Source organism: Solanum lycopersicum, chromosome 2 (genome assembly GCF_036512215.1).
Source record: "Solanum lycopersicum chromosome 2, SLM_r2.1".
In the NCBI taxonomy this organism is placed as follows: Eukaryota; Viridiplantae; Streptophyta; class Magnoliopsida; order Solanales; family Solanaceae; genus Solanum; species Solanum lycopersicum.
Genome location: NC_090801.1, coordinates 38,867,065 through 38,939,153, shown reverse-complemented (window position 1 = coordinate 38,939,153; position 72,089 = coordinate 38,867,065). Strand labels below are relative to the sequence as shown.

The following is a 72,089-nucleotide window of genomic DNA, read 5'->3' as shown; positions in this document are numbered from 1 at the left end:
ATGTGATTCAATTATAGGCTAATATAGAAAATGGATATTGCAACTACTAGAAAATAGCTAGATATTAGTGAGTAAGCTAGACTACAGCTGAAACAATTTATCCCGAATCAAGTTGATTTCTCTCGAACATCAACAAGAAAGAAAAATGAGAACAACACACACCTTATTCGATTCACTATCTCGATCTAAATTCATATCAACCCAATACCCAATGACCATAAAACAATAAGTTTAGTAACCTCTCTCTCTAGCAAGCAAAAGACAAGGGCAGAATTGCATTTGCACGACAATTATTTAATCAAACAATGATTGAATTCACTTCTACATAGAATTTAAACTAACAATTAGCAATATCAACAGACTGAATCAGCCCATAATTACATAATCACACCTCAACAATTAGGGTTTTAGCTAGAAATCATAGAGATAAAAAATCGTTATCAAATTGAGTTTCCATCGACTGGTAAGATTAATTTATTCTTTAAATTGTTCTAAGTCAGAGAATATCAAAGACCCGCTTCCAATTTCTCAAAAGTGAAAAACTTCGATTCTCAAAGCTTAGGAAAAAACAATGGAAAACTTAACTCTAGAGCTAAAAGCTTGATAATAAACTAAGATATTATGATATTAGATACTAAATTAAATGTTTGAAAATGTACATATAGTCGTCAAAAATATCATGCGAAGAGTCACTTGGATATGTAAGTAGGGCTCGCTAGACGACTCGGCGAGCCGCCCTTTGGTCACATTCATCGCCTTTCTTCCTTGGCATTCAGCATCCTCAATTTGTGTAACATTGGGCGATCCAACACTACATCATGAAACTAATCGGTGATTCGCCGACTGCTCCTTTCCATCGCCAACTTGATTTTTTCCCTAAAGGCATGGCATATTGGAACTTTAAGTGGTTAAATGACCATTCAGTGACTCGCCAAGTGGACTTTATGATCTCCAGGCTTGAGTTTCTTCATTCTTTCAACTCGCTTTGTTCCTTTTTTACAAATTAATGTCCTTACTTTTTTCCTCAATCCATATACATGAAATCAAGGATTTTACATCATTTATAGACATAAAATAAGTGGTTGAGTACAATAAAACTATATAAATAAAGCCTTAAATAAGTACAAATCTTGGAAAGATCACATACATCTAAATATTAGTGGAGAAATACATTTAACAACATTTGAAGAGAAAATTTTCAAAACTAAAAAAATTTCATACTGTAAGTCATAAAAACTTTATGTCATCGTTAATGAACACAAAGATCCAAATGTGATATAACTATTCGTATATCTAAGAAGCCTCTAAACATAAATAAATAGTGTCAACCAAGACAAGACCCTCGATATACCCTAAAAGGAAAACAAAACTTCCTAAAATATGCAGATTACGCTCCAAAAACAAAGAGGGGCTCACTTATAGTGGAATCTATGAAATCTAGGTAGTCTATGCATCAATCAAAAGATGCAGCACCCCTGACAAAAAGGAACATAAGTATATATGCAACAATACTATATGTAAATTGACAAATAATACAAGGAAATTCATGCTATTAGTAATTCAAGTATATTTAATGCAAGCATTAGAATGGTTACTAACCTAATTTCCCCTCAAAACCTTTTTACAATATTTTATAATATATTTGTGGAGAATATCTTTGTAAAAAAATATATTTTAGAAAATTAAGCAATGCATGCTATTTTTAATACATATAACAAAATAATGTATGAGAAATAATGTTAACATTACTAATGCGAACATTTTTAATACACTTTCTGTGACATTATTCTTATACACCATACAAAATTATTTGCAATAGTCTTAACCTTATGAGCTTCAAATATTCTTTTCACATCTTCAAATTATAGATTTTTGCCACGTCAACTTAATTGCACATGTACTATTATTTTGAGGTGTTACAAATCATTTAACATGTACCTTTAGATATATGCATTAGCGATAATACTTCAAAAAAATAAAATTGTGTTATTTTCTTCATGCATAATAAATCACTCCTTAAGAACTAATTTTATTCTCTTCATGATCTTCATCTCCTTTATGTATTTGTATGCCGATAATACTATTTCTATGAAGATAAGTGCTTCATATATTAGTTTCAACCATATAAGGGATAACATACAAAATATAAAAAAAGTAAACTTATTTCCATCAAAAGAAAAGAGCATTCTAACTAATGACACTTTGATCAATACATAGTAAATGGATAATCATTGAGCATAAACCTTATTGCTCAAATTTCAGATCTTACTTTTAATTCATATAAAATTTTGCTCGGTTTTTGAAGAATATATAGTATGTGTTTTTGAATGTTAATTTGAGATATCATGAAGTAGGGTCGAAAATTTAGTTGGTTGTTGGCGTCTAGAAATTAGAGTTTTAGTTCTTTAGGTTACATAAGTTTGTAATTTTTGTTGAGGCCTAGGATATGGAGTTGAGTAAAACCTCTACATAGGTGCAGGTAATGATTTTCATTTATCCTTTATGAGTTGAGGGTTCTTCACGATTAAGTATTATGCCATTATTTTTTAATTTTTTTATATATCATGCTTGTTGTAACCAGTAAAGGAATAGATAGAATATGTTCCTTAGGCAAATTTAGGGGCCAATATTCAAACAATATATTTTACTCATATTATACTTCAATATTTTTGAATATTAATTTACCATTTAATATAAAGAAACTAACATCTTGCTAGTAACTCAACTAATTTATGATAGTTTCAATCATGTAAAATTTATTAATGTTTGAAATTGTGGCACTTTACATTTTTGGAAAGAACTATTTGTCATAGATATTTGATGCTGAAATTTACCATACCACTAACGGTCTTTGGTGATACTGTAATTGAAGAAAATGAAGTGTCAAGTCAAGAAAAAGTAAAAGATGTGATTTTCCTTCATCATCGTCTTAATGAAATCGTGAAGGTTGAATACTTGAGAATGAAAGATCCACTTGAATTGTGGAGAAATTTGAAAGGAAGGTAAGACTATCTTACTGTAACAGTATTGTTAAGGATTCACTTATGATTTCAAGATTTTTTTATTTTAGTCGAGTATGATTCTACATTATTTTAAATCACTTTACAATTGCAATTATTTGGAGAAACAATAAATGACGAGATATGTTAGAAAAGACACTAACTACTTTCCATGTTTCAGTTGTCATAATACCCCAACAATACCGTGAAAAGGATTTTAAGAAATACTCAAAATTGGTCTCGTGCTTTTTGGTGGCTGAGCAACATAATGTCTTTTTAATGAGAAATCATGAATCTTTTGCCATTGGAACTACTCCATTACTATCACGCCCCGAGCCTCCACCCTAGACGTGGCTGACACTCGAGAACGATTATTGGTCTCCAAGTAAATCCTCATCCTGACTCAATACTTAGTGGAAGACTTACTGCCCCTTTGTATTGACTTATTTTATGTGATTTTAAGCCAAAGTAAACTTTTAAGCAGTTTTGAACTACTTGGGTAAAGTTAAAAAATGTTTATAAGCACTTATTTTAAAGCGAAAATAACAAAAATAAGCCAAAATTCATAAGTTACAAATCCTAACTTATGACTTTTGACATATAAGTCATAAGAAAAAATTAATCCAAACAGGCCCTTACTCAACAAAATAGAACTCGATACACAACTTCAACTTATAAGAATACATAAATGAAATAGTTTAACTCAACATACTCAAATGGATATAAGTGTTCAACTCATAGTCTTTAAAATATCAACAAATATGAGAAAAAGACTCTTCAACTAGTACTATCTATGAAGCCTCTAATGACTATGATAAACGTCGAGAGAAGACTGACGACATCTTAATAAGACTAAAAATAAAATTACAATCCTCCGAAAGCAAGAAATATCACCAAAGCAACTCTGGAACTACAAGTGGTATCAACGGGGTGCTTGTTGATGACCTTGAATTCATGTATTAAAAGATGCAGATCAAGTGGCATCAATACATTGAATGTACGAGATTGTAAGGAAAATTTTAAAGCATAATCATAAGTTTGAACTGATAAAAAGGAAGAATATACTAATCTCATTCAACTCAATCCGACTCAAGGACACTCAAAAATGCTAAAAACTCATAAATACTCAAGTAAATTCAATATAAAAGTAGAAATAGCATGCAATATAAAAAAAGCTTTTAAATAGTAGATAATAACTCAATGTATTTTAAAATATACTAATAAACACTTTTACTCTTATTTGGGATATTCTCTAACCGACAACCATCACTATGAGCTAGTGATGATACAATGTCTTGCCCTCACTACCAGAATTATCCTATACCTTGCCGAATTATAAAACATCCTCAACCAAGTGGATCCACAAATATATGCTTAAAAGACATAAGGAATCATCTAAAAATTATGACTCTGTACTCATGTTGGCATATATGGTTTGTGAGGACTTTGGATTGTCTGAACTCGTCCCCATATCGATGCGTAATACTACTCTCAATAATATAACTCATTCTCATATGTTTAAAAATATTTCCTCATCTAAAACTTTGAGTTTATTACTCAGAATATTCTCTTAAGAGAGATAGTGCTCAAAAACCTATCATAAACTCATTTGGAAATTAAAGTTTCCTCTCACTTTGAGAACACGCACTTAACTCTCATCATCCTCATATTCAAGTATTCAAGTATTAAAATAAGTTTTGAAAAATTGTGAAAGACTTCTCAAAATGACTCAAAGGACTCTCTCAAACTTTACTCTTAACTCTATCTTGAATTGGAAATGTGAATTCAAGAATTTTGATTTGGATATATAAGATTTCTTATTGATTAGATGTAGTTTGGATAGTAAAAATCGGGAAGAGAGTGAAAATAAGTTTTAAAAGAATCCAGATAGGAAGAACAACTAAAAAGGGATGAAGGCAGGCGACCCTGAACTGAGGCGTCAACCCCAAAGCTATAGATTCCCGAACCGCATGCACGAGGAACCAGCCCCCTTGGCACCGTAATAACATGCTGCCCCACCCTCTGCCCAAAACATTCGACGAGTTTCTTCAATTTTTAGTCCTAACTCATCTAGAATTGATAGATTTCTTCCAAATATCCTTAGATTCATAAATCCAATGCAAGAAACAAAAATCTACTCAAATTTACTCAAAAACAACCCCCAAACACAAAACTCTCACATCAAGAACTCATTGAACCCTATTAATAAATAATGAAGAACAAAATCTGAAGAAAACTCATAACAACTCAATACTCAAAATCTAATGGACAAATTAAATAAGAAACTCATGATTGGCGCGATGGTGAATAATAATTCATCACTATGAAATCTTACATACCTAGAAATGATCAAATCCTTAGTTGAATTCCTTAAAGATCACAAGAACTCTTGAACGCTTGAGTTTCTACTCTTGAACTTTGCCCTAACCTTCAAAACGTTTTTAGACTTCAGTGTAAACAGATTTTAATTAGCTTGGACCCTTAATTTGGATGGGTAAACATGTAGACTTAGTGGGGTAGGAAAAAAAATATTCTTTCTTAATTCAGATGAATTTCCTTAACTGGATGGGTTGAACTCAGACTTGCATATCTCCCTCATCCAAACTCAAAATTTCACAAACTTGGCGTCGTTGAAAAGAGAAATCAACGACCTTCGATTTGATTTCTTATTGGCCACCTAATTCATTCTAAGTTTAAAGTTATGGTCGTTTGAAGTTGACCCACTCACAATTGAAGAGTAACTTGAACCAATTACAATTTAGCTCTTAATAAATTTAGCTTTTTAGAAAACTTAGGTGTTACAATTACCGAAAGAAATGCGGTGAAAGCACACGACTAGTCTAAAATAAACTAAAACCATCTAAGCAGTTATATTGTATTGTGAGCGTGAAAATAACAAAAGACAGTATAATAGTTGTAGAGTTGGTCATGATTATGACAAAAGGGAGAACAATATGAGTTCTCAAAATAATCCTTTAAGAGGCAAATTTGAACATTGTTATCATTGCGGCCTGAAAGGTCACTGGAAAATCGAATGTCAGGCACCTGAGAATATTGTCATGTTGTATCAAAATTCCATCAAAAGAAAAGGAAATAAAGGTGGCAATTTCATTTCTAATACCTAGATGAAGTAACATTTAACAATTAAAGATTATGCTTAGGCAGTACTTTTCCAAAAATATGATAAGATTATTAAGGTATGATTGACAAATTAATTGATTTAGAAGAGGAAATTGATTGTATTTCTTTTCTCGATTCTAAATAAGATCATATGCATTTATAAAATAATTATTTTAAATTGTGATTATTAGAAGCTCCTTGATTAATTTGTAGAACTATTTTGTTAGGTATTTTATTCAAGTTTAGGGAAATCGCATGAATCTTCAAATTTAGCTTAGGGAGAATTTGACTTCTAGACCCAACACATATCAAAACTTGCTTTAAAGTTTGAGCAAATCGAGGTTTATTAAGTAATCTACAATATTCTTTGTTGGCACAAGCAAGATAATAATTATTTCATTCAAATGTTATGTATAATAATCAAGAATGGGAAAATATAATTAAGAATAATACTGAGATTAGTTCTACAAGTCAAACCAAAGCACCAACATAATAAGCTTTTAATATAAAATTTGGATTACTTGAAACTCTTGCCAAATTTCTCACAATAAAATTCAAGTAATAAAAATACGACTTACATTAAAGACAAATAATAATTATATGCACAAGTACCCCCTAGACTAAAACCAAAATCTCAGAGACACACCTTAACTAAACTAAGGTCCTATTACCCCATGAACTTTTCTTTTTGTAATTTTATGCACCTTTTATCTTACATGATATACTCTATGACTCTTCGCAATTGAGGAGCGTGGGAGATATTTGGATACCAGTAAGACAAGTGCAAGAAATTACAAAAAAAAAAAGTTTAGGGTGTAATGGAACCTTAGTATAGTTAACGTGTGTTTCTAAGATTTCGGTCATAGTTTAGGGGGTACTTGTGCATTTTCTTAATAATCTTGCTAGAGCTTGTTTAAACTTCTCACTAATTTGTTAAACTGAAATTCCATTAGTTTATCAAAAAGATGAATATATGGAGAAGATATATTTTTCTACTCCTTTTTTTTGTATCTTTATATTTCTTCATAATTTTGTATCTTTGTCTACTCCTTTTTTTTTTCTTTACATTTCTTCAAAAAAAATTATTATTCTTACTAAATATGTTTATTCATCAAACTTGGAAACTTTATATTTTTAGTAGAATTGTTTATCTCGTTAATTAGTTTGGACCATTTTTAATTAAATGAAAATAAATTTAATCAATTTGATTTTTCAAATGTTAAAATCAAGTCAAATTAACTAAGTCAATTTTTCATAACTTTAACTTTTCTTATTTTTCTTGCTATTTGATTTTTGTGGTTCTAAAAAATATAGGATACTATAAAATTTTGTCAAGGTACATATATAAAGGATCCTTCAAAAAACAAATAACGCATTATCTAAAAATATAAACATTTTAAAGAAATATGATAAAATTATTTTCAACGATTTTACTATTTTCTTACAATATCAAAGATGACAATATATTAAGATATCTTGTTAATATTTTATTTAAACAAAAATAATCAAGTAAAATAATCAACTGATATGAAAGAGAGCAAATAGATTTCCTTACGTAATTATGAATGAATGTTATGGCAGCGCCAAAAGGTTAAAGCTTAAACGAATAGTGTATAGATCACGAGTTCGAATTTAGGTTATGTTCCAATTTAGATCTTTTTTTAAAAAAAAATACTCTTTGAAACTTTTACTTTTTAAATTATTATTTTTTTGGTAAATAAGATTATAAAAAAATTTATTTGGATTGTTTCATAAAAATTGAAGATTTTTCATTATTACAAGTTGAATCATTATGATGAAAATAAATGTGATGGGTTAGTATTATATGAGTTATGCTCCCTCACAAATACAAGTTAATTGAATGTGATTATATATGCATGATCATATTTTAATTGGGTAATACAATTAATTATTGTACATGTCAATCTTTGATCAATTTATCTTCACATTTTAGTGGTTATTAGACTATATTTATCAATTATATCTCATTTTACATTTACTAGTACTATTCAATAAACAACTGTTATAAAAGAGAGTAAATACATTTACTTTCGTAATTATGAATGAATGTTATTGTAGCGCAAATGATTAAATCTTAAACAAATAGTATATAAGTCACGAGTTGAAATCTAAGTTTAGGTCCCCAATTTTAGGTATGTTTTAGTTTTTTTTTTAAGTCTATAGGTCACGAAATTTTTTTTTGTTTATTTCTTTTCAAGCCTATCGTATGCACCAACGGAATTTTCTTTATTTTGGACAAAAGACTATCATCCTCATCTAAAACCAAAACATTATTCAATATTTCATTTATTTGACTATTCGGATCCATATTATTAAAATTATATAATTATAAAAACAAAAATACAATCTTGAACAACAAAATAAAACAGAACTAATGAGTGAAATAAAGAAGAAAAAATGAGTAAAGTAAGAGAGAGAAAAAAAGAAAGAAAAAGGTAATAGTGGTTTTCTATTTTGGATGGAAACAACAAGTGATTTTGGAGTCAAATGATTATTCAGTCAATTACTCATGTCTTGCCAATTTATGCCAAAAAAGTGTCTTGTCATTTAGCAATACTCATATAAATAATAAATAAACCTTTGAAATTATTAGGAAATCATTATCAATCACTTTATTCTACCAAAGAAACTGTACTACAGTACTCCAATAATTTGTCAATTATTATACACAATTACTTTTTCAATAATTTTCCCTAATAGACATAAAGAAAATTACATTATCACGTCACTAAAAATTCATATCAAGGAAAATTTGGATTTGCCTTATTGGAAACCATTACAACATACAAGGATTTAAGAAATTTGGATTTGCCTTAACTAGAAACCGATGAAATCCTGTAGTTACCTACTTTCTCCTACCTTATGTTAATATTTTAAATTCTAACTAATAAATTATTAGCCCCTCTTAATTAGTTTAATATCATGGGCCAAATACAAAAGAAAAAATTACATAAATTAGTACATTTTAATAAATAACTGCTGATTTTAGTCATACTTTTTATTTACTACCATTTATAGCAATACTATGCTATTTTTATTTGTTAAAGTGATTTTAGAGAAAAGAAAATAAGAATAGTCTTGTTTAATATTTTAATTAAGAAGAAGACGTGTTTAAAAAGAAAAAAATATTATATTTATTCGAAAAAGGGCATCTTTGACCCATTTTGTAATTATAGGGGCATCTCTGGACCAATGTTGATTGCAAGGGCATTTTAAAGCAAAAATATATTAGAAATCTGAATAACAACAGGTTGTTGAGAAATTTCAAAAAAAAATAGCGGACAAGAAGACTATATACCAAGGGAGGGAACCGCTGAGGCACCCATATAAGTGCTCCTATATAAGAAATCTCATTCATGAGTGTTCTGCACTTTAAGGTTGATAGTTTCTAGTTTAGTTCTTTACATGTCCCAATGCACAAATAAGTAAAAGTAAAATGTAATACTTTAACTTGTGGCAAGGGCAGCACATACATTATATTACTAGAAACAAATGAACAGTAAAAGACAAAATACTAGCAAAGTTACACTCATGTGGTTGGGTTCAATTCCTCGGAAATTATGAATATGTATACCATAATTGAAAATTTACCTTATACCATTCAGAAATGTTGAAACATATGAACAATCAATGCATCTAACATGAGATCCAACATGAAGACACATGTTTGGTACAATGCCAAAACTTCAATAATTGAGACAACCTTTGAATAACAACGACCATCATAGCAAGAAAATTTCCCAAACACCAACAATGCAAGGTCAAAAAAGTTGTCCACCAATTGAAAACTATGAGAATGTATAGATAAAATGTTATGCATGTATCCAAGAAAATCATAGATTCATAAATACTACAGAATCTGAACTATCAATTACATAGAAAAAAAACCTTCGTTAGAAGAAAGACAGGCAACTAATCTGATTTCCAGTTTTGGGCAAAGAAAAATATATGAGTTGCATTTGCCTTAAGTATGCTAACATTATATGGTTGATCTGGAGCTTTAATTCTCATGATCTCACTGATGCAAGATGCAACTAACACATTCACATCAATGTCAGAATGTCGTAGAAGTCCATCTGCAACTAGTGCTTCCATTGCAGGTCGAAAAGCATCTCGCGTCGATACGGAGGGGATTTGCTTCACCAATGACAAAAGATGCTCTAACTCTGAAAATTGCATATACCAAAAAGAAGTGATTGAACCATGTCAAATACATTAGACATACTTCTCTAGATAACAAATTTAAGTCTAGATCAGTTTGTATGCAATGGCACAAGGAAATCCTAAGTTATATGCAGGGAACATGTAGTAGATATCAAAAGTGATGCAATCATAGACATATCTTTTAATTACTAGATATCCTTAAAATGAAATAGACCTCTCATATGAGATGATCTTTCACTAGAACTGCTTGTAGGAATTTCACCAGATTTAAACCAAGATCATTCCACATTATATACAAAAACAAAGGAACATTTTTTACAAGATGGGGATAAAAACCTCACTTATAAGGTGAAACATTAGGCAATAAACCAACTAAACTACTAAAAGTTTTCAAATAACGTGATTATTTTATCCTAAAATTATTTACCAAAACCAGAAATAAATTTTAACCACTTCAGGAAGTCAGTTATAATTATTCAAAATCTCGTAGATAAAATTGAGCCCCCTTGGCTACTACGTACTTTTTACTTCATAGGTTTAAGCAAATGGAAAGAGAAAAGAGAAGATTCTCACATCAAGTTTCTACAAAAGCTCCTCTTTAGAAAATGGGGGCTGCTGAAGCAGATCATCCCAACTTCAAGAAGGTTTTTGTTGTGTTCCTCCTCGAACACAGAAAAACGAGATGGGGAAACCATTTCCTTTTCTCAGAGCAACTTCTAAACAAGGATTTAAGTTTCAAAAACCCAAAATTAATCACCGCTACTTGTAAAACAGGACAAGAGGGAAAAGAGGGATTATATGAAAATTTGAGGCATTACAAATTAATTCTTTGGGCAGTTATGGAAATTTTTCAAAGTGTGTGAGTATGATTCAGGCCATCTTAACTGCGTAATTTTCAGGTTTCCCTCCTAAAATTGTTTTCAATAAAGGGAATTAGCTTTCAAGGGTACACTTATAAATGTTCTTCTTAGATTACAGAAATCTTTTTGATAAAAATAAAAACAAAAAAATAGATAAAATATTACATAATCTGAAGAGATATAAAATATTTCACTAATATGAACAGATTAACTTCTTCTTTGACCTTTTTGTTGTTTCATTTAACCTTTCCTCCCTATTTTTCTTGGATACATCAACTATGAATGAATACACCCAAAGGTCAAAAGAAAGATAAAGACGATGATAACAATATGAAGCCATCAGTCTTAGACCATTCATTTTTATTTTGGACTGGAAAGACTAATGTTTATGGGAGTAACTATATCAATCTTTTTTTATAAAAAAATAAACGAGATCTTGTGGCTACAAATTGAATAGAAAAAAATGACATTTTCCTATTTCTTAAGTATAAAAATGAAGATTTCAATAGAAAGAGGATAAAACTAAAATAATTTATCAATGACTTGCGAAACTCATTCTCCCTTAACTTCAAGACTTCTAATAGGAAATGTTATCGAAAAAGAAACTAGATTTTGTACTATACTCAATCTCTAGGTATCTAAATACCCAAATATATTTACATCGGGTCTTTTGAAATAGAGTAGTGGAATGTCATCAGACCTGTTACAACCCATTGAATTGAAATCTGTGTATGTGAATAAAAGATTTTATTCTAAAAAGTAAATATGAAAATATAAACTGAGTAAAACAATTTTGTTGCTACCTAGAACTGAGAGGGTCCTCCGTACTAAAAGGTATAAAAAGGTCAAGGAACAGAGCCTCGGCTCCTGTTCATAGACAAATTTATTGAATTGATGATTAATTTATATTATGGAGGTCCATTGGGTCTTAACAGAGGGGTTCCATATTTTCAAAACCATGGATTAAGAAGAACTTCTTCACACATCTAAATTTACCTTCTCTTTTCACCACACCTCCAAGTTAGGCTTTTGGCCTAAGTTGGCTATTCAAATAGACCTTACTTCATAAGAGTTATGGGTACATGGATAAGAGGGGTTGCAAATTTCATCAAGTTTCTTCCAAGAAAAGGGTAAGGCTCAAAAAAGGTTTCAAGAAAAGTTCATACACACACAAGGTTAGCCACAAAAGAGGTATATTGTCAAATTGTTTCACTCCACAAAATTGTTGCCTAAGATCAATTCAAAATCTTGCATCACTTAGTCAACCAGACCAATGGGGCAAATTCTAGGTGTCATTACACAAGGTTCATGATAAGCTCATCACATAAGGCATTGGAAATAATATCAAACAAGACTCCACACTTTTCTAGTGTGCAATGTTCATCACAAGAGACTTCATTCGATAATTGACTAGTTACAATGAGATGCAAAAAGTTCACATATTGTCTATGCAACTTCATTTTGCCTCATCCTAGTTGTGTATTATTTTTGTTTGATTAAGAGAATCATTCAAGTCATCGGTATTGATCATAACTGATACTCAAATTTACAGAAGAACAACCTCAATCAAACACAATAAGAGGTGGCAATTTTTTTCAGAAGGGTCAAAAACACTTGCATTTAAAAAAAGGATCCATAAGCTTAAGCACCCACAAAAAAGTCTCAAAACACAATTTAGAGCATAAAAACCCAATACTATTAATGAAAAAGAATATAAGTCTTTTGATTAGGGGGTGACAATGATAATCACAAGAGGTAGGCAAGAAAATACCCCACCCACCACAAATAAAAGCAGTTGTCCTTATATGGAACAAAATACTAAAAAGTCATAAAAATTATAGATAAGAAGGTAAAGAAGGGTCTTGTCTACACAGCCCCTCCATCTATCGGGGCATCAGTGTTCGCTGCCGCCTCAGCAGCACTGCCTCCACTAGGGCCTGCCATGGACGTCTGTTTCATCAATGTCTGAATCACCGATTGTATAATCGTCACCTCTAGGTCTGGCATTCTTCAAAGATCATCTTATTTGGCACTTGTATCTTCTCCTTATCGACCTCTGCCTCTGAATCATCAACTACCATATCATCCATCGACACGTCTGTAGTGGTGGCTAGAGGAATCTTAGAAGTAGACGCATCTTACATATCATCAAGTGTCTCAAAAAATGAAGTAAAGTCTATGGACTTCAAGTAGTCCACATCCTTTCACAAATCAACAACCTTGGCTTTCAAAGTCGTCATCTCAGAAGTAGACCATTGTCGAATCTCACAAGTCTCCACTCTCACAATGAAAGTGTCAATAAATACTTGGATGGGTGAAAGTGCAGCTAGGATAGAACTCTAAATCATCCACGGTACCACAATCTCTAATTGTGAAGCCCTTACATCCGCAAAATGGGCTAAGTTTCCCATCTTCAAGATCATGGCCTGAGTAATCTCGATGGGCTAGGAAAGAGTAAAAGCACCAGGATCCTTAGAGGAAAAAGTGGAAGCAAGTATACTTTAAGGCACGAAGGCTGAAGTAGGAAAACACCTCTATAAGTACAACTCAACATCGATATCCGGGGATGCATCAAGTGGTATTGCTCTCCTTCTACCTATATCACCCCAAGTGTACTTGACCTCTATGCTCCAGATGTCGGTGGAAGATGTAGGATTGACCTCGAGATCCCATTTCTCGTCACGAGAAACTCCAGCACGTCAACACAAATCAATAATCAAGATCGGTAATGGAATAGATGTTTGACTCTACTTGGACCTCATGGTCATCTTATGATCAATGATGAGTCCCAAGTCGATGTTCCTCCAGGATATGATTGACCCAAGACAAGTCGCCTTAGGATGGTGGAGGATGGACACATTCTGGGATGACATAATGGAGCTGCTCATGAATCTAAACCAGTATCACACATCCACGTTTACTCTTTCTTCTCAATTGGAGCTCATGCCACAATCCAAATTGTGAAGCCCTTACATCCGCAAAATGGGCTAAGTTTCCCATCTTCAAGATCATGTCCTGAGTAATCTCGATGGGCTAGGAAAGAGTAAAAGCACCAGGAGTCTTAGAGGAAGAAGTGGAAGAAAGTATACTTTAAGGCACGAAGGCCGGAGAGGAAAAAAACCTCTACAAGTATCAACTCAACATCGATATCCGGGGATGCATCAAGTGGAGTTGCTCTCTTTCTACCTATCTCACCCCAAGTGTACTTGACCTCTATGCTCCATATGCCGGTGGAAGATGTAGGAGTGACCTCGAGATCCCATTTCTCATCACGAGAAACTCCAGCAAGTCAGCACAAATCAATTATTAAGATCGGTAATAGAAGGGATGTCTGACTCTACTTGGACCTCATGGTCATCTTATGCTCTATGATGAGTCCCAAGTCGATGTTCCTCCAGGATATGATTGACCCAAGACAGTTTGCCTTGGGATGGTGGAGGATGGACTCATTCTGGGATGACATAATGGAGCTGCTCATGAATCTAAACTAGTATCACACATCCACGTTTAACTCCTTTTTCTCAATCGGAGCTCATGCCACAATCCAAATTAGGGTAGTCAAAGGCTGCCCTATATCCAATATAATGTTGATTTTATCTTTGTTGCATCTCACTACTATCTCCCGTACAATGACAGACTCTACCATCCTGAAAGTGATGGCCTTCTTCTTGCACTTGGGTACCAAGTCATCGTATGTTGCATAGAACTCTGGGATTCGTGTAGGAATATAGGGGCCTAGTGAACTGCAGGATTCGGTGAACTAGAGAGTGTCCCTCATAGTTGAATATCTACCCACTAAGACCTCTATGGATAACAACTTCTCATCGAGAATCGTCCTCAACATATCGACCTTTAATCTGTTGAGTAGTCGGGGAGGACGACCCTGAACTAGTGTTCTTAGAACCCCAGTCAGTGCCGGAGCTGGCATTGTATCGACAGTAGGAGGGGTGGCCTCTAAAAATCTCGACGAATCTTGGCGAGTCCTAGCATGAATTTTGGTCCATCAGGACTGTAAAGGCTGGTCATCCTCCAACTAAAAAAATGCAGCTAGGAGTCAAAGGATTCTCCCTCGCTGTCGGAGTTATGCTCCGTAACCTCACATATGGGCTTCTTGTCCTTGCTTTTTCCTTCTTTTTGAGGTTCCTTCTTTGCCTTTTTAGATTGGATAGTTGCTCCCTCGTTGATGACTACGCCTTGTGCTCTTTTGTGCGACAACATGTCTATGTTAGTTATAGTCATATCTACAAAACATACCAAAATAAGTTAAAATGATTCAAGGAAAAATGCAGACTTAAGTCGACGTTGACCTGTATATAAGTCAGTTGTTGGAAAGGGAAGCCCCCATAATATAAGCACTCTTTCGGTCAAGTAATGCCTTTAGAGCCTATAGTATAGCTGAGTAGCTAAGAGCTTCTGGGAATTGAAAAACGCAGGAATCGACTTGTTTTGCGTTAATGGGGCTTTGAGGCTCTTATAGGATCTCCCTTTGTTATTTTTTTATAAAAAATATATAAAAATAGGTTATTTCTATGAGTAATGTTCCAAAATCATTTAGAAAATGTTCATATTGCAGACACACTCGCCGAACCAATCGACAACGGTTCTACGAGTCACCAAAAACATTGGTGAGCTAAATTAGGCTCGGAAAAGGACTTAATCAAATTTTTTTCAAGAAAATGGCCTTCCGGCGATGGGAAAGGCCTATTCGTCAAATTGCTAACATCATTCGATGAGCACATATTAGCCCGCCAAAAATTACACTACATTGTAGGGGTTGGGGACGCAGAATTGGAAATCAAAAAAGACATTCGACGAGTCATCTGGTGCACTCAGCAAACTCAAGATTTTCGTCGAAACTTACAGAACCAAACTTAATAAAACCCATGAAATTAAAGACGATCAAGGGGGGATTCACAAGCTTGACCCAACTCGCCAAACTTTCCAATGTGCCTACTTTCAACACCAGCTTTCAAAATCAACCCCCGCAACCCCAAAAATAATATCAAACCATACACATATTCAACTAACCCTAGACCCACTAGATCCATGTCACTAAGGTAGTCTGACTTCCCCTGATTTCGCCAAAAGTGGTCATTTGACGACTTTATGCCTTAAGAATGATGTCAAATTCTTCATCATTGAGAAAAACACGTCATTTAGCACAATTTGAGTTACTCAAACTTCATTCGAATAGACTCAACAAGAATTAAGCACAATCCAACAAATTTTGAACAGTTTTAAAGCATGTAATTTGGGAAACAGGAAGACAAGCACACATAAACAAATTCAGAGAGATCCAACACACATCAACAAGAATAATATGATTGCAAATGAATTTAATCGCTAATTACTAGTTTTGGGATTCGGAAAACCAACCTTTTGTGTCAAATACAAGAATCTGTAAAGCTAAGTGGCAAAGTGTCCGACTCCGAACACTGATGAAACAACTAGAGAGTGGTAAAAATGCAAAAATATGAGAAATATAGTGCGGGTGTGATTGTTTGAAGTTAAAAAGTGAGGAAATGTGAAAGAGATTGAAGTACTAAATATTTGGCCTTTCAAAACCAATTAGTTCTTCCCATATCAGTGACATTAATCAACCTTGTCGAACCACTCGACGACATGCTGAGTAGTTATTTACCTCGCCCAATTTTACAGGACCTCCAGTCAACCTATGTCCAAACAATGGATAAAGTCGGGATCCCCAACAAGTTTAGTGATTCGCCTACTTGTTCATGGGACCGCTGAGTTTTATAGACTCCAATTTCATAATTTCTTCAGTCCAACAACGGTCCAAGTCGGGCTCGTCGACCTCTTCGACGAGTCAGTTATTGGAATTATGGATCTCCAAACTATTTATTTTGAAAACATTCGTCACTTTAACTTGCACAATCAACACAGGAATATTCCAAAACAAAAGGAAAGAAATAAAACTTAGGTTAACTCTCAAGAAGCGTGTTAGTTAATATCGTGGAATGGCGCAAGTCCTTACTCAAACCTCATTCTTAGGATTTTTCATAGTGTCACTAGGAAACTCCCCTTGTTATCTCGGGTCTAAATGAGAAGAAATTTGACCCATTTGGGTCCCTACTGCTTTATAGAGATAGAATGAGAAGTCATTGTGTGGTTATGGGTTGATACATCTTTCTTCATCTCCTTTAATATTTTATCGAAGCCTTACACCTTGTTGAGAATATGAGAGATCATATCCTCAGACTGTCCACCCTCAAAATCTTTGGGCCTTTGACACGTGAGGAGGAACATACTTATCCTTCTCCCACTTTCTTCCTTCCAAATCAGGTAACGATCCCTCCACTCTCTATCACAATCTCTCCAACCTTCATCCCTGTTCAAACCTTGGTTACCACCCTGCCTTGGGTAGTTTGCACAGTAAACTTCTCCTTGATTGGCTAGGAAGTTCACTTCCTCATTCTACAACGCTTCAAACTTGGATTCATCGGGGTTTACAAACCCAACACCCACAACACTGAAACTTCTAGCACGAACTCCCATGACATTCTTGGTTAAATTTTCAAGTTGGGTAATCATCTTTGCCATGTTTTGGTCCCTCTCTTGTTCATTCTCAAGCTGCTCCTTCGTCAATTTAAAGTGAGTGCGGAGACCTGATCTTCGTGGGTGTACCATGCCGATTAATTTTAGTCATACCATCAAAGAGTTAGACTGCTATAATGTAAGGTTGTTGCATCAAAACTCCCTGAGAGAGTTGAGTCAGCTACTTCCTTGTTCACCGAATCAAAGGCTTCAGTAAAATAATTGCATCAAAACATTGTCGAGCAAACCATGAGTTGGGCATTGCAACACCAACTTCTTAAATCTTAGCCAGATCTCATGGATTGGTTCATCCTCAAAATGATTGAAGCTCTGGATGTTGTCCCTAAGTGTCATCATCTTCGAAGGAGGGAAAAATCATAATTAAAATGCGGTGACAAGCTCTTCCCATGAACTGATGGAGTCTCTTGGAAATTCAGTCAACCACTTACATGCTTCTCCCATTAAGGAAAAGGGGAACAACCACAATCGGACCGACTCTTGGGATATTGTCTTGAAGGCAAACGACCTGCAAACATCAAAAAAATTCCTTATATGCTCATGGGGATCCTCATGAGCCAACCCACCAAACAACCCTTTCAATTATAAGAGCTGCAACATAGTGCTTGTAATGTGGAACACCGTGTTCCCTTCAACTGGAGGCAAGCGAATGACACCAACTCCACCCACAAGGTTAGGGTCATTAACATTCAGCTCATTAACATCATTGAGATTGTCGATGTCATCTTGGTGGCCTACTTGGCTACCATTGCTTTCGTTAACACTCATTTCTTCTGTTTTAAACAGCGATACAAACCAAAGTAAAAATAAGTAGATTCTACTATGACTAAAAACAACAAAAGTCAACTTCACCAAAAGAATCTCAAACAACACCACTCCAATTCTAAATGTCAATGGTTGTTAATTTGTATATAACCCAACTAAATGAGTTAAAACGGTAAAGTATGAACATGTTCAAATCAGTTATAGGAACAGAAATTTTCAAATAAAGACATCATGCAAATCAAGGTGACACGGATGTCAAATGAGGGTTTTGCTATAGAATTATCAATTACGAATAGTGGTAAACAATACGAAATAACAATAATCGAATGGTTTTCTTGGTATGTGATTCAATTATAGGCTAATATAGATAAATAGGTAATTGCAACTATTAGAAAATAACTAGATATTAAAGAGTAAACTAGACTATAGCTCGAACAATTTATCGCGAATCAAGTTGATTTCTCTGGAACATCAACAAGCAAGCAAAATGAGAATAGCCCACACCTTAGTCCATTGACTATCTCGAGCTGAACCCATATCCACTCAATACCCAATGACCATCAATTAATAAGTTAAGTTTTAAAACCTCTCTCTCTCTAGCAAACAAAAAAAAAGGGTAGAATCGCATTTGCACTACAATTCTTAAATCAAACCACAGTTAATAATTGAACTCACTTCTACATAGCATTTTAACCAACAATTAGCAATAGCCATAAACTAAATCAACCCATAATCACATAATCACACCTCAAGAAACTAAATCAACCCATAATCACATAATCACACCTCAAGAATTGACGTTTTAGCTAGACATCATAAAAAGATAAAAATCGTTACTGATTTGAGTTTCCATCAACTGATAAGATTGATTTCGTCTTTACAATGTTCCAAGTCGATGAATCTCAAAGACCCACTTCCAATTTCTCAAAAGTGAAAAACTTCAATTCTCTAAAGCTTAGGAAAAACTATATAAAACTTGTCTCCAGAGCTAAAAGCTTAATAATAGACTAAGATATTATGATATTATATACTAAACTAAATGTTCAATATTGTATTTATAGTCGTAAAAAATATGATGCAAAGAGCCACTTTCATCGCCTTTCTCCCTTGACATTCATCATCCTCAAGTTGTGTAACTTTGGGCAATCCGACACTACATTGGGAACTAATCGGCGATTCACCAACTGCTCCTTGCCATCACCAACTTGATTTCTTCCCTCAAGGCTTTTAAGCAGTTCTTCATCCTTTCAACTCACTTTGTTCCCTTTTTTTTTTTGCAAATTAGTGTCCTTGCTTTGTTCCTCAATCCATATACATGGAAATCAAGGGTTTTACATCAGTTATTGACACAAAATAAGCAGTTGAGGACACTAAACCTATATAAATAAAACCCTAAATGAGTTCGAATTTCGGGCATATCACATACATCTAAAAAGTAGTGGAAAAATATATTTGAAGAGAAAAATTTCATAATAAAACAAATTTCATATCGTGAGTCATAAAAATTTTAAACCATAGTCAATGAACACAAAGGTCCAAAGGTACCATAACTATTTGTCTATCTAAGAAGCCTCTAACCATAAATAAATAGTGTCAACCGAGACAAGACCCTCGATATACCTTAAAAAGAAAATATAATTTCCCAAAATATGTAGACTAAGCTCCAAAAACAAATAGGGGCTCACCTATAGTGAAAGATATGAAATCTAAGTAGTCTGATCATGTGTATATATACGCGAGTCTGCATCAATCAAAAGATGCAGCCCCCCTAACAAAAATGGACATAAGTACATATGGAATAATATTATATGTAAAATGACATATAATACACGGAAGTTCATGTTATTAATAATTCAAAAAGATTTAATGTATGGATTAATATGGTTACAAACCTAATTATTTGTAGAGATCATCTTTGTAAATAAATATTTTTTAGAAAATTAAGCAATGCATGCTATTTTTAATATATCAAACGAAATAAATGTACGAGAAATAATGCAAACATTACTAATGCGAACATTACTAATACACTTTAGGTGATATTATTCTTATACACCATACCAAATTATCCGTTATAGTCTTAACCTTATGAGCTTCAAATATTCTTTTTAACATCTTCAAGTTACAAATTTTTGCCGACGTCAACTTAATTGCACATGTACTATTATTTTGAGGTGTTACAAATCATTTAACATGTACATTTAGATACATGCATTAGCGATAATTCATCAAAAAAAAATAAAAAATTAAGTGCGTTGACACTCATTTTCTTTATTCATGATAAAACACTCCTTAAAAACTCTTTCCCCCATAATCTTCGTCTTCTTTATATATTTATACGCCGACAATATTATTTCTATAAAAGATAAAGTGATCTATATATTAGTTTCTACGTATAAGGAATAACCTATAAAACTATAATAAAATAAACTTATTTCCATAAAAAAAAATATTCTAACTAATGGCACTTTCATCCACATATAGTAAATGAATTATCATTGAGCTTAAACCTTATTGCTCAAATTTCAGATCTTACTTTTCATCATTCATATTATATGTTTTTGTTTAAATTTTAAATATAATATATTTATATATATGTTACATATATAAATATAATATATAGTAAAACCATTTTGGGTTAAGGAGCATTTTTTTCTTGTTTGTTCTTCTTTTTTTAATAAAAATATAAGAAAGAAAGAAGAAGAACAAAATGAGCTCTTCTTAGACATTTCTCGTCTATGTCTCAACCCACCACCAACCCCAAAAAGCGCTTCATCCCCACAAATCCCTCATCATCATCCTCATCTACTCCGACCACCGGTGGCACCGCCGGCCGAACCCCAGCTTATTCTTCCATGAAGAAGGCTAAGTCACAAGCTCTACCTTGTTCTATTGATAGCAAAAACGGTCAGCACGTTCACTTTTCCTCCGATATCGACGACCCTTCTGGAAACTCCCCCATGATGGAGGATTGCAACATCGATTCCTCTTCAGTTGCTGGTGGGGTTACGGCCAATTTGTCTCGCAAGAAAGCTACCCCTCCTCAGCCTGCTAAGAAACTCGTAATTAAGCTCCTTAAAGGTTTGATTTCGACTTAGTACCTCTCTATTTTTCTAACAAATTTGAATTCTGGAATGAATGGAGCTAAATGGAGAGTGATGATTTATATAGCCAACTGCATCTAGCATTGGAGTATTGTTGTAGTTCTACAAGTATTTGGCTTTATAAAGATTTGAATTTTTGAAAGTACTTAAGCTCTCCTCTTTTGCTGCTATAGTTCTAATTTTGCTGTTCCTTGCTCATTTAGGGTTGAGTAAGGGTTCATACCTGAAATGAATTATTTATTGTGAAACTATGGGCAATTAGGGTTTTACTTTCTTAGGAAGTTGTATATTTTCAGATACTAAGTTATAGAGTATTAGTTCTGCATTAGCCTTACAAGAGATAGTTAATGTGGTAAAGAAAAACTATGCTAAAGAGAGAACTAAAAGGTAAAGACTGTGATTTGCTCCCAGCTGTTGTTCTCTAGAACATATACTGAAGTTAGACTTGAGAGATTCAGTCTATCATTTTATGTTTCATTAGAAGTGTGCTAATGAGTAATCTTTAAGAACTTTTTAGGAACACATATCCACATTTGGTTGGCAAAGATATTATGATGATGCAGTTTTAATAAAATAAGTCCTTCATGGAATTGTGAATGCTATCTCAATTTACATGGATTGTTATTGGTGTTTCATTTTAGCTTGTATTGTCTTCTCCACTCTTAGAGTTTAGACAAGGGCTAAGGTGTCTTTACCCTTGTATGTGCTTAATCGCCAATGAGAGAATCTTGGTTTCCTGCATTGTCTTGAGTTACCAGTGTTTCAATAGTTGGCCGATTTTATGTTTACATATTTTTTTTTTGTGTTTTCCTCACAACTTCCCATAGTTTGTGCAGAAAATCATTATTTTTTCTTTATGGTGAAGTAACGACATTTTTAAAAATCATCAAGAAGATGCAAAATTACAATAAGAGGTGCGTTAGCTCCAATACCATCATAAACTTGGCTAAGAGCAGGGAACTAACAAAATCAAGAAGTTCTCTTTGCTATTTATAGATGTCAAAGTAAACATCTAACATTACATATTAGTTGCCAAGGAAAAACCTGATATGTGGAAGTGGTTTGAAGTTGAGGTTTCGTCAAAGCATCTGCAATCCCTTTCTATCAATCACACCAAATAAAATACAAGCAGCACTCATTGTCCAGATTTTTTTGATGGATTTATCAACTCTCCATAAACATCAATGTACATCAGCATCTCTGATTGTCTGATTCATGGCTCAGCTGAGTCCCATAATAGTGTGGAACATGTTCCATAGGTCTGCCGCCACTGGACAATGCAAAAAGAGGTTGAGAAGCACATTGAGTGACTGACATGTCATTATTTTCTGATGGAGCATCTATACAAGAAGAATCATCAATGATTAATCACTCTGGGTTTTTTAATTTGCATTGGCAGACACAGTAGATCAAAATCGTAACCGAAAGTGACTCTTTCTGGATTTCTCCAAAGTCCAATTTGAGGGAAAGTAAACACAACCTTTGAAACATGAGGTAGGTAGTGTTGGATTGAAAGAAAGCAGCAATTGTGATATACATTACCATTACAAAGTTTGCATATGAACTGTTCTTTGGTGTAGTTCCACAAATGTTTGTATACCAGTTGTATGTTGGGTTTTGTTTCCCAGCATATCAATGAATTTGCTTGCTTTATTAATAGGAAGAAAAAAATATTGTGTATTAAATGCATCTTTCGCCTCAAGAACTTCTTTTTGGTTGGTTATGTGAGGGTGGTTGTTCTATTAAAGAAGTTACTTATCAGTAACTTCAGATGCATCCTTCTCATTAAGATGCCATCTTAGACACGAGGAGTAAAAATATGAAAATAAGGAATAACTAGTGTGGATCATAGAATTCTTGCCTTGACAAAGATGCTGTGGCCAATCATTGCTTCCAATTTTTTTTGGTCATGCTACTTGTTAAAAACAATTCTGTGATTATTCTGCCAACCTTGAAGCTGTCCAAGTAAAGATGAGTCAATGCCAGATTTGTGACTGCTTGGAAGTACTTTCTCAAGCAGCATAGTCAGGCAAATCCTTTGTTTCCTTCGACTAAGCTGTAGTGGCGCAACTCTGATACTGAACTTATTATACCTGGCCGGTGTTTTGGAAGTGCGAAGCAGAAAAATGCGACAAGGGTCTACTTCGCTAAAAAGTGTGAAGCGAAAAGCGAAATGCTTGCATCATTGAAGTGAAGTACAATCTAGAAGGAATCTCAAGATGGGCATTGCACAAATATTTAGAACAACTAAACAAACATGAACTCAACAAAGTAGTATCTATTAATAACTCTTTCAATTTTAAAAGTAAAGAGCTAATAATCATTGTAACTTGAGCAAAATCAAAGAAAATATAAAAGGGATAAAAAAAGATAACCAAATTAACCAAATTAATAAACTGCAAAACGACAAAATAAAATAAAATAGAATAAGACAGAAGCACCAAAACAAGTATAAATAAAAAGAAGGATAGAAATGCTGAAGAGCATTACCAAATTGGATAAATTGACAAATTGAAGAAGATTCAACAAGAACAACAACATATTCAGTATAACTAATTAAATAAATAAACAAATTTGGAAAACATCAACATACCAGTGGAATCCCCATAAGGGAGTTTTGCGATGGATGGTTTGTGCGTAACCTTACCCTACATTGTGAAGGTAGAGATGTTGTTTCAATAGACCCTTGGCTCAAGAAAAAACATATCGAAATAGTAAGAGGAAGAAATGCAGTGGTGAAGAAGCTCGGCAAAAAGTAATGGACAAAAGAAGTAGTACGATAATCAAAGCAAAAAAGACCACATGTAATACTAAAACCGAAGAATAGGATAGTTAGAGAAGTAAAAAAAATAATAATGATAAGAAAAACTAGATAATGTTCCACTTTTTTGAGACGTTAACAATTTGTATTTCTATTTCCAAAAAATCAAAACCTGCTAACAACATGTTACAATTCCTAATTACAGGTTAAAGAGAGTATAAAAGAAGAACTTCAATTCTATGACAAAAATCACAAGGAGCCTAAAGACAGTCACGACTGATTCTAGATCTTTCATATACTCCTGTTTACACCAAAAAGATACAACACAAGACAATTTATCTTCAGATAGTGTTGCTCTTGTTCTGATGACATTTAAGGTTCCTTTCTTTCCACGCTGACCACCAAATTCAGGCTGTGATGATTTTCCATCTCTATGGCCCTCTTATTTACTAACCTTCTACTCTAATTTTGGACATTCTTTTTTATTTAGGGTTATGTCCTTAGTAAGCTGCAAGTGTGATATGTCTTATCTAATCACCTCTCCTAAATACTTTTTTGGCCTACCTTTACCTTTCCTTTGATTCACCATCACCAATCTATACCTCCTCACACATGTATGAACCATCTCAGTCTCGCTTCCCTCATTTGGGCGCCACTCTTACCTTATCTCAATTGTCTTTGTTTCTAATCCTATCTCAACCTATTGTCCATCTCCATATCCTCATTTTCGCTACTTTCATCTTTTGGATGCGCGAGTTCTTGACTAGCCGACACTTTGGTCCATACAACTTAACCAGTCTCATTGTTATCAAAGGCACACTTTAAGCGCGCATAAGCCCTGAGCGGAGGCTCAAAACGTGTTCAGCGCCTTCACCTCGCTTTATGTGCTCTTCGGTGTCGTCATCAAGGTTCTAAGGCAAATGTTTCCTTGCCAATGAGCCTCTTATGAAGAAGTGACATTAAATATTTGATATTTCACTTTATCATAATCTTTTTCAGTAGCTCTCAGAATGAAATGGTTGTGGAAATTTGCCAATGAAAATAAGATGTTATGGAAAAGGGTAATACGTGCAAAATATGAAGGTGAAGATATGTGGATGACCAAAGAAGTGACTATACCTTATGGAGTGAGGTTGTTGAGATCAATCAGAGACATGTCGGATGAAGTTAAGAGTAATGCAGGGATCAAAGTTGTAGATGGAAGCAAGACAAGATTTTGGAAAGATGAGTGGCATGAAAAGGGAAAGCGTGGAAGTTCTTTTCCCTGACATATACAATATAGTTTTGGGACAGCACAATACTATAGTAGAGTTATGACAAATCAGGGTGGAGCTTCAATTTTAGAAGACAAATCAATGACTGGGAAGTGGGAAACAACAAGAGTGGCAGAATTTCTCAAAACCGTGGAAGCTTTTAATGGGCTACAAACAGGGGAAGATTTTATGTGGTGGAAGGGAAATAGCAGAGGGAGATTCAAAGTTAACCCAGCCTACAAGTTGATGGATCAGACAAACAAACAAACATATATTTGGCCATGGAAACAAATATGGAGAAGCAAAATACCTCATAAACTCTCATGCTTCATATGGTTATTGGCCAAAGAAGCTGCTCTGACTCAAGATAACTTTAAGAAATGAGGGATAACCTTATGCTCTAGTTGCTTTCTTTGTGGGGAGGCATTAGAGACGGTGAACCATGTTCAGACAATGAACCATGTTCCTACACTGCATGTATACCCAACAACTATGGAGTTTTTTTAAATCTCAAAGGCATCTCCTGGACCATGCCTAGGAAGGTTCACTGGCTTTGAAGAGTTGGGAGACACCAGCGGTGAATGCAAAGGACATAAACAAACTTATCCCTGCTAGTATATGGTGGACTATTTGTGTTTTGACAGCATAGAGAATCCAGAAAGTCAAGTTAAACTGCATTTTAGCTAGCCTTTGATCATAGATATCCAAATATTCTTGGCAAATATTGTTTGGGTGAAAATTTGGATGAAATTTCACCATGTGTTTGTCCATAGTATTTGAGAAATATATTTCACTTTTTTAGAAAAATATGATTTACACCCATAAGTTTTAAAAACTATAAAATCTAACCATAAGTTTGTATTCAAGTCAATTGGATCCTTGTTACAACAATAACAAATAGTGTCCATGACACTAGAGCAATGTGGTTTTGAAGTGAGTGCAACAACAAGCATCATTTCACGCATTATGATGTAGACAAAGCACATGACTTTGTTAGTTTGTTATCCTGAGCCGATTGTTCATCATTTTCATCAATAACCATATCATCATTTAACATTCGCTAAATATTTCATCACTACTTTGGTAAACGTAAAAAATTTGTAATACAACGCAAGCAACAACTTTAGAGGGCGTTTTTGTAAAAGATAAAAGTTTTGGGGTAAGATTTCAACTTTTACAAGATCTCAAATAATGAGATTTGGCCAAAATACTAGAAAAAAATTAGTATTTGAGAATATGGGATATTTGCCAAAAATATTTGCCAAATAATTACAGTGTATGAACAAGAACTATTTGCCAAATTTTTTCCCAAATATTATTTGGAATTTATGGCCAAGCGGGCCCTTATTGTTATGTTTTTGGTGTAATCAAGTATACTCCAATGACACTATAACAATAGTTGATGTTTTAGACTCAATATAGACTGAAACAAGTGGAAAAAGGAGACATCTGTATATAATGGTTTCAGTGTTGTACTGTTCTGTGATATAATACAATGTTACCTTCAAAAAAAAAACTTTTTTCAATTTCTTTGGTCATATATTTGTCATTCATGTTTATATATTCACACCTTTTTTCATAAAAACCCACGAAATTTGTGCTTTGCGCTTAAAGACCCCACGGACCTTAGAGCTTTTTTGCGTTTTTTGCCTTTGATAACACTGGCTGGTCTAGTAATCACCATTTTATAAAATTACCATCAAGTCATGGTGGCACGAAGTGAAAAAAAGAATCAGATAATTCAGTGAAAGTAGAAGCAATGAGATTGAACTATATTCGAAGAGAGAGAAGAGGAAGAGCTGAGAAAGCTCCATGAACATTTTCTAAAACAGGTCCCCATCTATTCTTTTTCTTTTTGAGAATTGCTTTTATAAGAAAAGAAGTGTCTGCGTTGTCTGTACATCACGTCACACTTCACGGACAGAAGTGACAACTTCGTTCACTTCACATTGCCTAGCCTCATGAAGAGTTAAACCTAGTCTCACTTAAGAGATGAAGCTAGTACTTTCCACAACACTGCAGCTGGCATGTGCTGTGGATTTGGACACTTCGCCCAATGTCTTAGTAGGTTGATTGACCATAATTTTAGTAACTTGATATCTTTTTGTGATAAGCTAGAGTTGATCTCTTGTACATATTCTTAAAAGAAAATGCAGTATAGGAAAGATAAACCTAATTTAGGGTGTTTAACAGATGCACAAATAGGGATTTGTCATTTGTTGAATTATTATCTTGGTGACAGTGGAAGCACTGAGATGCATCTCGTCCTGTATTTTGATCTATGCCACTCTACCATTAGAATCTTTAGGGATAATAATAGAAAGGGAAAAGTCCAAAGTCCTACCAATACATATTTATTCTTTTCCTCTTCAGATTTCTTCTTCCTCTGTTTCTTTTTCCATCCTCTTTAGACTACAGAGTTGCTTCTACGTCTGTTTTTTCCTCACTGTTTTGACTTTTGTTCTGTTTTTTTCTCATCCAAGTTCTAGACTTTTAGTATGGACTATCTATTTTCAGTTTTTAAGAATTGAAATATTTGCTAATATGTTTTTGCTATTGTGATTTTTATTATTTATATATGCAACTAGCTACTTCTCCAACTAGGACACTACATTATAATCCTTTTCCAAGTAGGATTCTATATAGTGTTCATATTCTTATTCCTATTCTAAGTAGGATAGTATATACTATTCTTGTTGCTTTTCATATTCTAACATGTTGACCAAGTTTTTTTATACCCAAACCTCCTTGTTTCTTGTTGAGAGTCAGTGAGTCCCACGCTCCCACTTCACCAGATTTTAACCCTTTCTTCCTTGTTACCTTGCCAAAAGAACCTCAGTTGATTCATCATCTTCTCTTTGCACTTGGGGATTGTGAATAGAGCCATCATGTAAGTTGGAAGGGCATCCATGACTGATTAATTAGTTTCAATCTGTCCCCTAAGGAGATTGACTCTTCCATCTCGCAAGCCTTTTATCACATCTCTCTAGGACTTCATTCCAAATTCCTTGGCCCTTATTCTTAGTTTCCAAAGGGATTCCTAGATATTTTGTTGGAAGCAGTGCTATCTGACATCCTAAGTTTGCAGCCAGAAGATGCATATCATTTACTTGATTGACTGGATGAGTGAGCTTTTGTGCCAGTTGACATGTAGCTCAGTAATAGCCTTAAAGATGGTCAATATGGCTCTTTAAGTGTCTGATTTTTTCAACTTGTGCATCAGTTATGACAAGTGTATCATCTGCATAAAGGAGATGAGTGATTTCCACCCCTGTATCATTGGAGGTTTGTGCAGCAAAACTCCTTATTCATCTATTTTCCTTGACCTTTCTGATCGTGCAGTTGAGTCCCTCTATTGCAATGATAAAGAGGAAGGGTGATGAAGGATCACTGTGTCTGAGACTCCTTTGGAAGTTGAAGTTCACACTGGACACATAAATTTTATCCGATTCTCCCCATTGGAGCCAAAAATGTCCCTTAAAATTTTGAAAAGAAAATCTCAATTGACATGGTTGAAAGCTTTTTCAGTGTCCAGTTTACAAAGGATCCCAGGAGTTAGTTGTTTTGTTCTGGAATCTACCAATTCATTTGCCAGCAAAGCTGCATCTAGGATTTGTTTGCCCTTTAGGAAGCCCATTTGATGTTCATTCACCAATTTCCCCATAACAGTCTGAAGCCTCTCAATGTGCATTTTGGAGATGATCTCATAAACTCTACCTATAAGTCTTATTGGCTTGGAATCCTTCAGTTCTTCTGGTCCATGCTTAGGTATTAATGCTATGACAAGTAGCATTGAATTTTTTTTCGAAGATCTCAATGTGGTGGAAATTTTGTAACGTTTGCATCAAATCTTCTGTCAGAGTCCCCCAACAAGGTTTGAAGAAACCCTTGGTGAATCCATCTTGGCATAGGGCCTTGTCTACTGCACATAACTCAATTGCTTGAAATACTTCTACCTCTGTGAAAGGTCTCTCCATCCATTATTGTTCTATTTGATGGATCTTAGAACATCCAGAGTAATCAAAAGAAGGTCTCCAGCTTTCACTTTCTGAGTATAGCTTTGCGTAGAATTCGGCCTTTGCCATTTTAATTTCAACAGTTTCAGTTCCCCTGACTACGAATCTGTCACTAGTGTTATACCTTCTATGGGCTGTTGCCATCCTCTGGGTCTGTTGTTTTATCTCACTGCTTAGGCCATAAGATGTATATTTTCGCCTCCAGCTTTATTCCTCATTCTTGGACAATTCCTCCAGTTTCACTAGAATTGTGGATCTCATCATCGTCTCTTCTTCACTCAAATATCTGGTTTCTTGAGTGTGATCAAGATCAGCTAATAATTGAAAATGCTGTTTTCCTGTTAACTAGCTCACCAACGGTTAAGTTTCTGTTTTAGCATCTTTAACCGTGATGCTAAGTCTGCAATCCTTGTACCATGAGACCATTCCACCAGCTTTGGATTAAATCATTAAAATTTTCCCATTCAAGCCACCAATTTCCCAATTGACACATTTTAGGATGATGAGTCAGTAATCAGAGACTACCCTTGGCAGTATTTTCTGTCTGATGGCTTTAAAAGACTCTTCGCATTCCATGGAGTTGAGGAATCTATCTGATTTTTCTGCACTATGATGGCTTATACCTCTGAACAGGTGTAATTCCCTCCAATTAGGTGAGGATCATGTAATTTCATGTCTTCAATCCACTTGGAAAAAACAACCATATTGTTTGTGATTCTGTTATATCACCTTCTCTCTATCATAAATCTGTGTGTAATAAAATTTCAGCATGTGATCCAAGGTCCCAGACGTAGACTTTGTTTTTTTATTTTGAGGATAGTAACACTAATCTATATATTCACAGGTAAACTACATCCACAATATGCAGTTCCCCTTCAAAAGGTATTACAGACTAATCATACTGCTGCCTATCACCTCTATTTCTTACAAATAATCTAAAACATCCAAAATATCTTCTGCTTGGACTAAAATATTCTGTTTACCCAAAAATAAAACAACTATGGTTTCTCTCTTTCCATACAGTCCACCATATGCATGCCCGGATAACCTTCCATCTCTCCTCCTTTGTTGCTGCATTACCATCATTATTCCAACTGAGGACTCCTCTGATGTTCCCTGGCTTTACCCAATTTATTTTCCTCAAGCTGATGAACATCCTCCAAAGCTGTTCTGTCCATTTCCAGAGCAAGAACAGATGGCATATAGTATTCTCCTGTTCCCCACATAAGAAGCATCTTGAGTATAGTTCAAATTTCCTTTTGTTTGAGTCGTCTTGTGTCAGTACTGATTCCTTAGAGCCATATGAAGCAGTTCACTTTTTATGGGATCTTGGTCTTCCATATCATCTTCCATGGCCAACTTTCCTCCTTATGATTTGATCTATTCAGTTCTCTGGAAGCTGAGTTAACAGAGAATATACCTTCCCTTCCTTTCTTCCATACTATGGTATCCCTTTCTTCAGATAGATTGTTGAATCTGTCCATAATGGTATAAAAAGTTGCTATTCTATCCACTTGCCAATCATTTAGGTTTCTCCTTAAGTGTAGGTTCCATCCTTGTCCTGTCCCCATCTCTGCAACTGTGGCCTGTTGAAGAATACAAAGGTTGTGAGATCTGGAAGTTGATGTTGTAGTGGTGCACCTCCTATCCAGTTATCATTCCAAAAAGAAATCTTTTGTCCATTACCTACTTTGTAGTTAATTCTTCTCTTCAACAGAGGTCATAAATTTCTGATAACTCTCCAAACTGTCAACTGTCTGGTATGGAAACTATGTTCGTTGTCCAGTTATCTTCCATCCCATATTTGGCAGTAATGAATTCCTTCCATAGCAGAATTTCTTTCTAGCAACTCTTCTTTGGACTATATGGAGGGAGAGATATAAAAGTGCGTTTGAGGGGCTTGAGAATGATTTTTATATATTGGAATTCAAACTGTAGGACATCCCTTTCAATTGGTCCACATCAACCTCATTGTAGAATGTCCTTGTAGAGTATCCTTGCCTAGTTATTAGCCAAAAAGATAATAATAAAAGAAGAACGTTAAGAAGAAGGTTACTGATAAGGTGCTCTATAAATAAACGAGGCTCTCGTTATAACTTTATAAAAAGAAGAAAAAGAAATCAATTGTAGATGCTAGTTCATTAATAGCTTGCTGAAGTATATGATCACATTAGAAGCTGGAATCCCATGTGCTTTCTGTGTTAATGCAAAGTACTGACTTGAAGGGGTTTGTCTGATTAACATAGTTTGTTTTCTATATCAAGTCGAATCTTTCTTCTTATTAGTTCCCTTATTATTATTATTATTATTATTATTATTATTATTATTTTGGCATGGATAACTTCATATCTTTTAAGCTGGAGTCTGGGCCAAGAAGATTTTATTTTGTTCTTTTCTTTCATGACATTGAACTGCTATGGATTAACGTAGATGAAGTGAAATTCAGTATGTGAAGACGACATTGTATATGCTTAACCTTTCACTCATTTTTCTTTTCTTGAAGCGAAACCTACGTTGCCGACAAACTTTGAGGAAAATACTTGGGCAACTCTAAAGTCAGCTATTAGTGCGATATTCTTGAAGCAGCCTGATCCATGTGATTTAGAAAAGCTTTATCAGGTGCATGTTGCGGCATTGCTTTCTAATAGTGTTGCTTATAAAAGTGTGCTGATTGATTCTCTGTTGTTGATAGGCTGTAAATGACCTTTGTCTGCACAAAATGGGAGGAAATCTATATCAACGAATTGAAAAAGAGTGTGAATCACACATAGCTGCAGCTCTACGTTCTTTAGTTGGCCAAAGTGAAGATCTTGTAGTTTTCTTGTCGCTTGTTGAGAGGTGTTGGCAGGATTTTTGTGATCAGATGTTGATGATTCGTGGAATAGCTTTGTATCTTGATAGAACATATGTGAAACAAACCCCAAATGTGCGTTCACTGTGGGATATGGGCTTGCAGCTTTTCCGCAAGCATCTCTCTCTTGCCTCAGAAGTAGAACACAAAACTGTTTTTGGCCTCCTACAGATGATTGAGACCGAAAGGTTAAGAAATTTTTATGGTTAAATTTAATGATTTTGCGATTGGTGGGTTCATCTTGATTGTTTATATATGTGTTCATGTTGGATGTCTGGTTGCATTTGCTTAGCTAGTTCAAGTGACTGCTCCTACTACCTAAAGTATTAGAAGAATGAGATCTTAAGTGCATATTATCTATTAGAAAAAGAAATAGGTTCTTTTGCAGAGGCAGGGAACGAGAAGTGTTTAACCTGACATGCATCAAATGTTGCTTTGCCTCTTCAATGCCATGTTTGACAGCATCAGAGTCTCTCTTTCATTTGGGAGAGAATAAAAGAAGATAGCTAAAGCTTAGGTTTTTTTTCTTCTCGTTATCTTTTGGAGGAGCTATGTTGTATGAGGTGGAGAATTCGTCTGTGAAGAACTCGCACATCCAGAAAATGAGTGTAGCAAAAATGAGGATGTTGAGATGGATGTGTGGCATACTAAGAGAGATAGGATTAGGAACGAAGATATTCGGGATAAGGCAAGATTAGCCTTCGTGGTGGTTAAGGTGGGATTGAAATGGCTCAGACATGTGAAGAGAAGTTGCAGAATGTCCCAGCGAGGAGATATGAGAAGTTGACGATTGTGGTTCTGAAGATAGGTAGAGGTAGACCGAAGAAGTATTGGCGAGATGTGATTAGACGGGACATGACACAATTGCAGCTTACGGAGGACATGACCGTAGATAGGACTATATGAAGGTCGAGGATTAGGTAAAAAGTCAGTAGGAAGTGGAGAGTTGTCTAGTTTCCGTATCAGTATTACTATTATCACTTCTTCTACTATCTTGTTCTTCGCTTTTATTATTACTTGTTGTTTCCTTGGTTTTGGTTATCATATTTATTTTGTTTTGTTGTTCTTTTCTCCATTATTTTCTGCATGGCTACTTCACTGCTGTATTCTAAGTTAATTGGACTCTCCAGAAATGTTGCCACACCTGGGTCGGATCCTTAAATACACTGTTTTTGGAGGATCAAACACACACTCGTCGATATTTTTGAAAAGTCCGAGTAACAGAGGGTGTATTTCCTTTACTTACTGCTTTGATATGCTTTACTTGAGTTGAGGGCTATCAGAACAGCCTCTTTACCTTCACGATATAGAGGTAAGGCTGCGTACACACCACCCTCCTCAGGCCCCACTTGTGGGATGACGATGTAATTTTTTTTTTTGTTTGGGTGGGTGGTCTATTCGAGAAGATGCTGCATTTGTATAATTTCAGCCTGATGGTATATTTCATTCTGGTTTTGTTTTTACAGATTAGGTGAGGCAGTTGATCGAACTCTGCTTAACCATCTTTTGAAGATGTTCACTGCCTTGGGGATTTATGCTGAAAGTTTTGAAAAGCCATTTCTTGAGCGTACTTCTGAGTTTTATGCTGCTGAAGGTGTCAAATACATGCAGCAGTCAGATGTTCCAGATTACCTGAAGCATGTGGAGGTGTGCTTCTCCATTCCTTGTACCCTGATGTTTTTAGCTACAAATGTTAATAATGGATTTGCTTGTCTCTTTTCTTAATAATACCCTCTTCATCCATAATATCACCTTGTACTCCCTCTGTGTTGGGTGGCAAATGGGCAGTTTGGGCCAAAGTTAGGCTGGTCAAGATGGGTTGAACTAATAAGTGGGCCAATGCCCAATATCGCCTTGTACTCCCTCTGTGTTGGGTGGAAAATGGGCAGTTAGGCTGGTCAAGATGGGTTGAACTAATAGGTGGGCCAAAGCTTGCTTGGGTAACATTGTCTGGGTAAAATTATCTTAGGATCCCTGTAATTTTTGTCATAGGATTAAAGATCTTCTGTTATACTCTCTTTAATCTGTAACATGTTGTGGCAGGTATTGATTTTTTGGAAATAGGCCTACAAATAGTTACATTCTCAAAAAAGAAAAAAAGATTGTCTGGGTCAAGAAGGGTCATAACTCCCCATTTTGACTAGAATCTTATTATTTCTTTTTGGAGATATTAGTAATTCTTTTTAACCAAATAGCCACAAGCAAGTCATCATAAATGTTACATTGTAAAATTTTATAAATTTATCTATTTGTACAACCATGAGCTTCAAAAATGTATTTTTTAGCCAATTAAGGATTATCTTGTCTATGCAGATCACAGATTCATGCTAATTTTTTTTTTGAAACTGGTAACGTGTAATCATTTGCATTATGGGTATGCTAGCCACCTCCAAAAGTGTGATTACATAGATAGCTAATTACAACAAACCTAGGAAATCCACTATCCGTAATTCATCTATTATACATTGCTGTGTACACCAAAAAATAAAGTAAATATACATTTTCCTTTGATCTTCTGAATGGAGTTTGATCTGCCTTTGAAGATTCTCTCATTCATCTCCTTCCATATAGTTCACCATATGCAAGCTGGGATAGTTTTCCACCATCTCTTTTGGCTTTTGCTCCCTCCCCTTCTGATCCAGCAACTCAATAGATCAGCTGTGTGCTCTACCATTGTCCAGCTTTCCCCAGCAAAGGTGAAGAATAAGGACCAGACCTGAGAGGTTACTTTGTAGTGGAGGAAAAGGTGGCTGTTTGTTTCAATAGCTTTCATACAAAGAGGGAATATAGAAGCTAAGTTAGATTTCCTTTTCTGTAAAGCTTCATGGGTACGTCATGCTTTCCTTGCTTACCCACCCACCAGGAGAAATATTTCACCTTATTAGCCTATTAGGTGCCATGCTTCTCCAAATAGCTTTCTAGGGGATTTTCCATCTCTTCCTGTCAGCTTCGAAAGGCCCCTCCTGTAGACTCTGTGGACTGAGAATTTGCCATCTGTGTTGTGACTCCATCTGTGTTGAGAGTGTATCTTTTCTCTGCCAGAGTGACAATCAATCTCAATGTGCTTAATCCTCTCATGAAACATTGCATTTGATGTGATATGAAGGGCCTCTTGATTATCACATACAAGTTCCATATGACTGGTTTCTCCAAGTTTTGGTGCTCTCAGCAACTATTTGATTCCAAACTAGTTCACAAGTTGCTACAAGCATTGCTCGATATTCTGCTTCTGCACTAGAACGAGCAACTACAATATGTTTCTTACTCTTCCACGACACAAAATTACCTCCTGCTAAAACACAATATCTAGATGTAGAACGTTTATCAGAGGGTGATCCTTCTTATGGCCTTGATCCTCAAAGAGTAGTCCTTTACCGGGAGCTGACTTTATATATTGCAGAATATGAATAACTGCTTCCCAATGACTATCACAAGGGGAAGTCATAGACCGACTTACAATACTCACAAGAAAAGAGATGTCAGGTTCTAGTCATTGTGAGATATTCTACCTTCATTTCTAGAATGATGAAGGTTTTGAAGTATAACGGAAAAGCCTTCTGATTGTTTGTCTAATTCAGACCTCTACTTTATAACCTTTTAAAATTAATATTTAGATAATAAAAATACTATGGACTATAAAAGTATTAGAAATTGTATTTTTTTTATATTTAAAAATACATAAATGACGTATTAAAAAGCTATTGTTAAGGAAAAGTATCATATAAAATAAAATAAGAAGTATAAAGAACGCATAATGACATGAAAAGTTATTGAGAGGAAGTTTATGACGTTGAACTTTAACGTTTTTCTTTTTTTTTATGAAGCAAGATGTTGTATTAGAAAGGCATCAAGAAAGATGCAAACAAATTGCACATACCATCAAAACATCTTATATTCCTTTCCTTCCAAATACACCAAAAAATACATGATGGAATCATCTGCCAGGTCTTCTTGATTGGACTAGCAACTTCTTTAAGACTCCAACTTCCAACTACTTTGACACTTTGCGGGAGAATCCAGTTGATACTAGCAATTGAAATAAACATATTCGAAAGAGCTGCTGCCACTGGACAGTGCGGCAATTGAACTTAACAATTGAAATAAACTCAACTTTGAAGTATATTATTAATTTTCTTATTTGAATTTTGAGTGAACTTTGGTTATAAAGGAATCAAATTACTGCGGTTAAATGTTGGATACTGATGAGTTGAGTTTGGGCTGCTTCATAAGCGACTTTGCGCTAGCTTTTGCCATCGGTTAAGATGGGTTGTGCCCGAACTTAGCCCTTTTGTAATATAGCCCATTTCAAATCCATTAAAACATGGTTGGGTTTTTTGCTGGTGAAACGAGTTTGGGCTGAATTGGCCACCCCACTCTGTTAATTTCAATTCGAGTCACGAAGTTGAAGAAACAGAGACTTTTGAAACTTAGTCTCTTAAATATGCTATAAACATTTGTGTGGTTATAAAAGCTTGTCATTAAGGGTATAACGGAAATTCAAGTTATATTGTTTCCCAATTTAGAAAGTTCTTCTTTTTGTTTCTGGAACATACTTATACTAAAGTAACCATTCCATTATAATTATTTTCACAATAGATATTCTTCGACCATGATTTCCTCAAATGACTCTTGCACTTTTTGCTTTTTAAGTTTGTAGTTATTTTGTGTTCTTTATTTTTTGTAATTTTTAAATGTATAAATCGTGTCTGGGATAATAAGTGAATTAATTTCCAAAACCAAACTCGAAACTAGTCAATTGACCTTCATAATCCCTTGTTTCGTCAACAGCTGAAGCTTTTTCTTCACTGCAGGTAAGGTTACATGAAGAACATGACAGGTGCTTACTCTACCTGGACGCAAGTACTAGAAAACCACTGATAGCAACTGCAGAGAGGCAACTTTTAGAACAACACATTTCTGCAATTCTTGATAAGGTATCTGGGATACCTTATCTATTTATTTCTTGCCGGTGGATTTACAAAGTGTTCTCTTTTTAAATTGTATCCTTCAACTATCTCTCCAGGGTTTCACAGTGTTGATGGATGGTAATCGTATTGAAGATCTCCAAAGGATGTATATGCTATTTTGCAGGGTCAATGATCTCGAATCTTTAAGGCAAGCACTTAGCTCATATATCCGAAGAACTGGTCAGAGCATTGTGCTAGATGAAGAGAAAGACAAAGATATGGTACCCAGCCTCTTGGAATTTAAGGCATCTCTTGATACCATATGGGAAGAAAGCTTTTCTAAGAATGAAGCTTTTAGTAACACTATCAAGGATGCATTTGAGCATCTCATAAACATCCGCCAGGTATGGTTACTAATCAGGTGTTTGCTTTATATATGGATTGGTGATATGGTCAGGTATCATTTTTTAAATAGTAGATTAGAGATCATATTTGATCAGTCTAGATTATAAACTGAGAGGAGGCCGCTTGAAATAGTTTGAATCGGTAAAAGACGAAACTAGGGTTTTGATCCTCATGAATTTATAACCAAGACTGGATATTATTAATCCTTTCTAGTGTGTAGCATGCAAGACCGGTAAGTTAAGTTCATCGAAGTGGTTAGTCAGCTAAATAAGTGAATATCACCACACAACTTGGTCTGTCTACGGGTGAATGCGTTACAAATCCTTTCCCTTATTCTAAATTAGATATTTCTGGACAAGGTCAAGCTATTAGATGAGGGTTGATAGCTTCAAATATCTATTGTATAATCCTTTTTTCCATGTGTTACCTCCTTGGTCTGACAAGTAAGAATAAGACGTGTTCTAACATTGACCACCATGCGAAGGTAAAAACAATACATGCATGCATACTTTGTAAGGTTTACTAAGTATTAGGTCTACTTTGTTACCTTCCATGGTTCTCACAACCCTAATTGTGGATTTAGCTACGCATGCGTGTATGATAACGATCAGTGATAAATAAATTATGCATAACCATACACTTACTAGATGAATAATAGAAATCCAGAATCTTGAATTGCATTCAAAGTCAAAAACCCATATTCAAGGTGTAATTGTGCTCCAAAAGTCTAAGATTTTTTTTTGAAAAATAGTTGTTTACTTCTATTTCCTGCACGAACACGTACATAATAATGCAAAAGAAAACTTAGGAAAAGTATTTATAGACATCAACAACCTATCCAAATAAAATCAATAAAGCTGGGTTCAACAACTTCTACGGACCCATTTACGGGTCATGGTCTCTTCTATGGCTCTTGGATCCTCTCTCATAGATAGCAATCAAGGCTAGTCTCAGGACTTCTCCACGAACATGATCTGCGGCCTGTGGAAGCTTACTTCGTACTTTCCCTTTGTATAACTCAGGCTTTTTAGTGCACTCTTGGCATCTTGGCTACGATCAGCTTCTATGGCTCGTAGATACTAGTACAGCTCGTACTGATCACTCGTAAAACTCAGGGTCATTGTACTTTTTCTAAGATCCAAATCTACGACTCATAGATGCAATTACGGCCCATACGCAAACTCGTACATTTCAGACCCTTTTTCACCAATCTTTGAACCTCCATCTAGGGTCGCATCTACGGCTCGTAGAAAACTCTCATAATTCCCAAAAAATTGCCTGTACAGTTCCTACTTCCTACACTTGCACTTGGTTCCCGAATCCTGTTATCCTGTAAAACAACTACAAAACACATCAAATCTACTAAAATGTTCTAAAGAGCTTACACATTTTTAAGTTTTAAGCATCAAATGTGCCGTAAATCCATGGTACATGACTAGATATCCTTCTGAGAGAGCAAATTGTAGCAGAATCACTGGGGCAATGGCAGAATTCTCAGAATGGATCAATCACATGGAACTGATTGATTGATTGATTCTCCTTCCTCCAGTTACTGATTGACCCCACTGGTACTATATGGAATTATTCCCTTAAATTAAGTAGAGAATTCCACAATATTACAGATCATGTTGCAACGTTTAGCTCTCTGAATACAAGTAATCTGTGTAAAAGTTAATTTGGAGACAATCTATATTAGTTTTTCTTATTTTTAACACGTTCCTTGAACTCATAGTGGGTTTTAGCATACTAAATCTTAAGGAAAATCTAATTGGAAATTGCCATCCAAATCTCATCAGAAAAAATATTTTCGATAAAAGGAATAAATGATAAGCACTGCCATGAAAACAAGCTCAAGGAGAGGAGCTGTGCCAGCCATGGAAAGAGGAGCCAAGCTCCACTTCGGCTTCCTGAGAGGAGCTGCATTGGTCGTCGGAAGGATCTGGTGTCGAATGTGAGAGAGAAGTGATGTTGGACGTTAGGGTGAGGGAGTGTTATCAGCATCGGCAGTCAAAAGGAGCAGCACCAATCGCGAGAAAGGAAACGGTGCCAACAGTGGAAAGAAAAAGCTGCGCTGGCTTCTGCCTTCTGTAAGGAGGAGCAGTATTGCCTGTTGGAAGGATGAATAATGCCGGAGGAAGATAGAGAAAGAAAAGAAGGAATCATTGGTTGGCAGGCAACTTTATGCAGAGCTATCCGAATCTGTACCAAGATCATAAAGACGTACAATGCAAAAAATAGAAGTGAAAAAGAAATGTTTTGGAGGACTTGATTATTGACATTCACAATAGGTTATGTAAGTGTATCCTTCATGGCTTGTTTGGCATGATGAGGTATAATTATGGCGTGGACAGATATTGAGCCACCTAAGTCCCTCTTGATTGGAAGTAGAAAATTGCAGCCACTGGAAATTCTTTGCTAATACTTCTCCGTGAGAACATGTGCATGGTCAGCCAGTTTTTTTCTGCAGTGTTCAGGCCAGCTTATACACACCTTGACTAGTTCGTTAAGGTACCTGCTGCTTCTCACTGGCACAAGTACCGGGTAACTCTATCCATAAAGGCTTGAATAGATGGGAAGGAATCACCTAGTGTTTTTTCCTTTCCTAGGATTTAAACCTGAGACTTCATGGTTTTCAACTCATTTCATTAATCACTAGGGCACATCTTTGGGTGCAGTCAACTAGTTATTTATACTGCACTCATGCTCGCCTTATAATTGCCTAAGAGCTGATTATTCAACTTCCTGTGTTTTCTGTAACTTCTCTTCATGTCATGTACTGGTTTGCACAAAATCATTCGAGTTTGTATAAGTCTAGATTGTCATACTAAGCACTGCTATCACAGGTAGAAGTTTTGCTCGTTATACAGGTTTCACTTCCTTACGAGTATTGTTTCTACGGCCTTTCTCCAGGTAGCCAACAGGCCGATTGCATCTGATGATCTCATACTATTTCACTTTAGAAGCGCTAAAGCTTTCTTATTTAGTGTAATATTTACTTTGTTCTCAGAACTGATAGGATTTGCTTTGTAATAGAATCGACCTGCTGAGCTGATTGCTAAGTTTTTGGACGAGAAGCTTCGTGCTGGCAATAAAGGTACATCAGAGGAGGAATTGGAGGGGACATTAGATAAAGTCCTGGTTTTGTTCAGGTTTATACAGGTATGAGAACACAATAGCAGTAACCCGAGAACTTATGCAATCTATGGCTGGATAAGTCTATTTCTGTTGTTCAAGGGATAGATCAGTGTATGTTTTATTACCTGAAAGTATGCTAAGAGTTTGTATGATCTTTCATCTTTGTGCAGGGTAAGGATGTATTTGAAGCATTCTACAAGAAGGATCTTGCAAAAAGACTGTTGTTGGGTAAGAGTGCGTCAATTGATGCTGAAAAGTCCATGATTTCTAAGGTCTGTCTGTAGTGTTAACTTTCACTGTTTCTGCTTTTCTTTGGTACCATCTGCTGAATTTTACCATTATTTTTACAGTTGAAGACCGAGTGTGGCAGCCAGTTCACCAACAAATTGGAAGGAATGTTCAAGGTATATTCAGCTATGTACACACTTATTCAGCCAAATAGCAAATATATGGAACTTTTTGTTCAGCGTTTTGAGATTGGAGTTTGGAAATACTGTTGTATCAGTCATGGAATAATTTGCAAACAGGCTAAACATTTCCTGGATGGTGTTATCTACCAGCATCAGTTTCGAACTTTCTGCTCTAGCACAAAGTGGTTTCACTGAACATCAGATGAACTTGTTAGTCTTTCTATTGACAGATCATGATGGCCTTGGATGTACCTGTGTCAGCATTATCCTCTCTCTGTTTCATCTCCATAGCCCAAAACCACTTGTCCCCTGCTATTTTTCTGTGTACAATACTGCATCTAGGATATTTTGACTGATATCTAAATGGTTATAAGGAAATAAATCTATAGGCTGTAACATATATGAAAGATACCTGCACTGTCCGAAAATCTCTTCTAAGGGAGAAATTATGTTCGGATACTGGATACATATGGATTCCCGTTATTAGGCCTTACCTAATTCAGTATATATATTTATAAAATGATATGGATTACATGTAGCACATAGACCTTAGCCTCCAAGGACAAAGTACAATGATTTTTTTTTTGGGAGAAAGTTAGCGTTTTATAGACAACAATACACCAATGGTGTATTTCAGTGGTAAAGTACATCAGGAGTATACAGTAAGCAAAACCAAAAGATCTATCATTTATACCCCTCCTAAACTATTTAACAAGTGAGGAAAAACCTCCACCTCTTTGGGGAGGGCATGGTTAAACCAAAAATAAAGGGTTATAAGACAGTTCAACTTCAAACTCTGGAAAGGGATGCTCGTGTTTTCGAAGCATCTCTGCTTCCTTTCCTTCCAAATTGTCCACCAGATGCAAGCAGGGACAATCTTTCATATCTCCTTGTGACCTGATGTATTCCCTTCTCTAATCCAGCATGCTAGAAAATCTGAGGTGTGTCTTGGCATGGACCAACTGATTCCCTTGGATTCAAAAGAACTGCCACAATTTCTGTCACTCTGCAATGGATGAAGAGTTGGTTTGTTGTCTCTGTTTCCATTTCACAAAAAAAACACCTGGAGCATAACTGTCTAGTGTCTTCCCCTTTTCATTAGGTTGTCCTGAGTTAGTACTGCTTCCCTAGCTACCAACCGGGTGAAACAGGCCACCTTATGAGGTACATTAATTTTCCATATCATCTTCCAAGGCCATGGTAACAACATTTCAGCTGGCCTGTCAAAATGTCTATAAGCTGAGTTTATAGTGAACTTTCCATTGTTTGCCCTCAACCATTGTACACTGTCCGCCTTTGTGTCAAGGTTACTTGCCTGCTCCAAAGACTTGTAAAGATCTGCTAATTTTCCTATTTCCCAGTCATTCAACATTCTCCTAAAAGAAAGATTCCATCCCTGGTTGTCTTTGACTTCTGCTACTGTTGCTTCCTTCTGTTGTTCAGATTATACATCTCAGGATGCAACTGTTTCGACGAGTGTTGTCCAATCCACACATCATTCCAGAAGAATGTCTTCCTTCCATTTCCTATATCAATTTTTGAATTTCTCCATATTTTAGGCCACAAGAATTCAGTTTATACAATGGCTGGTTCTTTCTTTACAGGAGGAACAAAAAAATACAGTGTGCACAAAGCTAAATAGGTTAACTTAGTGCCACAAGAAAGACCCAATGTACTAGTCATTATTAAAAACATTCTTCCCAACCTTAAATCTGATATTTGGTCTTCCATCCTGCTCTTGCTTCAGTGAAGATCTAGCTTGCTTTGGCAAAGAAAGATCTTCAGTGAAGACAACATGTTGTCTGTCTGTAACACCCAAATTGGCCATCTGATCTGCAATGCCTTTTCCTTTCCTGAAGATGTGAAAAAAATAAAAAGAATTCTGTATGCATCAAGGACCAAATTTGAATAATGTTATGGATCTGCCATGGAATATTATTCTTCCTATAGATTATATCAACCATTAGCGTAGAGTCAGACTCAACAATAGTCTTATGGAAACCATTGTCAATACACATGCTCATTCCTTGTAAAATAGCCTTAGCTGCCACATTATTACTGCAAATACCAGAGGATGAAGCAAAGGCCATTATCATATTATGGCCTACATGATTTCTAATGATTCCACCACTACCTGCAACTCCAGTATTACCTTTACTGCATCCATCCACATTCAATTCACCCAGCCATCCCCTGGAGTAGATCATCTCACCATTACGCTTCGCACATGCCCGTAGACATATGTACTCAAACCTAGCTTTGCACCTGCTTTTCCAGATCTTCCCACAAATACATGTTGGAAGCCATTGAAGTAGAACTTTATGCACCTCGCTCATAGGCTTAATGAGCCACCACTATCACTGCTACCAAACAGAAGTTAGCAACTCTCTCTGGTATTTTTTGCAACAATTTCATCTAGAAGAGATCTAGACCCACACTTTTGAACACTTTCATCAGTGAAACTTGGTTCTTCTGAACTCTCCGCACATGGAAAGAAATTTTGGAAGGCATTGTCCTATGCCGCAGAGCTTTGCCAGGAAGTGTTTCTGTTTCATTGCCAAAGGACGTCAATTATTGCCAAGTAGTTGAGAATCTCCCATATTATCCACTGTCCAGAATGCTCAGTCTTCCCTTTGTTGATCCACCTTCACCCTTTAAATATTATTAACAACAGTAGCAGGGAAAATGGTAGTTGTAGGATTCCATCTCCCATTAACAAAAAAATGCTCACTTAAGTGCTCAGGAGGGTTGCTCTACCGGTGACCATTTTAGCTGAAGGCCCCATTCCTAATCAGAAATCCCCTTGACCAATTTTCCTGAGAATAAAAGGTTCGACTCTATCCTATATCTTCATCATCCCTCTCCAAGTATGAGATTGTCCATATCTCAAAGATTCTCAGACTATGATCCCTAGAACAGTATTTAGCATTTAATGCTTGACTGAGCAGACTTATGAGTTCTAAAAGGCCAGCTTGACTGAGCATAGACTTATGAGTTCTAAAAGGCCACCACACCTTTGCAGCAAAGGCATTACAAAAGTCTTCAAATGGTCTAAATCCAGCTTCTTCTTCAGAAGTATGAAACACATTTCAGACCACTTGATCTAATGGGATTTGTGTTTTGTCCTCCTTTTTTCCCCAACAGAAGTCAGCCAAGATCATCTCCATTTGCTTGATGACTGAAGAACCTGCAAGACCGACTTTATCAGCACAACTTCGCCACCAAAAAAGGGTAGTTTTCCATGCCATCCTTGCAGCCTAGCATCCACCTTTTCCACCATTGAACTAAATTACTCTACCTTGTTAGCCCCCACAAAAATAGACATCCCAGATACTGCATAGGAAGTCAGATCTGTTGAAACCAGTAGTCTTGTAGACCTTGTAAATGTCTCAAGAGTACACTTGGGAGGTAAAAATAAAACAATATTTCTGTTTATTCAGCAGCTGACCAGAACAAAGCTCATATGCATCGAGACTATCTATCTTCATCTTGAGAGAATTTGAGTCATCTGAGGTGAAAAGGATGGTTTCATCTGCATAGGAGAGATGAGTGATAATAGGTCCTTTCTTATCAAAGGAGTATCGGATGCCCATTAAAGAACAGATTATCCATAATCTTGACAGTGATTCAGCCCCAACACAAAAGAGATGGAGATAACTGATCTCCTTACTTGACTCCTCTTGTAGACTTGAAGAATCCATATCTGCCCCCATTGATATTGACAGAGTACTACACATCTGAAATGTTCCTCCGAACTCTTATCTATCCACAATTCACTGAAACCAAACTGTATAAAACTTGCCATAGATAATCCCACTCCATAGTGTCATTAGCCTCTCCATGTCTAATTTTACAATCACATTCCCATGTCCCTTGAATTGTCTGATTATTACGCACCATCTCTTGTGTGTGCATAATGTTTCCCATGATTGGCCTTGACTTTATGAACCCTGTCTGACACAGTGATATCAGCTTCTGCATTATTTGGACTTAAACCTCTGATTTATAAAACAAGAACAACATACTCAGGAATCCCACTAAGTGAACTCTAGGGAGGGTAGAGTGCACACAGACCTTACCACTACCTTGTGAAGGTAGAGAGGCTGTTTCTGTAACCTCTGATTTATGAGTTATGTAACAATTTTTCAACTAAAATTACTCAGACTGATTGATATGATATCACTAAATTGCTGAGAGCACCCAACTATATGTATAAGGTCTAGACATATATAGATCAAAGCCTTTGGTAATTGAGTTTCTTCAGAAAAAAGAAAACAATCAAGAATCATTGTAAAACATCATTCTTGATGATCTCCCAACAAGAGTGGTTGAACATTCCCGACATCCTATCAGGTACAGCAGCACCATGAGAACTCATAGACATCACCACTTCCTTTACTTCTCCATTATGGAATAGCATTTTACATTAGATTCTCTTCTCTTCCAACGATTCTTGGAATATAATTGGTTGGAGTTATATCCCTGTTCTGAATGCTTTAGGTTGACTTTGAAAAAATTCTACAGTTTCTCTTAACTATTTCGTCGTCACCCTCTATCCAGCTTCCATAAGTTCTCCTCATCCTCTTGAGGGACATCCTTCTCTTCCTGCTTTTAACCACAGAATGATAGAATTTTGGAGTTGGTTTCACCTTCAACAAACCACTTAATTCAGACTTTTGTTTTCAATAATTTTCATCCTCCTTGATAGCTCTGATCAACTCCGCATTAGCTTCATTAAGTGAGTCTCTATTCCTATCAGAATTGTCAGAGTTGGAGACAGCCTGCTGGTCTGCAACCTTAGTTCCAGTTCCTTAGTTTTGTCAAAAGATGTTGCCCAAACAATTTCTAGACCACTCAGACAATCTTTTGGCAGTATTTTTGAGTTTCAAATGAAATTTCCACATCGGTGGTCCACTGACTTATTTATTCCCTGCCTGCTCCACTAATTTCAGAAGTATGGTTCATCCACCCAAAATCAACAAGTTTAAAGTATTTAATTGGATGCCTAGTCTTCTTTCTTACTTCACTGAGAAATGGGAAATGGTCAGAACCCATTTTAACTAGGTGAGAAACCCTAGTAGAACCAAACTGGTTTGACCATTCTTGGTTGTACGGAATTCTGTCCAATCTCTGCCAAATTGCTTCTCAGGGATCAACCCATTGCACCATGTGAAGTGGGATCTGGTGTAACCAGAGTTCATCAAGTTACAGTCCATGATACACTATAGAGAGTCCATCCTTATAGTCATTCTGTGAGGTCTTCCACCCATTTGTTCAGTAGGATCAACAATGTTGAAATCCCCCGGAACTATCCAAGGCATCTTATGAGTGTCTGCATTATGTCCCAGATAGTCCCATGAACTCTCTTCCTGTTGCTGAGCTCTTAGCATAAACAGAAGTCATTATAAAATATAAAGCTACTCATCCAACTTACAAGGCATGAGATCTGTTGCTCATCCGAGTTGATCACTTCACAGTCCAGTCCATCCTCCCAGAAAACCCTAATCTGACTGTTGATATTAGAGAAAGCTTTGTTGTAACCAAGATTTTATTCTATATTTGTCCAGTTGACACCTTTATAGAAAGGTTCTGACATAGCCATGATTGGGAATTTCAAGCTTCTTATCATTTGTCTTAGTCTCTCCAGAGCATCCAGAGTGTTGATGCTCCTTGTATTCCAATAAAGAGACTTCAACATGGAAATTAATTGGAATGGTTGTGTCCCTGTGATGAGCTCACAGGGTGGTTGATGGATCGTCTGCCATTACTTCCTCTTTTAATCCAGTTCCTCCCATTGGGGATAGATGGTCATTGTTTACCATCTCATCTACTGCTCGTGTGGCTGTCATCATGCTTTAACTCAAAATGTCCACCATACTCAACATTAGATCATCTTAATGTAGTCCCCTTCCAAACGTAGCTTACACCTTGAAACTATTATAAATTATGTTCCTTACGAATAATCTAACACATCAAAAATATCACCCGCCTGTACTGACACTTTCTGGTTACACCAAAAGTAATTAAGGCCTAAGCAATTCATCTTACACTTCTGTAATTGGTTTGCTTGCCCTCAAACATCTTTGATTTCTTTCGTTTCCAAGCTGTCCACCATATACATGCCGGGACATTCTTCCATCTCTCTTTTTTTTATTTGCCTTGCCATCTTTATTTCATCATTTCAGGAGTCCTATATTCCTTGGCTTCACCCCTTTTGATCTTTCTGAGACCACTCCACAGTTGATCAGTCCACTTGCAATGTGAAAAGTAAAAAGATGGTTGATTCTCTCTGCTTGTTACCAAAAGCATCTTGAGCTTAGTTGGACTCTTGTCAGATTCTCATGTATCAACACAGTTTCCTTTGCCAACAGCCAAGAGAAAACATCTAGATCATCTTTTCTGTTTTGCTAATACTTCAAAGCTGTTTTGTACAGGACATTGAATTATCAAAAGAGATAAATGAATCCTTCAAGCAATCTTCCCAAGCCAGAACAAAGCTCCCAACAGGGATTGAGATGAGTGTCCACGTTCTGACAATGGGGTAAGTTGATTTTAAAGAATTTTCAGATATTTGTGATCTGTAACTTCAGGTCAGAAGTTCATTGCTGGTTGTGCTGCAGGTACTGGCCGACCTATCCCCCCATGGATGTTCGACTTCCCCACGAACTCAATGTCTATCAGGTTTGGCACCATATTGCTTATATTTAGTTCCTCTTTGACTCCATTTAATGTTTCTGTTCACTTCACATTTTGTTATGCGGGTCCCCATGCTGCAGGATATTTTCAAAGAGTTCTACTTAAGCAAGTACAGTGGTAGGCGTTTGATGTGGCAAAATTCATTGGGCCACTGCGTTCTGAAAGCTGAATATCCAAAAGGAAAAAAGGAGCTCGCAGTTTCTCTTTTCCAGGTTAGATTTTTCTAGCATAATAGTATTCCTTTGCATATTATCTAAGTTATTGGTTTTGTGACCTTTATCCTCTTGCTGCAGACTGTTGTTTTGATGCTCTTTAATGATGCGGAAAATCTTAGCTTCCAAGATATTAAGGAAGCAACTGGAATTGAGGATAAAGAGCTGAGAAGGACTCTACAGTCTCTTGCATGTGGAAAAGTTCGTGTTCTCCAGAAGGTATGTGGTCATTCCTAGGTCAAGATTTCTTTTATCGTATTACAATCTTACTTACTGATTCTTTCGGAAAAAAATATCTTACAGATTCCAAAAGGAAGAGATGTGGAGGATGATGATACCTTTGTGTTTAATGATCAATTTACTGCTCCACTATATCGTATAAAGGTAAGTCCCTTTTTTAATCATGTATAAAGGCAAGTGCTTTTTGGTGTTTTCAGATAATGCCACCACCTCAAAGACTGAAGTGTTAAGACTTAAAAAAGTGGCTTTTCCATAGGAAAGAAGAAAAGAAGTGTTCTGTTGACAAATATGAGAGGAAGATATACTGGTATTTTTGTATAAAGGGGTGTTAGGATTGACTTTTTTTAGTAGCTTATAAGCTAAAAGCTGAAGGCCATAAGTTGGTCATATCCAATTTTTAGCTTTTAGTTTATTTTTGTACTTCTTTGACCTAAATGTAGGTGCGTAAAAACACTTTTCAGACACCCCCAAAAATAATTTTAAAAATAGCTTAAAAGCTAAAATAGTTTAAATAAGCCAATCCAAAACACGTCTCAAGTGATTTGCCATTCCTAATAGACATGTCAGAGCTAACAATAAATCTGTATATACAGGTAAATGCCATCCAGATGAAGGAAACAGTTGAGGAGAACACAAGCACTACTGAGAGAGTATTTCAGGACCGGCAGTACCAGGTTTGATCATCTATTCTTATTCTCTATATTAGTATTTCAATGGGTTGCGCAGTCAAAACTACTCTAAATAGAGCAAATAAGACTTTCTGTAGCATTTTTAACAGACAAGATTTGTGCTGCCTTTAATAGATGCATCACAAATTTGTCTTTTATTTTTAACTGACATGTTACTTGGTTGAACATTCTGTTCATATCTCATCTTACTGCACTGTTTTACTGTTGATATATTCCTAATATCCTATTATATCTAAGACCAAAAATAGTCAGAAAAAAGATGAGGGCTGCTGAAACATTAACAAACTTATTTTTTGCTGTTGATTTTATTAAATCATCTCTGCCTACTTATGCAGGTTGATGCTGCTATTGTTAGGATAATGAAGACCAGAAAAGTGCTGAGTCATACCCTCTTAATAACTGAACTCTTTCAGCAGGTAATGAAACTTTCCACCTTGTTGTGTTAACTTGGTAATTGTTAATCCTTGAGCTGGGAAAGGGTCTGGTGTCTCCCACTCCCATCCTGTGGATTCAGATGCCCAAACTCTGCATGAGGTTGAGAATTGTTGAATCAAGTCTTAGGCCTAACTCACACCCCAAAATAGCTCAAAGGGAGGAGAATTGCCCAAGCCTTATAAGGAGTTTACCCATCTCATTAATCACCGATGTGGGACTTTGTCGTTCTTTAACAAGTACTATTACTCGCTTTCGAATGGTCTGGATTCAGGCAAAGGATTAAATGCTAGGTGTTGAAAGCTGAGCACAATAGGGGCTACCTGATGGGCAATAGAATGCTGAGCACTTATATCAATTAATTTGAAGTAGTAATGTTTGGCCTTAGGGGTTGAAGAATTGAACTAATAATTGGGAACCGATTTTAGTAAAGGTGATACTTGGTGAATTCTTCCCTTTGGCCAAACTTTTGGTGATAAGAGTTATGCTGTACCTGTGCCGTATCAGATAGCTGGTAATCAATTGATGAGTCGAGGTGTCACCATTGCTATTCAAAAGAAATGTACTTTAACATTTTGTCTGTTGATGAAATGTTATTCTGAGTTCTTGCAACAGAAGTAAAATATTAATGAAAGAACAAAATTGGCTAGCAACAGTGGACCTTCTGTTATGCAGGTGACAGGTGTTAAAAATCTGAGCACGAGTTTAACTAAATTTTTTCCTTGTGAGCTTAAATAAATAAGAAGCCTTATGATCAAAGTGAAACCATAAATTTGTTCAATTCCACACAGCAACCTTAACCTTTTTAAATGGAAACAGCTACTGCTTTGTTGTTGGCTTCTCAGTATAATGAATATATACTTATGCTTTTCCCGAGGCAAATGGTTATTAATGAAATGGTAATAGGTATTGTTGAGGATGAGAAAATCTACTAGATGAAGAAATGAATTAGAAAGCGTGAAGGTAGTAGTTTACCCAACTGCAAGGTAAGACAGTCTTCTAAACCAGTAAAAGGCCATGACATCCAAGTTAGAGTTCCATGAATATCTCAAGTTCGAAACCCCTTGCCAGCGAAAGCAAGGGGTTTGACATCTGGATCGACTCGTCACATCGACCTTGCCTAGTGCGGGTTACCTCTCTTATGTGGTTTGCGAGCTATTGCATAGGAGCGGGAATTTTACCCTGTGCGCACCCAAAGGGTAGCGGCTGCGGGTTTCCTTGTCATAAAAAAAATAAAAAAATAAAAAAATAATTATTCTGAATCATTGTAGGCAAGGAAGGTTGTTAATATTTATGGAAGTAGCTATTTGCCAAAATAATTTTCAGAATTTGTCTTCTACAACTCTACTTTTTTTGGTCCAAATATTTCACCTTGTCAATGGTGAGTGTGTATTTGATCCAATTCATCTTTAGCTGGATTGGTCTGCACTTTTCCTTTAGTTTGATAATGAGAAGACATTCCTACCTAATTATCAAGTTTTTTCCCTTAGTTTGATAATGAGAAGACATTCCTACCTGATTATCAAGATTTTATTGTTGTCAGTATGATTCAACCGAGTATAGTGGTAGTGAGTTTACAAAGTATGCCCTCATGAACACCTAAAATAGCAATATTATGACAGTGTTTTTCTTTTACAACAATAGTTAGTAACTTCAGTTTGCCTCTTTCATTACAACATTTGTTTCCACGTACCATGGTCAAGTCACTTGTAATAATTGATGGGTAGAGGGTAGGCTGATTTGTCCACCGAGTTAGGGATGGTGTGCCGCTGTTTCTCAGGGGTTCCTTGTTTATCAAAATAATAATAAAAAAAGAAGAAGAAACAATCCTTGCTAGAAATAGGAGCATATTTTGCTACTGTACTAGTGCTTTTGATTTTAGCTGCGTTTTCATGCGGAGAGTATTTTGATCAGTTCTGCCCTAAATAAATCCTGTGTGTTATCATTTCATTTCAAGCTATATTAGCTTTAGGGGAGTTGTTCTATGTTATACTAATTCAACTTTTTTTTTTTTAATTGTTGTTGGAGCAGCTTAAATTCCCAATAAAACCAGCTGATCTGAAGAAAAGGATTGAAAGCCTCATAGATAGGGAGTACCTGGAACGGGACAAAAACAATCCTCAAATATACAACTACCTTGCTTAGAATGTTCCCAGACATCTATATTTTTTTTTTCCATGTAAATGACTCGGGAGACTTCCTTGTCAGCTTCTGTACAGTTGACTTTGTAACCATTAATTTTGTTGTCATATACATTGTAGAGTTTATATTTAAGTTTATCTCGTGTGTCTACTTTTTAGTTTTTTTTTTCTTCTTTTGTCTACTTTTTTTTTTCTTGAACTATATGAGCAAGTTCCTCTTCATTTTGTTTTCACTTCATCTCGAGTAATAACTTTACTGTCGATATCACGTGCTTTAACGCCCGTTTGGAAAGATATCTTAATAATTGGATGGATTAATTATGTGAGTGATTCCATTTAAAAATAATTACTTATTTTATATATACTTTTTTAGTATTATCATTTATTACAATTTTTAAATTTTTTCCTTTTCTTTATCTTGCTCTTTCTTTGTTTCTCCTTTTCTCTTTCTTTCTGTTGTACTTCCTTCCTTGGTTTTTTTTGTCCCTCTTTCTTCTCTTCCTATTGCTCTTTTCCTTCTTTTTTTTCCATAGAATAATCAATTATTTTAGATTGTATAAAAAATATATCACTAGTTAATTAGAAAAGTAATATAATTGGTACACATGAAGAGGTATAAAAAATTGCAAAATGAATTAAATTTTTATTAAGAATGTATTGCAAGCATTTAAAGTTGAAATATTAGAAGAGAAACATGATTGTAATAAATGAAGAGACATAAGAAACTGTAAAATAAATTAAACTTGAATTAAAAATGTATTACAAAAATATTAAAGTTGAATTATTAGAAGAGAATTAAATATGAATGTAAAGTGTAGAAATAAAAGAACATTATTTGATCTGCATGTAAACTGAATGAAATTTGTATCAATAATGAATTAAACAAGTAACTAATAGTAGCAAATCAATCAATTAATTGCAAAATGAATTGAACTTGTATGTAAAAGTATATTACACAAATATTAAAGTTAAGGTAGAAGAAAAATTTAAGCATGAATAAAAAATGAACCAAATGAAATATTAGACAGTGATTTGTAGAGTGAATTAAATTTGTATCAATTATGAAATAAAACAAGTATCTAATAGGAACAAACAAATAAATAAAAAACTGCAAAATGAATTAAATTTGTATTAAAATTGTATTACATTGTATTAAATTTAAATAAGAAGAGAATAAAAAATGAATAGAAAATGTAACTAATGACTAACAAGACAATGATCCGTAGAGTAAATTAAAGTTGTATCAATAGTGAATTAAACAAGTATCCAATAGTAACAAATAATTAAAAAAACTATGAAAAAATTTAATTTACATTAAAATTGTATCACATAGAATTTAAAGTTGAATTAGAAGAGAGAATAAGAATGAATGGAAAACGTAACTAATGAAAGACATCACAATGATCTATGAACTGATAATTATATCAATAATGAATTAAACATGTATCCAATAGTAACAAATAAATCAAAAACCTATGAAATGAATTAAATTTACATTAAAATTGTATTACACAGGATTTAAAGTTGAATTAGAAGAGAGAATTAAGAATGAATGAAAAATGTAACTAACGAAAGACATGACAATGATCTATGAAAATAATAAGTTATATCAATAATGAATTAAACAAGTATCCAATAGCAACAAATAAATCAAAAAACTGCAAAATGAGTTAAATTTGGATTAAAATTGTATTATCTATGGAAAAATGCACAAATATTCCCTCAACCTATGCCTGAAATCCCAAAGACACATTTATACTATAGTAAGGTCCTATTATCCCCCTGAACGTATTTTATAAGTAATTTCTCTATCCCTTTATGGCCTACATGACACTAGTATGAAAGAAAAAATCAACTAACATTGGGCCCACAAGATAGTGCCACGCAGGCCAAAAAGGGATTGACAATTATTAATAAAATAAGTTCATGGGGATAATAGGACCTTAGTATAGTATAAGTGTGTCTCTGAGATTTCGCGCATAGGTTGAGGGGGTACTTGTGCATTATCCCTTATCTAATTCAACTTTAATACAGTTGGAAGACAATTTTAATGCTATATTTAATTCATTTCAGTCTAATATTTCTCCAAATATTAGTTATAAACTGAACCAACCACTCTTAAAATTGAGCTATGAACTCCAAACAACATTTTCAATTATTTGTAGGAATTACCTATTCAAACTTATCACAAATTCGTAAAATTCAAATAATGAATTCAAATTTTGAAACTTTATAATGACCATCAATGGTGAACTCTTACTTCTGTAATTTTAAAGATTTGAAATTTCTGCTTAAAATGTGATATTATACAAATCTGTAGTCTTTTTATTTTATTTTCATCTTATTTTTGGATAAATATAGTGACATGGACAAAAACTGATTTGAGGAATCTAGTTATTTAGCTGAAAAGTTTAAATAAAAGAACAAGAATTTTTTTAATAAAAAGAAGAGGAGAAAACTAAATAAGGCCAGAGTCTTAAAAAAAGAAAAAGACAAAGAAGCAGAAGAGTAAAAAGAAAGAAAGAAAGGTTGAAGAAGTAGAAGAATAAAACGAAGAAGAGGAAAAAGGGTTGAGAAAGAGGCGAAGACTGCACAATTTTTTAATTATAAAAAACCGATTATAGTTAGTTAAAAAAATTATGTTGCCATAAATGATAAATATTTTTATAATATAGAATATTATATGATTTACCCCAATTGAATTTGGTGTAATTATACTATATGACATGTTTGGTTGATCGTATAATTAGTTGGTCAACAGGTGATCGCGTACAATTAATTAGGTGTAAATACAAACCGATTCTCAGGGAAGGATTGTGAATTGTTATATAATTATATGGTGTAATTACAAGACGACTATTTTTAATTTGCTCGTAAATAATAATTGCATTGAGCTTGCAAATAATTTTTTACTAATAACCATATATTAAAAATAATGAAAATATTGGTGTGTAGAAAAATCCTAGTAATATTCCAACATGAATTGATTATCTGTCATTATCACACAACTCAAGAACTTTTAATGAATGAAATTATTCACGAAATAATAAATCATTGCTTCATTAATCAACAATAAAATCTAAAAGGATAATAAAGAAGAAAATAAGAATATATATACAAAGACATTTCGTAATAAAAAGAAACATTTAAGTTGTATATATTATACAATTGTGATATGTCCTAGGAGAAAATTCAAAAATTTGTTAACATACTCAAAATAGAAATTAGGCTTGAACGTCAGACTAGTGCCGGCAAAATGAGCCCATATTTTAGTGACCCGTCCAAACCGCTCATATTTTAATGGGTTGGGTGAGTGATTTTTCACATGAATAAAATATGGGTATCGACCCATATTTTACCCATAAAAATATGGGTAAAGTATGGATTTGCCAAATGAGTCAAACTTATAACTTTTATTCACTCAAAATTCATGTTATCACTACAAATAGTGTAACTTCTCTTCCTTTTTTATGTTATTTTATAGAACTTACTATTCTTCACTCTAATTGAAAAGGTGAAGTCTTTTACTCTCCAAAAATATAAAATTTAAATGTATATTTCTTTTGTTAATTATAATCAAATTTTATTTATTTAATTACTTTTATATTTGATAATCAATAATAGTGTAAAATACACAAATCATGTATTAGTATTGGTATTGCTAAGTGCATTAAGTATCTTTTAGTCCTAAAATGCAAATTTCATTTACTTTGAAATTAAAAATATTTTCATATTTGTTATTACATAAATTTAATTTATATTGAAAAGTTATAGGATTCTTTTTACTTTTATGATACAATAAAACTAAATGGAGCATGTTTAACATTTTAATCTAAAAAAACACTAAAATATCTTCTTCATATTGAATTCTTAAGTAAAATACTATTTAGTCATGAAAATATGGGTAAACTAGTATTTACTCGATCCATTTATTATCCAACCCATTTTTACCCATATCAAATATAGGTGAGTTGAATGATTATCCATCTTATGTTTACTAATTTTCAATCCGCCCACGTTTGACCAAACCCCTCCATTTATCACCTCTAGTGAAGATAATTATATCTTTTGAACTTGCATAATGAATTTCTTCAATTGATAAGTGAGAAATTTCATATCTATGTAAAATAGATAGTATGTAAGCTTATATAGTAGTTTTAAGTTATAAAATTTAATAGAGAATATCAAAACATGAATTGTTGGAACTTAGTACAATAATTATTTTATTCACAATGAATATATATACTATATGTGTATATGATAAAATAACACGTACTCAAAAACAACAATTAATATCGTAGACATAAATTGTTGAGTGTTAAAAAACATACCAAGATGTGTAAAAATATAATGAAATAGAAAGGAAAAAATCGAGTCCACTGATTACACAATTTCCCCCTGAGAAAACTATTCCCCTCTAATACCACAAACTTTAAAAATTACATCATCTCAGGATGGAATAATTTTATTCACTAACTTATTGATACAAAACTAGTGGTTTCAGTAAGTCACTCAACAGAAACAAAATACACGAATATTTAATTTTTTGAAAATATAAGAAGATCAGATTTTTATTCTTTTAAAATGAGAGGAAATCCCTCTATTTTGCAGACAACAAAGGGTACTGTAAACAAATGTTTATTGTGCCTTATCAGAAAGGTTACAACTATTTAAAAAAAGTTGCAACCCTTCAAAAAGTTCACAACCTTTTATTAAAGTCACAGCTTTTCATAAAGTCGCAACTCCTTATTAAAGTCACAAATTTTCATAAAACTTACAACTTTTGATAAAAGTTTCAACTCTTCATTAAAGTCACATATTTTTATGAAAGAGGAATGCTAGATTTGAAAATAAAAAAAATTTTAAAGATATTTTTCGCTTGTGATAGCGTCATGTAGGCAGACATAGGGTTTTCTTTTATATAAATTTATGATTTTTTCTTTTACTTATATTTCTGTTTTTCATTTTAATTATTTTTTGTTATAATCATTGCTATTTTTATTATTCTAAAAATATCTTGATTTTTTTTCTCAACCATCTTTTGATTAAATGTAATTTTCGTATTATCTATTTTTTTATTAGCTTAATTTTGTTGGTATTTAATTTTTAAATTAAAGGAATCAATTGTCGAGTAATGTTAGACTTATTTTTTTGTTTTCTTTTAAATTATATGTATGTATGTTATTATGTTGAACTTTCATGTAAGAGGATTATATTAATTTTGGTGAAAATATGAAAAATGTCGAAGACGTCCACATGTTTATGGAAAAGATCTATAGTTTAATCTCTCTCTCTCTCTCTCAATAAAAATTTGTCCCAAGAATCTACTTCATAACCAAATCGACGACATTAGTCGGGGTCGCCTAATTCGTTCGGTGAATTGCTCTTTGTTCCCTAGCTCTCTTTGTGATGCTCTAGGCTTCAGGTGTTCGAACCTCAGTTGGTGATCTCAATTGAATCAACCGTTCACATTCGGCTATGGAATGCCACCTTGGTTCAATGTTAGAGCATTGAATTTTTGCCTTGCACATTCACTTTGGGCAATGTATTTTAGAACTGCCTTTCTAATTCGGCGTATCGCCTTTTCTAATGGACTTCACCGACCTTCTTTGGTAAACGAATGTGCAATGCACTAATAGATTGGGCGAAGTTTAGCTCAATGTGATCTGCTCTTCATGTTAGCCGATCAATAATGTTCAATTTTGCACTTCTTTCACATTTTTGGTCCATTCCTTGTCCTATTGCCTTCATTGCTGCAAATCATCAAACATTTGACTAGAAAAGGACAACGTTAAGCATTGATGTTACCAATTATTAAACTAAATGGATCTTAAATGAGTGCAAAAATGTCACTCATCAACACCCCCAACTTACACTTTTGCATGTCCTCAAGTAAATCAAGAACATATTAAGCTCAATGAAGGTGTCTATAACAATACTCAAAACGAGTTAACATGCAAATGCTACGACAAGGCTACTCTCAATAGTATGTTACCCTAAATCATGATTTTAAAAAAAAACTTCAATTGATTACTAGATAGTCTCAACACAAGATCAAACTCACTTTGTCTCATTATCTAATTTAAAAACATGTTTCAACAAATGCATTCAATTGCCCTCACATCAAGAAAGATTTTATGCTCTCACAAAGCAAATCAACAGAACTAATAGGAATCAATGTAGCTCTCACTCTACAAAGAGATACACATGAAAGAATTTTTCATAGTTTCCCCATATTTTCCAATCATCACACAACCTAACATTGTTCAGGAAAGCGTTAAGCGGAAAAAAATGATAAGGCCACGCTTCACGCTTTAAGCAAAGTGCTCGCTTCATTGAAGTGAAGCGTATATTAAAACAAAAGAGACCAAAATAAATAAAACAATATATATAAACAAAATTTCAAATTAGAAACCAAAAATTAAACATCCCAAATCCTCCATATAACATAACAAAAGCAAAATCAAAGTTATATGCATGGTTAAACATCTATTTTTTTAATTCTTCAATTCTTCTACTACAAGATTATTAAAATCTTTCATCCCCCCATTATCATTATAATGTTCATCATCTTCTTCAAGTCCATCACTATCTCTTTAAACTTCATCCACTAGGAATAGACTTTTAGGTACTTCTTTTTCCTTCCTATGTGAGCTTGAAGTTTTTCCTTTTAAATCATAATGGTTCTGCTCAACCCACTTGCCTTCCCAACAACACCCTAAGTGAAGTCCGATTCTCCCTAAAAAAATTCTTCATCTTCTGCATTCTCAACTCCAGTTAGCCAATCATAGACATCGTCAATAATTGTCCAAACGAATCAGATCAATCACATTGCGAGCATTGTAACGACGCCTCAATGTTCTATTTTATTTTATGAACACTAGGTCATTAAGGCGCTTCGGAGTTAGTCTATTCTTTTTCTTGGTATGACGCTGCAAATAAATTAGGGCAGGTAATTTGCACTAAAGTAGTGAAATTAGGTAATAATCTAGGACACATCAGTTTGCTGATTCCACCAATCAAACTATTCCTAAATTAGCTACTTTTTTTTTTAAAAAATGTTAATTGTATTTCACAATAAATTTAGTAAGAGATAAGATAATTAAGATAAGTTAATTATCTTAATAGGATAAATCTTTTCTATATCTTACATGTTCAAACATACTCTAATTTCTTTCACACCCCGATGAGATACAAGTTAGACTTAGAACTTTGATGGCAAACTTTTGTAATTCTAGAGTTTTTGAGCCATACAACCTCCACCATTCGATGATTAGATTAGAACAACTTAAAATTTAGAAAGTCTAATGAAATAATTTTTAGGCTAAAGCTAGAATGAAACATAAAAACACTCATTTACCCGATTGACTTCTTCGTTCTTTGTCTAATAGCTGTTTGTAATCCAAAAAGTCCATCAACACTCTTATAAGTGCTAATCTCATATGTAATGGAATCTTGGATGTCTTCATCGAAAACCAACTTAGAAACACATTAATGGAATCCCTTCCACACTTCTCTAGTCAGTAAATTATTTTCTACATTATCATAAAAAAGTGATGGGTTCAAAATATTTCAGCTGTATGCAAATGTTGATGAAGTTGAGTATTTCACCTTTTATCAATTATCTCAAAAACTTTTGCATATTTGTTCTCATCAGTAAATTCTTTTTGAATAGCTCCCTTAGCCCTATCCATTGCTTCATAAATGTACTGGGGTGGTGGTGATTTTTGCTCCCCATCCACCAAACGAAGCACCTTAACTAAGGGACCATCAACGTTGAGAGCATGCACAATATGATTCCAAAAGGTATAAGAAATCATTATGCGTGCAACTTTTTTTCATGCCACTTCTTTAGAAAATTTACTAGTTTTTCATTCTTCTGAAATGAACAAGCTTCTTAAATTGGCCCTTTTGTGTATGCATGCTATGCAAGTTCAAAAAAGCAGTAGCAAATCTAGTCTTGCTAGGTTTCACCAATTTTTTTTGTGAATCTCCTCATCATATTCAATAATTAAGGTCTTTGAACAATGTAGGAATGTACCCTAACTATCTTAGTGAAAATACTTGTGAAGGGTTTTTCCTTGAAAATGTCCCCAAAGATCAAACTTATGCAATGGGCTTCACATAGAGTTCAATATATGTGAGGGAACACTCGTTTCAACATATCACCCGCTTTAACATTTTCAGCTGCATTATCTGTAACAACTAGAACAACATTTTCTGCTCCAATCTTCTCTATAGTGTTTAGAAATAAGGAGAACATTTTTATTGAATCAGTAGACGAGTCACTCACATCAATGGATTCAAGAAATAAGTTTTCTTTTGGAGAATTCATCAACACATTTATGATCATTTTCCCGTTCTTGCTGTCCACTTATCCATCATAATGAAACATCCAAACTTGTTCCATTCTACTCTATATTATTCTACAATTCTTTTGTTATTTTTCCACTTTTTTGTCTAGACAACTGGCATTAATTTTGTGATAACTGGGATGTTTTATTCCTGGACTACAGTGCCCTATGACCTCAATGAAGGCTCCAAAAGTGTCGGTATAATTGACGCAATTGAAGGAGAGACGTACATCGTATACCCATCGTGAAAAGGCTGCAACTGCGCGTTCCCTTAAAAATTCCCTTGGCACTGCAAACTTCTTTTACCATTTTCCCTACATCATCTCCTAGCTTTTGTGGAAATAACAATCTAAAGTACCTTTCTACCGTTTGATTCGCAACATGAAGAGATTGTTGCATTCATTGCTCGTTTTTGTGACTTTGTGTGAATTGATAAATAACAGCTTCACCTTCCTCCATTTCTTCGTCGTCATCATCATCATGATTCGTCACATCTGGTTGATGTAAGATTTGATGTTTTAGATCCTTTTTTCCCTTAACACATCTTCTAATTTCTTCCCTCACAACATCCGAGCATTTTGAACACCGTACAACATTCTTAAAATTACCCATCAGAGGCTCCTTGTGATGAAAGATTTCATCTTTAGATTGCTTGTTACAAAACACACATTCAACTGTAGATCGATCGGTCTCCCTATCCTTTTTTTCCATATTTCGAGGTTGGATCAGTCATTATTCTTTATTTTTTTTATGTTTGAATAAAAATCAAATATTATTTTCTAATCACTGTAGCAATGTGTAATAATCAGATTCACTATTAAGGAAAAACTCAGCAAGAAGTCCAGTTAAAAATATATCTTTGTAGTAACAAATTATATTGTTAATAAATAAATCTACAATATAATCCTTTAATAGATGATTCACTTTTGATATAGAGTAGAAATAAAGAAGAAGTGCAGCAAAACAAAGCAGGACAAAAAAGAAGAAGAAAAAGGAGGAGTCTAAGTTAGCCAGAAAACAGAGCAAAAAAGAGAGTGTAAAAAAGAATATAAAATCCTAGGTCCATGGAAAAACAGAAGAAAAAAAGATGTAGAAGAAGAAAGAAAAAAGAAGAAGAAGAAAAAAGAGAAATTACCTATGGAAGAATGCGTGAAAACCTTAAAGGAGTAGTAAAACTAAACTAGTCTCTTGAAATAAAAGGACTCAGCTCTTTTTTTTTCACGTTTGATTGATCTTTTAAGACCTAAAAAAATTAAGCGCTGCTTTATGGTATTCTGCCAACTTCATCGCTTCATCCTTTTAAGCGGTTGCTTCTTTTCAGCCTCATCGCTTCTAATCTGTGAAGCGTAAAAAGCTCACATCGCTCCGCTTCATCGCTTTAAGTGATGAAGCGCTCTCTTTCCTGAACACTGCAACCTAGTTCATGCAAAATGTCAAGGGTCTTTTAGGCTTTCAATGCCGCTGAGGGTTAAGGAATAGTCAATTTTGATTTGTGATTTACCTTTTCAAAGAATTGTTGCAATCATCATCACCTTTTTTCAAGTTTTTTTTCTTAATATTCATTTGAGAACTCAAATCTAGATTACTTTTTACTCAAATTATTTGGAATTCCCCTTTATTTCATTCAATTTTATTTTTTTATTTTCATTTTCCATCAAATTGATGACAACTACACTCACATTTTTTTGAGGAGGGGTTCCTTTGTGTTATAAAGCTTTCAGATTTTGGTATTCACAATAGGCTTTATATAAAATTTGGCTCCCTCATTGAATTTTCCCCTAAGATCATGGTATTTCTAATAGAATAAGAGTTGTTGATATGTAACCCATACACCACACACAAGTTTAAAATTGATAATATAATGAAAAACAATAAATGAAATAACACATCAATGTCCTTGACCTCATAGCATGAGCACTTACCAATACAATGTGCTAGTAAAATAATCCAAGCTAGCCATGAGAGGCGGAAGGAGCGCCGAACCTTATATTATCACACAATATAGAAACAATTATTCATTAGTACACTGAATTTACTAAGTATGGGTAAATGCATAAAAACATAGGCATGATAACATGAAGAGCTTAAACATGATTTGCAAGACCAAGTAAAACATAGGTAGAGGCTTTAAAGAATCCATGAGTCAAAATCAAGGTCAATGCATAGTTAAAACACAAGGAAAGCTTTCATAAGACCTTTGATGAAAACATACTTCATGTGTGGTATATTTATTATTAATTGGTAACAAAACCATGCGATTTATAACATGGATTTCGACATGATTCTCACACCAAAAAGGAAAAACTGCTTGCCAAGGGAGAATTCTATCAAATTTATTTATAATTTTTGTTGTGAATCCATTAGCTAGGTCATTTAAGATAATCCTACGGGCCACGTAGTTTGGAAGAGGTGATTGCAACTAAATACCAAACCTCTACTAGTTGTAGGCCTCAATTCCAAAGTCTTCTTGGTGCTAAATAAATTCCAATGGGAAATAAGTAATTGTTTTGGTATCAAAATATTTTGAAAGGAACATTTTATACAACCTATCCAATCATAAATTCATATAAGAGTAAGAGTAGTTCTTTTCGAATCCCCATTTCATAAAATTTCATATTAGACACTTACTTTTTTCAATCATCTAAATCATAATATAATTTATATGTGGGAAAACCTTTTATAAATCATTGATAAATATGTCAAAAGCATCTATAATTCCTAAATCATTCTTTTGATAAGACATGCATAGTTTTGATAACTGATTAAAATTGATGCCTTCATTAGCATTGTTCATAATTCAAGTTCATACAATGGGCATATGCATGTGTCCATATGAAATAAATTGAAACTCGTGTAATTGAATCAAATCATACATAATAAAATTTTAAATAAACAATTGAATCATAATAAATAGGACTCATGGAGTTTTGCATAAAACTTAATGGAATTGGATAAAGTCAATTTAGGAGATTGAGATTATTTTGTATCCCAATGGATGAAAGGAATCAATTGGTGAATTCCCAGGTACCTTGGGTAATCAAAGACCTATCAATGGAGATAAGAACATTGGATCTTGATGAAACCCTAACCTTCACCTTGAGAGCTTTTGACAAAATTTTGAGAAGAAGACTTTAGAGATTTTGGAAGAGTTTAGGGGAATGAGAGAAATAAGGCTTAATTCAATAAGAAGTTGAGTACAAACAATTATAGGGTAGTTATAAAGCCAAAACGACTTAGTATAAGAGTTAATTTGGTAGGAAAATACCAAAACATTGTTACTCAAAAACTATTGCATAGGGTCTATAGTTTTGAGCTACGGGCCATGCGAGTAAACCATAAAACCTGTTACTAGGGTTTAAAATCCATTTAACTTCAAAAAAATCATGCTATAGGTTGTGATCCATTCTACGGCCTGTAGACCTCTTCCACAAAACCTAACTGTAGTTCCAAAATTTCACTAAAACTATATCCCTTCTACGAAACTGTCTTATATGACTCGTCCTATTCTCTCATTGGTCAAACATCAAAGATTTGACATTTAAAAACTCAAACCTAGTCCTAAGAATTCCTTCCTATGGCCCTTAAAACATTTTATGTTCCTTAGGTAAGACTCGTAGACCTTTACATCCGTGCTAAAACCAAACTGTTCCTTTCCAAATCAACTTCTCATTTTTGAGGTGTTACAACAATGAAGTAAATAATGATCCACTCCCACTTCAACATAGAAATTCACCACCAGGACTCAAGTGCTTGACCTTCACCTACTAAAAACAAAGTCAATGGGCCACATAGTTAGCTAGACCCCAATTTATACCGATCCAGTAGTAATGTTTCCTCAAATCTATGCCTCTATGTTGTGGCTGGGTGAATAAAATTCCTGGAAATGTGGTCCTCCTAAAGTACCACTAATATGGTCACTAAATCTCAAAACACCATCGAATATGAAGTTCCCTCTCCAACATGACCACTGATAATTCGATCACAGATGGTTATAAAAACTTATCCTTAAACTACCGACTATGAATCTGCGAGCGGGTGTAACAACCCGAAAATTACTATGTGAAGTAAGGCCTAAACGTACCTAGAATGCCTAGATTAGACCGGGTTCACACGACTTGATGCGCGTGGAACCAGACCTCAGAATTCATGTACTATCCAAGACAACCAACTTGGTGAGTTAGTTGAGCTAGGCAAGGTGAGAACCAACCATGTAGAGCACCCGAATTGAAGAGATTCACCCGTATGAGTTTACCGGACTTAAAAAGGGCAATCTTAGGTTTGGAGGGCCTAGGGGTAAAATGGTCTTTTCCAAACTAAGGGCAGTATTGTAATTACCCTAATTAATTAATTAATTAATTTAAAGAGGAGCGGCAATTCGGGTAGGGTTGGCCAAAATTTACCTTTTTTCGCAAGTTAGGCTTCACCCGGGTTCGAGCCTTGGTGGAAGCGACATTTAGGTGGATTAAATTGATGATTATAATCTGATTTTTTAGGGGCTTGGTGGTCATTTTGCTTACCCTTTGAAAAAAATTAGATTCTTAAACAATTAAGAGAAGTCCTAATTTGACTAAGTCTTCACCTAATCTCCTAATCATATGCTAACTCATTATCACGTCTCCCTCTACTCTCACCTTATTTACACACTCAACTTTCTATAAAACAAAAGAACAGAAAAAAATAAAACGAAGTTCATCCACATTCAAGAACTTGATCGGTCAAACACAAAAGCAAAATAAGGTTAAAAATGAAAAGTAAAAATGAAGTTCTCGACGGATTGTGCTTGTGATTTCGGTGGTGAGACATTGGTTGAGTGCAGATTTTTGCAGCACATAAGAACATCTTTCAACGACTTTAGGTATGGGTTTTCTTCCCTCCTGGTCCCTTTCCCAATAGACCCCTATGGTTTAGACCGTTCACAATCAAAAACTTAGGTTGTCCCCGTTGCATGCCCATGTCATTAGATCCTTTGAAAGATTCAAGTATGCATTGATATGACTTTTGGTAGATGATTTTAGGGCTGGTTGTGATTACGTGTTTGAAAGTGTATTCGGAATTATGTAGAAATGAAAGAGGTGTTCCGAAACTGTGAAGTTTGTTAACTAGTTTGTGCATGTGTGTGTCGTGAATTAGCCATTGTTGATGCTTGATTTCGACATGTTAAAATTTTATGAATTATGTGTGTGTGTGAATATGTTAATAAAGTGATGTTCATATAACTTCAAAGTTTCTGAATTAAATGACATTTCTTGACTGAAAGTAACCTTGAAGATGCACATAAAGATCTCCCTAAAAACTACTTGAAATGTCTTAATGTTTAACGTGAAAGAAGGTGAGAAAATGGACTGCAAAAAGGTGATAAAATTTTCGAAAGTGACAGTGAGAACTCACCTAAAGGTGAACTAGATGCTACACGAAAAATGTCCTAAATCTAACATTTAAAAGTTGAGAAAATGGACTGCAAAAAGGGTGACCAAATTTCCAGCATTCTGGAAATTTGTTTTAGCTAAGCTTAGTGTTAAAGATTTTAGTTTTATTTTTTTTAAAAAATGCATTAGGTTAGTGGGTATTGAATCCAAGACCTCACCATGTAGAAGTTATAAAAAAAATTAAATAATAAAATGAGGTGAGGGAGATTCGAAATAGGGTAAAGCTCAAGTGAAAAGTTAGGAGAAAAAAATGAAAGAAAATGAAGTGAGGTGTGTGGTGTTCAAACCCACAACCTCTTGGATGGGTGAAGTAGAGAGGAGAAAAATGACATAAAGAAATAATAAAACGAGGTATGTGGGAATCGAACCCACAACCTCTTGGCCGAATGAGAAATTAAAGAGAAAATGCAAATAAAAAAAAGTAAGGTGAGGCTATGGGGGTTTGATACCACACCCTCTTAGTCTAAATGAAGGAATCAAGTAAAGAGAGAAAAAGAAAAAAATGTGGGCATGGGGATTCGATCTTGGGTCCCCAAGGCCAAAATGTTTAAGACAAAAATCAAGAAAATAAAGAAAGGAAGTGTAGATGTGGGGAATGGATCTCGGGTTCCCTAGCTAAAAATATTATAACAACAAAAATCATAAAGAAAGCTTACTAAGCGTTATACAAGGGATTTGAAATAGGGTTCCCTTGCCCAATATCTTATTGACACGTAAGTCTTACGTGATTAAATAATAATGCATGCTGCCTATAGGAATTAAAATTGAGACCTCACATACTTACAAGATGCATAAGTCTTGTACCACATAATCTTGGGTAAGTATGAGTCACTTAGAAAAATTATGAATGAAGCCTCATGGCTTGTACGTATGGATCCATAAGTCTAGCATACGTTTAAAAGTAATCGAACCTGAGATGTATGTGATAAAATGATGTGAACCTAGGAGGGTTAAGTAAGAGTGTGAAACATACTAAAAGGCCAAGTGTATTGGCATATGATGAAACAAACATTCACGCAATGGGAGTGTAGATTGATGTATAGTCAAATCTCAAGCATACTCCAAAATAAAGTGTTAAGAATGAATTCATAGTTAATATGTAAAGAAAAAGTGACTCTATGACTATAGGCTAGTGCGAGTGAGACAAACTGCATCTACGCCCAAAAATCAATGTCACTAAATAAAATTTCTAAGAGAGTATATTTATGCTAAAAGATGAATAAGCAAAGAAAGAGTGACTACGTGAGGATAGGCTAGTACAAGTGAGACAATCTGTATCTACGCCTAGAATCAATGTCCCTCAATGTAAATTCCAAGAGAGCATATGTATGTTATACGATGAGAAAATATTGAATGTTGAGTAAAGTTAAAATGAAAAGATGTTAAGAAAGAACAGGGTGGCACCACAATATGAGGCTAGTGCAAGTGAGACAAGATGTACCTACGCCAAGATAATGTCACCAAAAGTACTCACCTAAGAGAGTGTTATATATTAAGAGACAAGTCTAAATCACACTCTACATGTAAGTGTAAGGACAATTCAAACTTAATACGAAATGATGAGATGAGAAATCATCTAATGATCTATGATGCCCTCATGCTAGAAGCCAACTTCTATGATGTAAGAGATGAATGTAATGAAACTTTATACTGAGTACCGATAGGCTAGCTATGAGTTGAGATTCCTTCTTTTGAGAATGTAGAGGTTCACGTAATTCTCATGATATGAGACTATTTGTCCAGACGGGTATGAGTCTCCCTAAATCTCCTAGTCTTTGAACTATCCTACCAACATAGGAACTAGCCAGTGGTTTCAACCTAAGCGAGCTAGGTATGTTCTTGGTTTCACCTTGGCCAGTGACTCCACCTCTTTTTAGTGTGGGGAAGACAAAAGATTTCATAATACTCACACCGATTTGGCAAGTCCACTGACTTGAATTTCCATAACTCATATCGTTAGGAGAGAACTCTTCTTAATCATGCGTGTCCTTGGTGTGTGCTTGAATATACCCATACTTAGTACAAATGTGTACTAATCCCATACAACTCTTTACTTTTACGTGCAGGCACAGGTCTACGCTAGAATTTACGAGACGACGCTGAAGCTATTCAGACGTGGAGCATTCATCCAGACTTGGTAGGCCCTCATGCTTTCGAGGACACTTGACTGTTATATTCTAGCTTAGATGTAGGCTTGAGCTAGTGGAGTATGTTCCACTAGTATTTCTTTCTCTATTATTTTCAGACATTGTATTGGTGCCATTCTGGAAACTTTATATTTTATGCAGTTATGTATTTCATTCAGTTGAGTATCTTGGTATTAGATGGTTGTTGTGAACGTTTATGAACTTATATAGGTAAATCTTATATGAGTATAACGTATCCTACTATGTAGTCTATGTATACTTCAAGTAACTAAAAGTTTCAAATTTTTCGCTAAAATTACCTAGATGCTGTAACGATGATGTATGTAGGCTTGTCCGCGACCTCTAAGAGGTCAACAACACCGGTTTTGGCTAGGATCTAGAATCCGGTCGTGAAAAAGTCGGTATCAGAGCGTTACATTAAATTTCGAGGGTAATAAGGTCACATCAACCACATTGAGTAGATTTAAGTCACGGTAGTGAAGTGCACCATTATCCTGAATTAGAGACTGCAAAATGCTAGGGAAATTTTCCCTTCTTATAATCTTATCGTGCCTAAGGAAAATTTGATTTCTTGGCGTTAAGAGCTTATCTAACATCGACTTTGGTGTTTCAAAAAGATGAGAGCCCAGAGATAAGATAAACAATGAAGTAGATACACCTTAGAAAAAGCCACCTTGTAGGAAGTGTGGCGAACTGCATGGAGGAGAGTGTATGATGGGCTCTAACGCTTGTTACAATTTTGGCAAACCGGGTCACATAATGAAGGATTGTCCGAATAGGAGAGGTCAAGAAAAAGGGAAGAAGAAAGTTCAGCCTAATAGTCCAAGTTAAAAGGCTCCAAGGAGGCAACGATTCTTTGCACTCAAGTCTAGGGGCGCTGGGGAAAGCACTTCTGGTGATGTCTCGAGTGCGTATCCTTAATTAGTCTTTCGTGTGTTTGACTGCGTATGGTTTTATGCACTAGTATAAAATTAATATGTTTGGGTCATCATGTTGGTTGCTGATTTGTGTGACTTATGTGTTTACATATGTTGTATGCTTTGATGAGACTAGTTTAGGAAAGATTTCCTTAGTCTATTAATGTGAAGTTGCTAGTAGATTTCAAGGATATGCACTATCATGTTAATATGTGAATCAAATATTCACCAATGAGGAGTATTAAATTGCCTATGTATGCATATTTACTATAGATGACTTACTTGTTGCCAGTAAAGAGTAGTGTCATTTGGGGACGAATGTTCCTGGGGGGGGGGTGTTAATGTAAGAACCCAAATATAACTATGCGAAGTAAGGCCTAAACGTACCTAGAATGCCTAGATTAGACCGGGTTCACACGGCTTGATGCGCGTGGAACCAGACCTCAGAACCCATGTACTAGCCAATCCAACCAACTTGGTGAGTTAGTTGAGTTAGGCAAGGTGAGAACCAACCATGTACGGCACCCGAATTTAAGAGATTCCCCGGGATGAGTTTTACTGGATTTAAAAGGGGTAATCTTAGGTTTGGAGGGTCTAGGGTTAAAATGGCCTTTTCCTAGCCAGGGGTAGTATTTTAATTACCCTAAGTATTTAATTAATTAATTAATTAATTTAAATAGGAGGGGCAATTCGCGTAGGGTTGGCCGAAATTGACCCTTTTTCAAACGTTAGGCTTCACTCGGGTATGAGCCTTGGTGGATGCTACATTTAGGTGGATTAAATTGATGATTAGAATATGATTTTGTAGGGTCTTGGTGGTAATTTCGCTTACCCTTTGAAAAAAAATGGGATCTTTAAACAATTAAGAGAAGTTCTAGTTTGACTAAGTCTCCACCTAATCTCCTAATCATATGCTAACTCATTCTCACATCTCTCTCTACTCTCACCTTATTTACACGCTCAACTTTGTGTAAAACAAAAGAACAGAACACAAATATAACAAAGTTCATCCAGATTCAAGAACTTGATCGCCCAAATTCAAAAGCAAAATAAGTTTACAAACAAAAAGTAAAAATCAAGTTCTCTACGAATTGTGCTTGTGAATTCGGTGGTGAGACGTTGGCTAAGTGGGGATATTGGCAGAACATAAGAACATCTTTGAACGAGTTTAGGTATGGTTTTCTTCCCTCTTGGTTCCTTTCCCAAGAGACCCCTAAGGTTCAGACTATTCACAATCAAAAACTAAGGTTGTCCCCGTTGCATGCCCCTGTCATTAGATCCTTTGAAAGATTCAAGTATGCGTTGATATGACTTCTGGTAGATGATTTTAAGGGCAGGTTGTGATTACGTGTTTGAATATGCATTCGAAATTATGTAGAAATAAAAGAGGTGTTCCGAAAATGTGAAGTTTGTTAACTTGTTTGTGCATGTGTGTGCCGTGAATTAGCCACAAGTGAAGCTTGATATTGACATTTTAAAATGTTACGAATTATGTGTGTGTGAATATGTTAAAAATGTGATGTTCATATAGGTTCGAAGTTGCTGAATTAAATGATAATTCTTGACTGAAAGTAACCTTGAAGATGCACCTAAAGATCTCCCTGAAAACTACTCGAAATGTCTTAATGTTTTAAGTGAAAGAAGGTGAGAAAATGGACTGCAAAAAGGTGATAAAATTTCTGAATATAACCATGAGAACTCATCTAAAGATGCACTAGATGCTACACAAAATTTTTCCTAAATATAACATTTAAAAGTTGAGAAAATGGACTGCAAAAAGGGTGAACAAATTTCCAGCATTCTAGAAATTTGTTTCAGCTAAGCTTAGTGTTAAAAATTTTAGTTTATTTTTTTTAAAAAAACGCATGAGGTCAGTGGGGATTGAACCCAAGACCTCACCATATAAAAGTTATAAAAAAATTAAATAATAAAATGAGGTGAGGTGGATTCGAAATTGGGTAAAGCTCAAGTGAACAGTTAGGAGAAAAAAATGAAAGAAAATGAAGTGAGACGTGTGGGGTTCGAACACACAACCTCTTGGATGGGTGAAGGGGAGAGGAGAAAAATGAAATAAATAAACAATAAAATGAGGTATGTGGGAGTCGAACCCACAACCTCTTGGCCGAATGAGAAAGTTAACTGAGTGTATACAAGGGATTTAAAATAGGGTTCCCTTGCCGAATTCTGTATTGACACATAAGTCTTACTCGATTAAATAATTAATGCATGCTGCTTATAAAAATCAAAATTTATACCTTGGCATACTTACAAGATGCATAAGTCTTGTACCACATAATCATGGGTAAGTATGAGTCACTTAGACGAATTATGAATGAATCCTCATGGCTTGTACATATTGATCGATAAGTCCAGCATACGTTTACAAGTAAGAGAACCTGAGATGTATGTGATGAAATAATTTGAACCTAGGAGGGTTAAGTAAGAGTGTGAAACATACTAAAAGTCCAAGCGCATTGACATATGATGAAATGAAGATTCACTTAATGGTAGTGTAGAATGATGTATAGTCAAATCTCGAGCATACTTCAAACGAAAGTGTCAAGAATGAATTCATAGTTAATAAGTAAAGGAAAGAGTGATTGCATGACTATAGGCTAGTGCAAGTGATAAAAGCTGCATCTATGCCTAAAAATCAATGTCACTAAATTGAATTTCTAAGAGAGTACATTTATGCTAATAAATGAATAAGCAAAGAAAGAGTGGCTACATGAGGATAGGCTAGTACAAGTGAGACAAGCTGTATCTACGCCTAGAATCAATGTCCCTCAATGTAAATTCCAAGAGAGCATATGTATGTTATACGATGAGCAAATAATAAAAGGTGAGTAAATATGAAATGAAAAGATCTTAAGAAAGAACAAGGTGGCACAACAATATGAGGCTAGTGCAAGTGAGACAAGATGTACATACGCCAATATAATGTCACCAAAAGTACTCACCTAAGAGAGTGTTGTATATAAGATACAGGTCTCAATCACGCTCTACATGTAAGTGTAATTACAATTCACACTTAAGACGAAATGATGAGATGAGAAATCATCTTATGAGCTATGATGCCCTCATTCTAGAAGCTAACTTCTATGATGTGGAGATGAATGTAATGAAACTTTATACGAGCACCGATAGGCTTGCTATGAGTTGCGATTCCTTCTTTCGGGAAGGTAGAGGTTTGTGTAATTATCATGAGAGGAGACTATCCGTCCAGCCGGGTATGGGTCTCCCTAAATAGCTTAGTCGTTGAACTATGCTGCCAACATAGGAACTAGCCAGTGGTTTCCACCTAAGCTAGCTAGGTATGTTCGTGGTTTCACCTTGTCCAGTGACTCCTCCTCTTTTCGATGTGGGGAATACACAGGTTTCATGATTCTCACATGATCTATGTCGGTTAAAGTTGAAGTTCCTCAAAGTATGAAAGATAATGAAATGAATGGTACCAAAGGTGTTTGGATAGGATAATCAAGAGGTGAACTAGA

At 34.8% G+C, this 72,089-nt stretch overlaps 1 protein-coding gene across 1 annotated transcript; it reads left to right on the top strand.

Annotated features, from left to right (window-relative positions):
• Positions 1-21,211: 21,211 nt before the first annotated feature.
• On the top strand, positions 21,212-51,909 carry CUL4 (cullin 4). The gene is given in 17 exon segments (NM_001247427.3): positions 21,212-21,580; positions 32,137-32,252; positions 32,326-32,672; positions 33,951-34,131; positions 37,296-37,418; positions 37,508-37,795; positions 40,830-40,955; positions 41,102-41,203; positions 41,282-41,335; positions 47,776-47,882; positions 47,962-48,022; positions 48,118-48,249; positions 48,331-48,468; positions 48,553-48,633; positions 49,083-49,163; positions 49,514-49,594; positions 51,642-51,909. Coding segments are annotated over 17 exon segments (2,475 nt in total). The 5' UTR covers positions 21,212-21,237; the 3' UTR covers positions 51,756-51,909.
• The last annotated feature ends 20,180 nt before the right edge of the window (positions 51,910-72,089 follow it).